Source organism: Manis javanica, chromosome 11 (genome assembly GCF_040802235.1).
Source record: "Manis javanica isolate MJ-LG chromosome 11, MJ_LKY, whole genome shotgun sequence".
Classification (NCBI taxonomy): Eukaryota; Metazoa; Chordata; class Mammalia; order Pholidota; family Manidae; genus Manis; species Manis javanica.
In genome coordinates, this window is record NC_133166.1 from 72,015,955 (window position 1) to 72,087,439 (window position 71,485).

General features: G+C 44.1%; 1 protein-coding gene across 4 annotated transcripts; it reads left to right on the top strand.

Annotated features, from left to right (window-relative positions):
- Nucleotides 1-3,174: 3,174 nt before the first annotated feature.
- On the top strand, nucleotides 3,175-33,424 carry LBR (lamin B receptor). 4 transcript variants are annotated; one of them, XM_073216659.1, is made up of 15 exons: nucleotides 3,175-3,303; nucleotides 5,167-5,283; nucleotides 7,518-7,696; nucleotides 9,197-9,400; nucleotides 11,757-11,840; nucleotides 12,088-12,280; nucleotides 13,062-13,258; nucleotides 21,112-21,166; nucleotides 24,511-24,702; nucleotides 25,325-25,428; nucleotides 26,033-26,158; nucleotides 28,991-29,159; nucleotides 30,492-30,572; nucleotides 30,672-30,794; nucleotides 31,463-33,424. In XM_073216659.1, exons 3-15 carry the CDS (start codon nucleotides 7,532-7,534, stop codon nucleotides 31,621-31,623), a joined length of 1,854 nt encoding a protein of 617 aa, XP_073072760.1. In that variant the 5' UTR covers nucleotides 3,175-3,303; nucleotides 5,167-5,283; nucleotides 7,518-7,531; the 3' UTR covers nucleotides 31,624-33,424. The 4 variants fall into 4 exon arrangements, with proteins under 4 accessions (XP_073072760.1, XP_073072763.1, XP_073072761.1 ...); XM_073216661.1 differs by having other exon boundaries at nucleotides 3,234-3,303; nucleotides 5,192-5,283; XM_073216662.1 differs by lacking the exon at nucleotides 26,033-26,158.
- The last annotated feature ends 38,061 nt before the right edge of the window (nucleotides 33,425-71,485 follow it).

The window sequence follows — 71,485 nt, forward strand, 5'->3', positions numbered from 1 at the left end:
TATGCTTCAGTCCACTAACTATTGTTTAGTTTCTCTGATGTCAAAATCAGTTACGTTAAAAGCCTTAAGTAGATAATTTATAGAGTAGAATGTTCACTAAACTGATTCTAGTAATTCACAATGTTTTAACTTCATTTTGTTATGATGAGACTATAAATTTGACCTTCAAAATGAGTTGTTTTAAAATGAATCTTCTTTTACTTCATAAGCGGTAGTGAGCCTGCAAACGTGTACCTGGAGAGAGACCCAGTGAAATCTTGGTTCTTAGTTCTGGGACAATGTATGAGAAAAGAATAATGTAGCGCTGCTTGGCTATTAGGATTAGTAATCTATCTTGGGTCCCCATAGAGCTGGTGTGGTGTTTTCATTTCTGTGTCATTTGCTGCAAAAATGAGGTAGCGCTAATATCTTACTGCAAATATTAAGGTAACTCAGAATTAGGGCTTTGCAAAAAATCACAAGTTTCTGACTTGGAAACGCAATGTGCATTTCTGTAGCTCAGATTTCCACCAGGGCAAATTCAATGACAATGACCACAACTGGGTGTCAGACCTTGTTCTCAGGAAAGGTTCTGTCGAACTCATTCATACTGGAATGCAGGATGTAAATGACTGAGGACGCTCAATGTAGTAGGTTGTTTTTTTTTTTGGATTGCAAAGTATTTAATAATTTTTTTTACAGCATGCATAATTTCAGACTGGTGGTTAATTAGGAATTACTTCAATACTTGCAAACCCATTTGCCTCAGGATTTAGTCATAATGCACGAATCTAAGTCAATAAAATTAAAGAACAGCAACAGCTCATCTAATCCTTTACATTCCTTCGTGATCAGCAAGATGCATAAAATAATGCCTTAAAGGGTTAAAATAGATCGATGTGTAAAACGTGAATTTCTTTCTAAAGCAACATTTCTAAGGATATATTTAAACCAAAGGTCCAACTTATAGAAGCAAAATTCTTAATTGAGGCTGCCTCTATTTTTAGCCATTTGCCACTAAGCTCCTTTAAAAATGTTATATTCCCCAACAAAGAGTGTTTTTTGCTTTTTCGTTTTTTTTACCACGTTTGGAGATGGTGGAATACTTGGAGATGTCACGTGTATACAGCTGGCATTTTGCCTAAGATCAACTTGTTTTAAGATAATCTTTTGTTACATTTTTATTTACTAGGGAGTACTTGTAGCATTCAAGATTAAGTCTGGGTTATTTGTTTGATCAATAACTGAGATGTATTTGAGAGCTGAAATTCTGGATAAATTTTCACCAGCATTATTTCTTTTAGCAAATTGAAAAATTGGGGCTTAATTCCAAATAATAAACACATTAGTAAATAGTAAGCCTCGTAAAAGAAAAACCATATTTTGTTCCTGTTCAAAAGACTAAAACCTTTGTTTGAAAGAATGGTAGCATGAACTTTCACTCAACTACTCCTCGTTTAATGTGGAAAAAGAGACAAAATATGCTGAGGGAATAGAACTGCATAGTTAAACGCGACAGTTCCGACATACGTGGAGACATCTCGGTTTTGACAATGACTTCTCCAAGCCACCCAGGCTTTAATGCCGTGTGGATCACTGACAACCCTCTTTGCACAGGTAACGGCTTGAATGATGTCATCTTTCAGCAAAGCGCTGCAGGGTATGTGACCGGCGTTAACTGATCTTGGGGTTTTGCCATCCTCACACCAGTAGCGGCTGTTGATCTGAAGTTGATCTGAAATACCCCGTTATCAGTGCTTTAGCTTGGACGATTGTAGTTTGTAGCCCGTGTGTGATAGTTACTTTCCCATTTGATCAAACATATCCCTAGATCTGCCCATTAATATTCTTAGCCTCTGCTGCAGCATCAGGAGTTTAATCATACTTCAAAATACCATGTTTTCTTTGTTTGCTGACTTAACCTTGTAGAATTCTCCTGAGAAAAGGAGACACAATTTTGTTCTAATCTGGTTGAAAAGCCACAGCTGCATCTTACTTTATGACAAATTGACTTTCATCACTTTGCATCTGGGCATCTACTTCTTAATGGTCATTTCGTCGGTCCGGGTGCTGGGAGGGGGCAGGGCGCGGACTCCTAGCTCTGACCCGGGTAGGAGACCCTACTCGGCGCCGACGGCCTCTGTGGCTGTGCCTACAAGGCCTCTCTCCGGCCCAAACCTTGGGAAAAGGTTGTTTTTTTTTTTAAGTAGAAACATGTATGTTTTGTATTTATAGCTGAGAAAACAAGGGCTCTTGTACCTGAAGCAGAGCTATAAATGAAAAAGCCTATTTATTATTATAATGTATAGTTCTTTTAAAATAGAAACTCAAATTTACCTAGTAAGGCTAACCTAGTACTCTGGTTAAGAAGTACTTTGATTAAAACCACACTGAACTTCAATGGATGGCTATACATTTTCGACCTCAAAGGAAGAAAACCAAATAACCGAAAATGATAATTTGATGTCAAAAAAGTCTCAGGATCCGTCACAGATTCGGAGTTAATGCTGTGATGATGCAGCATTTTGGAGGCCCATTAACGGCAGACGCGGGCAGGTGCGGCGATACCTCGGCGAGGGAAGCAGGGACCAGCTCTGCCCACGCTCGCAGCGCCTCCCTACCCGCGCCCCCTCCTAGCAGCGCCCCGGGCCCGCCACCCCTTTTCACGACCCGGACCGCGAGCTGCGGTAGCCTCGCCCCGCCCGCTCCACAGCCCAGGTCGGGGTCCGCGAGGACAGCCGTGGCCCAGACAAAAGGAGCGCAGAGGCTCCGGGAGGCCCGACGTGGGAAGGCCGCACCGTCTCCGTCAGCGGCGCCTCTATCCCAGCCGCGCGTTTCCAGCTACCGCCACGAAGACTTATTGTTTTCTTTGCACCTTTTTTACTATCTCTTAGGTTACGCCGCCTGACCGCCCAGACTTTGTGCAGTGGGTTGCGGGGATCCGCGGCGGGAAAGGCCGGCAGGAACGGGTGAGGACTGGGAAGCACCGGGGGGAGGGCGGGGCCACCAGCGCCTGGTGGCGGCGATAACAACAAACGAGCACAGCTGCGGGCACTGCAAGGTGCGGCCGCGGGGGCGGGCGGGAAGGAGCGGGGCAGGGCGGACACGCCACAGCGCACGACCAACCCATAGCGCCAGGGACGATTCAAAAGCTCGGAGGGCCAATGGGAGCGCTGAAAGTCTGTGGGGGGCGGGGCAGGGCGGGCCCGGGAGGCGCGCGCCCGGGCCGCGGGGTCGCTGGGCGCGAGGGCGCGCGGAACCGCCGCCGGATGCTGCTGGGAGACCATCCCGGAGCCGTTCGCGTTCCCAGCGCAGCCGGCGCAGGTGAGCTCCCGCCCCGCCCGCCCGCTCGCTCGCACTGCGCGGCCGGCTTCCGAGGGGCCGGGGTCCCTGGCAGTACCTCTGCCACCTCGTGCCGTGTCCCCCGGCTGTCGCAGCCAGGCTGCTGCGCATCGGGGCTGCGGCTGAGTCGCGGTGCCCTCCGCGCGTGCCTGCCGGGTGGAGTCCCGTGGGCGGGGATCTGCGGCCGGGACCTGCGGCTTGGGCCCGCCGCCGCTGACAGAGTTAGGACTGGTGCGCCGGCAGCCGAAGTGGGAGGCAGGCGGGAAGCCCGAGACGGCGCCGCGGTGGTGCCTGCGGTCCGGGCCGGCAGGATCGGCGGTCTCGGGCGTCCCAGCGGCTCAGGGGTCTCGGGGCCATTCCCCGCTGGCCGCCGGCGTTCCCGCGCTCTCGAAGCGGGTGGTGAGACCAGCGGGCGCGCTCCTGCGGAAGGCAAGTCCTGCTTTCTCACCTCACAGTGACACCTTCCAGCCGGATGAAGGGGCCCTGGGAGAGCCCTGGCTGCAGGCGCCCCCACGGCCGCTGCCCGACCCTGGGTGTCGCCCCCGCGGAGACCGCCTGTGCGGAGGTCCCCTTAGGCTGAGGCGGCCGCGCTCGGGCGTCTTAAAGGCGAGTAGGGGCAGAAGTGCGCGGCCCGGAGCCCCGCGTGCCGGCAAGACCGGGTCCGAGGCAGGCGGGTGGCCAGCGTGGAGGGCTTTCTGGAAGGCACCGGGGTAGGAGGGCTTGGTGTCCCCTTGAGGTACCCACCGGCCGCCCCGCTACTGCAACGGGAGCGCGGGGACCGCGGGCCGGGGTGCCCACTAGACCGGCTCACACTTCGTCGGAGCTTCCCTTTCTTCACGGAAACGTGAAGGGAAGGTGACCAGAGACCTCGGTCGCGCTGTGATCAGGGCGAAGCAGCTTTCAGCTGTGTTGATCAGTAGTAACGTAGAACGCTGGAGCTACCTTGAGAGGGTTCCAAGGCTCGTGGAAGCCGAAGGTGACAAGCCTGTGGCTTGATGGAGAAAAGCCGGAGGGGCCCCAGCTCTCCACTGCTTCTGGGGAATGAGGAATGTGTTCTGCAGAGAAATTTGTTCTTTACACACTTGGCTAAAACATCCCTTCTAAGGAAGGCCTGTCCATGTGTCTGCTGACCTCATAGGTTTGTGCATATGTGTGCGGCGTCGGCTCCAACCCTGGCTGGTGCACTCCTGCAGAAGGCGTGTTAGGATGTGACTGCAGAATGTGGTCAGGTGCCACAGTTGTGCGGTCATCTTGTGCAAAGTGAGGGTGCATAGGATGTTGATGGCTTCATGTTTTGGAGCATCTGTATATAAGACAGTGGCCCTCCAAGGAGTGTGCTGTTCATTTTTTTCCTTTTACAGCCTTCATGAAAAATACCTATCAAGTCACAGTTCTTAATTTTTTAAAATTAAGCTTAGAAACCTAACATATCCACCAGGTATTTTAATTTGTTTAACCCAAAATAGTTAATTGGTAACAAAAAGATGCCAGTAAATTTTCAAAAATGTACAGAATCTACTCAAGGCCTTTTAAAAACTTCAGATAGCTCCCAAGTCCTGAGGGAGTGTTCCAAAAGTTTATAAAGAATTGTTGAGACTTGAACAGCCTTTTCATGTGGGAAGATATAATTCCCTTCTTTCAGACCTGGTTGACCAGTATTGAAGAACTGGTATCGAAACAGGTTTGATTTTAGGGGGCCCAGGGAGAAGGAGGGGCACAAGAGAAGAGAGAAGAAGGGCACATTTCCTTCCTCTTTCTTAGTATTGGGAGGCTCAGAGCTAAATGTTGAAATAGATAAAGCTTGCTGCTGCCACCTTCCTTCTCTGGTCCCCTCCATGTCCCTAGGTGTTCACTGCCCCTGCTTTCCAAGCCCCTCAGGTGACCTCTCAGCCAGGTGTGACTTCATCCCCAGAGCTTCTGGACTCCTCTTCCCCCTACTCCCCCCTCCCGAGATGCTATCAGGTAGGTGATGGGAAGAAAGCTGTCTCTACCCTAATGTGTGAGTGGATGGACATCCTTTAATCGCTAGATAAGTAGCTGTGTTTTCTTTCATCTGCCAACCTAACTACTATCTTTCTACACCAGCGAAGTTTGTTAACTTTTTTTCAGGAGATTAACAGTGAAGAAGCATGGTGCTTATGAGATTTTTTCAGGAGGGATGGGGTAAATCTAACTTTCTCCTTTCTGAACTCCATAGAATCTTCCAAAGTATTTAAACGTTATTATTGGTGTATAATCAGCTCCTGATAGGAGCCAGGTGAGGAATATATATTTGTAGGTCCATATAATATATCAGGAATTGCTTAGTTGGTAAGATGAAGATGATGTAGGGAGAATTTTTCTGTCATACTGTCTGCTTCTTAGACTAGACCTAGTTAGCCAGCTAGTCTTGGAGAAGGTCAGAAGCTCTGGTTTTGTTGTGTGGAAATGTGAATCTGCTGGGCAGGGGAGGGGGAAGCATTGCTGTTTTAAGAGCTGGGAGCGCCCAGCATTCAGTTGATGTTTGGAGAAGGGTGGCCCCATGTGATTTGCAATCCCTACAGCTTGCTTGTGGCTTCTTAGGAGTGTTGTTTATACAGGTCTTTCTGGGCCACATTTTGGTTCAGTGGAAAAGAATGTTATAACTGGGGGCTGACTTCTGATTTAGGCTTGAGAGAGATGAGGTAGGGTGAAGGCCAGGTACGTGCTCGCCCAGGTATGTCTTTGGCAGAGCTCTTGGTGTGCAATTGGGACTTTGGCTCTAAGACTGGAAAGCTTTATGAAAGAACCCCAAATCAGCTATTCTCTATAAATTTGGAATTGCTTTTCTCCCCTTTGTTGGGTTATTACACATGTAATTGTAATGTTAATTACACATCTTTCATTTTCCCAGTCTGTTTCATAGTTTGTTTTAATAAAGTTTATTTTAAATATTTAAAAAATATTTGTAAAAAATTAAACACATTTTTAAAGCCTTTGTAAGATCATATCCATGTGTAAATAAAAAAATGCATCCTTTGAGAGACTGTGCCTTGCTGACCAGCAAGAAATATGGTTGCTGTAGGTGGGTGGCTCTTTACACAGTTTTCTTTATTATTGTGTTTTTCCTCCTTCAACAATAGTGTTTTACAGCAATAATAGTATAACCCCTTTCCAGTTTCTGGACCTGATTTCAGTGCCTGCGTGGGGTGGGGTGGGGTGGGGTGGGGTGGTGGTTGGGGTCTTCTCACACATACCACTGCAACTCTCAAACACCAGCAGGGTGTCTGAGAACTCAGTGTTGACACTATCTGCCTGGGGGCAGCACCAGATTCTCCAGGTTAAGGGCTCTGTCTCTTTCAAGCCTACAAGCAGTTACCTGTGCCTCTGAACTACCGGCTACAGACTGGAGGTTCCCACAACCTCCCTGTTAGGTTGGATTGCTGGAGCAGCTCACGGTTCAGGAAGAGACTTAAATTTACCAGTTTAATAAAGAATACAAGTTAACAGCCAAATAAAGAGATATAGAGGGCAAGATCCCAAATAAAGGAGCTTCTATCCTCATGGGGCTTGGGGCCAGTCTCGGTGGCAAAGGGACACATTCTGGCATGTAAAAGCTCTCCCAACAGAAGCAGTATCCCACCGAGGGATGCTCTTCTCACAGGGTTTTGTGAGGGCTTCATTGCATAGTCATGATTGACTGAATCATTGGCCACTGGCTGATTCAACTTCTATCCCCTGCCCTTGGGTGGGGGCCAAAGTCTCATTAACATGACAAGACACCCATTCCACCTTTAAGGCTCTGCAGTGTTTTCGGAAGTGTGGATGAAGACCACGTATACCTGGGAAATAAGAATGACCAAATATGTATTTCTTATTACTCATTATACGGCAGCTGTCATAATCAGTGTCAAATTGTATGGCAGTGGCTCAGTCATCACATATGAAGTGATTTCGGATGAGAAATGATATAGCAGAAGGAACAACCTCTGTATTGTCCTGCCATTTCGTGCAATCCATTTTTATGCCCATGGACAAAACAGTTAACATCTTTAAGCTTTAGTTTCTCATCTTTTTTAAAATAAAGGGTTGGCACCCTCTCCCCTGGAGGTCTTTCTATCCCTAAAATACTGACCAGTTAATTTTGGATAGGAGTATTTTATTGTTTGATCTGTGAGAAAGGACAAATTTAAATACACATACATTGACTTCATTTTTTTTTCTTTGAAACGATTCAGACTAATTTTCAAAAATGCCAAGTAGGAAATTTGCTGATGGTGAAGTGGTAAGGGGTCGATGGCCTGGGAGCTCACTTTATTATGAAGTGGAAATTCTGAGCCATGACAGTGGCTCCCAGCTTTACACCGTAAGATACAAAGATGGAACCGAACTTGAACTGAAAGAGAATGATGTCAAGGTAAGCTCTCTTTCAGTTTACCAGTCTGTACAGTAGCGGGAAGTAACCATACATGTGGGTTTTAAGTGAAGAGTAGCCAGTTCGAGCTGTGTGGCACAGGGTCAGGCCTCTGCTTTGGGTCAGCACTGTTTTGGCTCCAGGAGTCTGAATGAGGCCCAGCACCCTGGTCCCGAGAGCTGAGTCTACTGAGGAAGACAGATACTCACATGGGGCATCTGCCCCGCTTCCATATCGGGTGGGGGAGCCCAGTGAGCTCTGCGAAGGGCTGGTCTTCAGGGAAGCTTTCAGAGGTGGTGACACCTGAGCTGAGTGCTGAGCCTGGACAGGAAGAACTCAGGTGACAGGAAGAACTCTGCAGAGGGCAGCCTGCCAAAGCCAGCCAAATGCTGGGTAGGGTGTGGTGGGCGAGGGCCAAGGGAGAGCTAAAAAAGCTGAACTGGATGGGTTTGGGCTTCCTGACACCAAGGATTTCAACAGAATGACAGTAATTAGATTTGAGTCTGGCCCAGGGCTCCTCAGCCTATCTGGTCAGGGCCTTTGGCTTTAAAATATCTGAGCCATGGTATATAGGTACATATGCAAAATATCTTAAAAATGAATTACTAGACAAAAAAAAGACAAGATTCAACAGACATAAAATTACTTTGTCAAAATGCTATAAAAATTTCTCCACCCTGTTCTCAGTTTCATCCCTTGTCGCACACCATAACAGCTCTTGAGCCATAGCCTGTGGACCAGTTTGGGTGCTCTGTAACAGAGTTGTTGACTAGACGGACAGATAGTATTTTAGGCTTTATAGGCAGTTTCTGCACTGGGAGAGTAGCTCTAGGCTATCTGGTAGGGAATGAACAAGGCTGTTCCAGTAAAACTTTATTTATGGGTACTGAAATCTGAATTTCAGATAATTGTCACCTGTCACAAAGTTTAATTCATCTTTTTCATTTTGTTTGTAGTTATTTAAAAGAAATTAAGCCATTCTTAGCTCCCAGCCAGGTGGGAGGTATTTGGCCTGGAGGCATTTTGCCTATAGCTGGTCAAAAAATGCCAGGAGGAGTGGTTTAGAGAGGTGGCTGGCAGGGTAAGACTGCCAAGTCTTCCCACTTATTTGCATGATGTGCCTGTGTGTTGTTCAGAGTGACACTGTGGGACTCATTTTCTTGCCATTGTGTGCTGATTTCTTCTGTCCCATCCTCAGTTTTACTCAATGGTAACTCTTAATGTACGCGTGATTGGAAAAAGTACAGCTAATTGGTTTGGACACATTGTTTCATGGTAATACCTTCAAGGAAGGATTAGGAGTGGAAAGGCTGCATTTGCCGGTGAGGGATCAGCCATCATTGCAGCATCCGTCCTAGGCCTCCTCTGAGCCATTTTCGGATCCACTAATTGCCAGGAGGCTTCAGAGTCCATGGGGAGTTGCTGCCTCTACTGGCAGGGGTCTGCCTGCATCATTAGGACTTGTGGTAAAGCTCTCCTGCCTTCTCCCCCTCCCCTCTCTAGCCTTTAACTTCCTTTAGGCAAAGGAAAAGTGGCTCCCTGTCCAGTTCGTCCTCCAGACGCCGGGGGAGTAGGTCAAGGTCGCGCTCCAGGTCCCCTGGCCGGCAGCCTAAAAGTTCCCGCAGATCTGCCTCAGCTTCGCACCAAGCCGACATTAAGGAGGCCAGGAAGGACTTGTTGGAAGTTAAACTGACTCCACTGGTGTTGGTACGTGCACATGCCTTGGAGAGATCTTTATCCTTATACAGATCCAAATGTTTGGTCCAAAATGCAGTCTTCCCTTTATGTATATATTTACTGAAATTATTTTTAGTAAATAATACTAAAGTATCAGTGAAACATTAGATCTAAGGTGATCACTTTGAAAGATTACATAAAAAAGGGATGTTTGGAAGAGTAGAAAGCCTACTGCTTTTAAATACCAATGAAGAACAATGTTCTTAAGTTTCAAGAGTGTTGTTTAATATTGTGATTTAAAAAAGAGCAGTGTTTACAATTGAAATAAACACATTGTAGGTTGGACTAAAAATTTTTAGTCTTCATAGTGTACAAAAGTTCATGTATAAAATAATTACAAGACAGGCAAAAACACATTCTTGCTCTCAGCATCTTTATACTTGATCACTTACCCTATTCAAAGATGGTAGTTTTAATGGACTTACTTTCAAAGTCCAAGCTTGGAAATACCAGGATATGTGGAACCTATAGGACCTCGAATAATGAATATTTTATATAGTGGGCCACATAGAAATCATTTTAAGTACAAAGAATTGAATAAATTTCATCTCTTATTCTCTCCATTTAATATTACCTCTTTTCTGGATAAAATACACACAGATTTTTAATAACCTTAAAAATGGGATTATGTACATACTGTTGTAATCAGATTTTTAAATTTTTAAATATTGGGAAAAGTCTTTTCCATTGTATTTTTCTGTATCATTTTTGTTGTATGGTATTGTTTGGCTATAACAAAAGTTATAGAGATGTAATTGTTAAAATAAGCTCCTGTATAGATAGACATTTAGCTTTTTTCTTCCTAAAATATCACTACTATAAATAGATATTCTTATACAGCATTACAGATTTGAGGTTTTTAATATGTTTTGCCACATTTCTTCAAGGAGGTTTATACCAGTACTGATAGTGTATGAATGCCCATTTTCTCACTGAGTGTTCTATTCTGATATGATCATCACAGGTTTTCAACGCACCATTTTCTCATGCACTCTGATAATTACTAGTGAGTTTGAACATTCTGCCTGCCTGTTCGTGGCTCTGGTTCTCTGTGACTCAGGTTAAGGACCAGATGCTGCATGCTGCTTCTGGCACATTTTCATTTTTAGCATTTAATGACCATTTTGTTTTTTTGGTGTAACCTCTTTACAGTCTGGTGACCCAAGAGCCAGAGGCTGGCTTTGCTCCTCAACAGTATAGCCCTGGGCCCACTGTGCACCTTCCAGGAAACTGAGGGTGGTGTGTGCATGGGAAGAGCATACCCAGGCTGCACATGGCTTTGAACATCATGTTATTCTTGTCCTTGTTTATTCCTAATTGTGACCTTCTGCATTAATTGCTTTCCTGTGTAAATAGTCTGTTAATTTGCTGTTAGTTCCGTGCAGGGTCGGCTGACTAGCTGTGTTACAGGGTTAATTTGTGGCTACTGTAGATTGTCTATCAGACATCTGAAACCTGAGGGTGTAGTGTTTAGGTAGGCCCATTGCTTCTGAGCAGCTCATTGGCACTTTAGTCAGCCTAAGGTTTTGTGGGATGTAATTGTTGCTTTGATTTGAACTGGAGTTTGATACTAGGTCAGTGCTGTCCTGCATTATATTGTGAGTTGGCCTGCCAAAGAATAGCCTTGCATTTTAAATTTGCTTTCCTACTGTTGGCTTATTAGTGTTAATTTGTCAGTGACTTATAAGGGAGCAAAGTGATAGATTTCAGCCATGCATTGCCTAATGAATCCATTTACGCTGAAATATTTCCCCTGTCCAGTCTAATAAGAAATTCCCTCCTCTGTGTGAAGAGAATGAAACTGAGGTGAGGAAAGGGGCAGAAGGAGAGGAAACTTAAGGTTAAATAAAAACCAGGCAGCATGAAATTTAGAAAAGAGGCAATTTGTACATCACTAGCAATATTCCCTAGTAATAAGTACCCACTATTCACTATTTTCCCATTATTGGCTCTTTTGGGGTAGTAAATATCTTTTCCTTGTAGTGAACTAGTTGACCAATTTTTACTTCAGCTAATTCATAGCAAATATTTTTAGAATATTTGTCACTGAACAATGAAGTAGAAACATTCAGTTTTAATTATGTTTAAAGATGAAAGTTCTTATATAGAAATCTATACTGTAAAATCCAATCTTAAGATTGGGAAATTCTAGTCAATTTTATTCTTTTTCCTTTTTGACAAAGGTAGGCTGAAATTACTCAGAATTAAAGCTGTGAAAATCTTTGTTTTATAGCTTGATTTCACAATAGCAAATTTTTACCATCATGTTCTTTTTTAGTAAGGTAGGATTCTTGTGGCTAAATGCTTTTTATATTCTTCAATTTAGAAGCCATTTGGAAATAGCATCCACAGATACAATGGGGAGTCGGAGCACATAGAGAGGAATGACATACCTCACAAAAAAACACAGGTACAGAAGTCTTTATTTTCATCTCGGGTAATTTTTTTGTTAAAGTGGCTTTCTCTGGAGAATCACATTGAAAACCACAATCTTTCTTAGTATCTTTTTAAAAATTTTGTCCTTAAATTAAGACATAATTTAACATATTTATTTTTATTAGTATACAGCTATATTAATATGCTGAATTAGTTAATGTGGTTGCATTAGTGATCGTTTATTGATTACAGATATTTAATAATTTTTATTTTTTGATTAGGAAAAATTCCATGCATCACAAGAAAGTAGTTATATACCTACACAGTATAGCCTTCGTCCAAGAAGAGAAGAGATCAAATTAAAAGAAATAGATTCTAAGGAAGAAGAAATTGTTACAAAAGGACCTCCATCACGGAAGACCTTTGAAGTGACAGCCCCGAAGACAAAGGACTTAGAGTTTGGAGGGTTACCTGGTAGGCAGTGGAGCGGGGCTTAGGCATGAGGGCAGGGTGAGCAAGCTGTGGCTGGGATGAGGTGCAAAGCCTCTGAGGAATTCAACGTGAGGTGGGAGCAGCTCTGGGGACTGTCACGGTGTGGCTTTGGTGGACAGAGGAGCTGTCTATAGGAAGGATGGTGCAGGATTAGGGGGTGGAAATCTGCTGGTCATCAACCTGAGGTGCCAGGGATTGGCCTTGATGGTACCCGTGTGTGCAAAATGGGGTCGCGGATTCTGTCCTACCCACCAGATTATGCAGGTCAAAATCTGAAGCACGGCTCACATGCTTTGCAGTTTCTAAGTTAAGACTGTTGACTGGCTGGTGTGTTAAAGAAGGTGTCAGCATCACTAACAATCTACACATGTTGCATGAATACTGTGAGAAACTCAGGGATATGAAGTGTTTTGTAAGATTAGACTGGTAATTTTTAGATGTTCTTATCTTCAATTTGCTGGAATTTCAACATAGTTTCTCCCAAAGTGGCTGCTTTTGAAGTGTTCCAGAGCTTGGTTTCTTAGTGGAATTTAGCTGATCAGCATTGGGTGTCTGCTCCTTCACTACCTTAATACCCGTGGCTGCTTGTCCCATGGACGTGACAGCTGGAGATTAGGTGTTTGGGGTGGTGCATTAGAAATTAGTTTCAAATAGCTAGCCAGACTTAGGTTCTACCCTTAAAAAACTCAAAATGAATTTTGAAGGAAAGCTAAAGAAACTGGGCTGAAAAATGGAACCTTGAGTGTTCACTAATTGTTTTCAGGTGTGTTTCTCATCATGCTGGGCCTGCCCGCTGTCGTCTTCCTGTTGCTGTTGATGAGTAAACAGAGAGACCCCAGTCTTCTGAACTTTCCTCCTCCTTTGCCAGCATTGAGTGATTTATGGGAAGCCAGAGTGTTTGGGGCCTACCTCCTCTGGTTTTTCCTTCAGGTTCTGTTCTACCTACTGCCGGTTGGGAAGGTAAGTGTTGCTAGGCCGCAGGCCACAGTGAGACTTTACTCCCCTCTCTTCCACATTTACATAAAGAAATTTACAGTAGTTTTATGTTAAAAGTTGTCCTTGGTTGTAACTACCAAAACTTACTCACTTTGTTAAGCCATTCCTCTTGTATCCCATACCACTTGCTTATTAAATGGAACTTCAGAAATCAGATTGAAGTTTCTTTGTAACTTTACAAACCAAATAGAAAAGAATGAGCTATTTTGCAAAATGGCCTGGCTAATGGTAGACGTTGCAGAAAAAAAACATTCCCCCTCAGTCTATGTCAATTCAGATGCAAAATTTTAAACTATCAGTTGGTAAGCTGCTGAGCTCAGTGGTGTGGGCTATTGTATCTTTACCTTTTTTCTTAATATGGTATTTTCTCATTTTCATCTTTTTTTTTCTTTTTAATTCTTTTTATTTTATTTATTTATTTTATTTTGGTATCATTAATCTACAATTACATGAAGAACATTATGATTACTAGGCTCCCCCCTTCATCAAGTCCCCCCAACATACCCCTTCACAGTCACTGTCCGTCAGTGTAGTAAGATGCTGTAAAAACACTACTTGTCTTCTCTGTGTTGCACAGCCCTCCCCATGCCCCACCCGACACTATACATGCTAATCGTAATGCCCCCTTTCTTTTTCCCCGCCCTTGTCCCTCCCTTCCCATCCATTGTCCCCAGTCCCTTTTCCTTTGGTGACTATTAGTCCATTCTTGGGTTCTGTGATTCTACTGCTGTTTTGTTCCTTCAGTTTTCCTTTTTTCTTATACTCCACATATGAGTGAAATCATTTGGTACTTGTCTTTCTCCACCTGGCTTCTTTCACTGAGCATAAGACCCTCTAGCTCCATCCATGTTGTTGCAAATGGTAGGATCTGTTTTTTTCTTATGACTGAGTAATATTCCATTGTGTATATGTACCACATCTTCTTTATCCATTCATCTACTGATGGACACTTAGGTTACTTCCATTTCTTGGCTATTGTAAATAGTACTGCGATAAACATAGGGGTGCATCTGTCTTTTTCAAACTGGAGTGCTGCATTCTTAGGGTAAATTCCTAGAAGTGGAATTCCTGGGTCAAATGGTATTTCTATTTTGAGCTTTTTGAGGAACCTCCATACTGCTTTCCACAATGTTTGAACTAATTTACATTCCCACCAGCAGTGTAGGAGGGTTCCCCTTTCTCCACAACCTCGCCAGCATTTGTTATTGTTTGTCTTTTCGATGATGGTGATCCTTACTGGTGTGAGGTGATATCTCATTGTGGTTTTAATTTGCATTTCTCTGATGATTAGCGATGTGGAGCATCTTTTCGTGTGCCTGTTGGCCATCTGAATTTCTTCTTTGGAGAAGTGTCTGTTCAGCTCCTCATCCCATTTTTTAATTGACTTATTTGCTTTTTGTTTGTTGAGGTGGTGAGCTCTATATATATTTTGGATGTCAACCCTTTATCGGATCTGTCATTTATGAATATATTCTCCCATACTGTAGGATACCTTTTTGTTCTATTAATGGTGTCCTTTGCTGTACAGAAGCTTTTCAGCTTGATATAGTCCCACTTGTTCAGTTTTGCTTTTGTTTCCCTTGCCCGGGGAGATATGTTCATGAAGAAGTCACTCATGTTTATGTCCAAGAGATTTTTGCCTATGTTTTTTTCTAAGAGTTTTATGGTTTCATGACTTACATTCAGGTCTTTGATCCATTTCGAATTTACTTTTGTGTATGGGGTTAGACAGTGATCCAGTTTCATTCTCTTACATGTAGCTGTCCAGTTTTGCCAGCACCATCTGTTGAAGAGACTGTCATTTCCCCATTGTATGTCCATGGCTCCTTTATCCTATATTAATTGGCCATATATGTTTGGGTTAATGTTTGGAGTCTCTATTCTGTTCCACTGGTCTGTGGCTCTGTTCTTGTGCCAGTACCAAATTGTCTTGATTACTGTGCCTTTGTAGTAGATCTTGAAGTTGAGGAGTGAGATCCCCCCCCACTTTATTCTTCCTTTTCAGGATTGCTTTGGCTATTCGGGGTCTTTGGTGGTTCCATATGAATTTTTGAACTATTTGTTCCAGTTCATTGAAGAATGCTGTTGGTAATTTGATAGGGATTGCATCAAATCTGTATATTGCTTTGGGCAGGATGGCCATTTTGACGATATTAATTCTTTCTAGCCAGGAGCATTGGATGAGGTTCCATTTGTTAGTGTCCTCTTAAATTTCTCTTAAGAGTGTCTTGTAGTTTTCAGAATATAGGTGTTTCACTTTCTTGGTTAGGTTTATTCCTAGGTATTTTATTCTTTTGATGCTATTTTGAATGGAATTGTTTTCCTGATTTCTCTTTCTATTAGTTCATTGTTAGTGTATAGGAAAGCCACAGATTTCTGTGTGTTAATTCTGTATCCTGCAACTTTGCTGAATTCCAGTATTAGTTCTGGTAGTTTTGGAGTGGAGTCTTTAGGGTTTTTTATGTACAATATCATGTCATCTGCAAATAGTGACAGTTTGACTTCTTCTTTACCATTCTAAATTCCTTGTATTTCTTTGTTTTGTCTAATTGCCGTGACTAAGACCTCCAGTACTATGTTGAATAACAGTGGGGACAGTGGGCATCCCTGTCTTGTTCCCGATCTCAGAGGAAAAGCTTTCAGCCTCTCACTGTTCAGTATGATGTTAGCTGTGGGTTTATCATATATGGCCTTTATTATATTGAGGTACTTGTCCTCTATGCCAATTTTGTTGAGATTTTTTTATCATGAATGGATGTTGAATTTTGTCGAATGCTTCTTCAGCATCTATGGAGATGATCATGTGGTTTTTGTCCTTTTTGTTGATGTGGTGGATGATGTTGATGGATTTTTGGATGTTGTACCATCCTTGCATCCCTGGATGAATCCCACTTGGTCATGGTGTATGATCCTTTTGATGTATTTTTGAACTCGGTTTGCTAATATTTTGTTGAGTATTTTTGCATCTACGTTCATCAGGGATATTGGTCTGTAATTTTCTTTTTTGGTGGGGTCTTTGGCTGGTTTTGGTATTAGGGTGATGTTGGCTTCATAGAATGAGTTTGGGAGTATTCCCTCTTCTTCTATTTTTTGGAAAACTTTAAGGAGAATGGGTATTATGTCTTCTCTGTATGTCTGATAAAATTCTGAGGTAAAATCCATCTGGCCCGGGGGTTTTTTTCTTGGGTAGTATTTTGATTGCCACTTCAGTTTTGTTGCTGGTAATTGGTCTGTTTAGATTTTCTGTTTCTTTCTGGGTCAGTCTTGGAAGGTTGTATTTTTCTAGGAAGTTGTCCATTTCTTCTAGGTTTTCCAGCTTGTTAGCATATAAGTTTTCATAGTATTCTCTAATAATTCTTTGTATTTCTGTGGGGTCCGTTGTGATGTTTCCTTTCTTGTTTCTGATTCTGTTGATGTGTGTTGACTGTCTTTTTCTCTTAATAAGTCTGGCTAGAGGCTTATCTATTTTGTTTATTCTCTCAAAGAACCAGCTCTTGGTTTCATTGATTTTTTTCTATTGTTTTATTCTTCTCAATTTTATTTATTCTCTGATCTTTATTATGTCCCTCTGTCTGCTAACCTTAGGCCTCATTTGTTCTTCTTTTTCCAATTTCGCTATCTGTGACATTAGACTATTCATTTGGGATTGTTCTTCCTTCTTTAAATATGCCTGGATTGCTATATACTTTCTTCTTAAGACTGCTTTTGCGGCATCCCACAGAAGTTGGGGCTTTGTGTTGTTGTTGTCATTTGTTTCCATGTATTACTGGGTCTCCATTTTAATTTGGTCGTTGATCCATTGATTACTTAGGAGCATGTTGTTAAACCTCCATGTGTTTGTGAGCCTATTTGCTTTCTTTGTTCAATTTAGTTCTAGTTTTATACCTTTGTGGTCTGAAAAGTTGGTTGGTCGGATTTCAATGTTTGGGAATTTACTGAGGCTCTTTTTGTGGCCTAGTATGTGGTCTATTCTGGAGAATGTTCCATGTGTACTTGAGAAGAATGTGTATCCTGTTGCTTTTGGATTTAGAGTTCCTTAGATGTCTATTAGGTCCATCTGTTCTAGTGTGTTGTTCAGTGCCTCTGTGTCCTTCCTTATTTTCTGTCTGGTGGATCTGTCCTTTGTAGTGAGTGGTGTGTTAAAGTCTCCCATAATGAATGCATTCCATTCTATTTCCTCCTTTAATTCTGTTAGTATTTGTTTCACATATATTGGTGCTCCTGTATTGGGTGCATATATGTTTATAATGGTTATATCCTCTTGTTGGACTGAGCCCTTTATCATTATGTAATGTCCTTCTTTATCTCTTGTTACTTTCTTTGTTTTGAAGTCTATTTTGTCTGATACTAGTATTGCAACACCTGCTTTTTTCTCCCTGTTGTTTGCATGAAATATCTTTCTCCATCCCTTGACTTTTAATCTGTGCATGTCTTTGGGTTTGAGGTGAGTCTCTTGTAAGCAGCATATAGATGGGTCTTGCTTTTTTATCCATTCTATTACTCTGTGTCTTTTGATTGGTGCATTCAGTCCATTTACATTTAGGGTGATTATTGAAAGATATGTACTTATTGCCATTGCAGGCTTTAGATTCGTGGTTACCAAAGGTTCAAGATTAGCTTCTTTACTACCTTACTAACTTAACTCTCTTATTGAGCTATTATAAACACAGTCTGATGATTATTTCTCTCCCTTCTTATTCCTCCTCCTCCATTCTTCATATGTTGGGTGTTTTGTTCGTGCTGTTTTTAGGAGTGCTCCCATCTAGAGCAGTCCCTCTAAAATACCCTGTAGAGGTGGTTTGTGGCAGACAAATTCCCTCAACCTTTGCTCACCTGGGAATTGTTTAATCCATCCTTCATATTTAAATGATAATCGTGCTGGATAAAGTATCCTTGGTTCAAGGCCCTTCTGTTTCATTGCATTAAATATGTCATGCCATTCTCTTCTGGCCTGTAAGATTTCTGTTGAGAAGTCTGATGATAGTCTGATGGCTTTTCCTTTGTAGGCAACCTTTTTTCTCTCTGTGGCTGCCTTTAATATTCTGTCTTTGTCCTTGATCTTTGCCATTTTAATTATTATATGTCTTGGTGTTGTCCTCTTTGGGTCCTTCTGTTGGGATTTCTGTGTGCTTCCGTAGTCTGAGCAACTATTTCCTTCCCTAGTTTGGGGAAGATCTGAGCAGTTATTTCTTCAAAGATACTTTCTATGCCTTTTTCTCTCTGTTCTTCTTATGGTACCCCTGTAATGCAGATATTGTTCCTTTTGGATTGGTCACACAGTTCTCTTAATATTCTTTCATTCCTGGAGGTCCTTTTATCTCTCTCTGTGTCAGCTTCTATGCGTTCCTGTTCTCTGGTTTCTATTCCATCAGTGGCGTCTTGCATCTTATCCATTCTGCTTATAAATCCTTCCAGAGATTGTTTCACTTCTGTAATCTCCCTCCAGACGTCATCCCTTAGCTGTTGTATATTTCTCTTCAGCTCCATAAGCATGTGTATGATTTTTATTTTGAATTCTTTTTCATTAAGACTGGTTAGGTCTATCTCCTTCTCAGGTGTGTCAAATTTTTCTGCCTTTTCATGGCGATAGAGAGAGTTTGCGGAGCTGGCGAAAGTGATGGCTGGGAGAACATCCCTTTTTGTTGGTTTGTGGCCTTCCTCTCCTTGGAGAACAGCGACCTCTAGCAGTTTGTGCTGGGCAGCTGCGTGCAGGCAGGGCTTCTGATTCTTGCCTGGCCACTGTGAAATTTAGCTCCACGTTTGCTGTGGGCGTTGCCTGCCTTGTGCTGCTGCTCCCATATGGCGGATCCACGTCAGAGCCATGTCGGGGGGAAACGGCGGGAGGCTGTTTATCTCCGTGAGGGGCCTCCGAGCTGCCCTGCTGTCCAGGGTTTAGGGTGCCCAGAGTTCCCCGGGATTCTCAGCTGCTTGGCTAAGTGTCCCGGGACGCTTCCGTCCAGCTGTGGGGGCCCTGTCCCTTTAAGACTTTCAAAAAGCACTCGCTTTTCTTTGTCCCAGGGGCGCTGGCTGCAGGGACCTGCTCACAGGTCTTACTGTCCTGTTTCCCTAGTTTCCCGCACCCCACGCACGCACTGTATCTGCACTCTGGTGCGGATGACTAGAGCTGGCTATTTAGCAGTCCTGGTCTCCCTTCGCACCCCGCTCCGACTCCTCTCCTACTGCCGGGAGCTGGGGTGAGGGGCGCTTGGGTCCTTCGAGGCTGTGGCTTGTATCTTACCCCTTTCGTGAGGCGCTGGGTTCTCGCAGGTGTGGATGTAGTATGGCTGTTGTCCTGTGTCTTCTGGTCTCTCTTTTAGGAAGAGTTGTATTTGTTGTATTTTCAAAAATATATGTGGTTTTGGGAGGAGATTTCCGCTGCTCTACTTATGCCGCCATCTTGACTCCACCTCCCATTTTAATCTTTTTAAAAAATTTGTCGGGAACATTTTAGGTTCTTTTCAAACTCATACAATGTCTTTAAAATCTACCTCATGCTAAGCATAGTTTTTTCTCCTTTCAGTAGAATATTTACTTGGATATATTTAAAGGAACATGAGATCTGCTATGCAATGAATAATTCATTTAAAGATGTCATTCTTACGGCTTTGCAAGTTTACCAACTCTCTGTAAACCAAAGGATCAGTTTCACTCTGGGTGGACAATGCCAGTGGTAGGAGCCTTGAGCTGTAGACTTAAATACTTGGGGGCCTTACCATAGCGTTATTGGCTCTAGCAAGGGCTGATGTGATGTGGATCTTCAGGCATGTTTATGGAAGGCTCTTTGGTAAATATCACCAGCTGATTAGCTTAGGCAAGGCTAGTGCACATTGGATCATATTTATTAAGAAAAGCAGTTCTGATGGTTAAAAATTTTACTGCATGTATATTAACAGACAAACCCAGCACAGTGTTAGGTATCATTGCTAGGTAAGAATCATTAAAGAACATCTGAATGTAGCATTTGGGGCCTTGCTAACCCTAGCCCTGTGATCTCAAACAGGCATTATGTCTCTCCTGGCTCCCTTGCATAGCTAAGGAAAGGGGTTAGGTAATTTAGCCCAAGACAGATGATTCCATATTATTTTAGTTTAAGAAGAATCCCAACATTTCTGAGTATTTTGGGGAGTAAAACTTGGCTGCCTCTGGGCCAGGGGGCTTGTTATTTAATGCATCTTGGTCAGTGGGGGAATCTCGGGGTGGGGCTGTCCCTGGGTGATTGCAAATGAGGAGACAAGGTCCTGATCTATGAATTGCACATGGTCTCATATTGGAAATGAAAGAATCACATGAAATGATTGAGTGGTTGGGTGAGTGCCTGTGTGCTAAGAGCAGAGCAGATAAACATATGAGTACCTGTCATTGGTAGCACTTGGCACCTGGCAGGAGGATGTGGGTGAGCCAGGTGGAGGCTCTTGGACAGGACTTTATAAGCGTAAGGTGGTGGTATGGACTCTGCTTTGTGAGTTGTGGGATGTCACTGAGATTTTTGAGATGGAGCTTGACTAGGTATAGAGGTTTTTTAAGGGCAAGTAGCTTATGGTGGCACCGGGGATGGCTGAGGGAAGGTGGGACATGGTAGGTAGCCTCAACACATGGAGAAGTTATTGCTAGTTTGATATTTAAGGTAAATCCCTGGAGGTGCCCCATCAAAGGGCATGCCATTGAGCTTTCTGAAACAGGTCACTAAATCTCCCTACTAAAAGATGATCATCCTTCTTGGGTCTGTTGAAATTTAAGTGAAATTAGAAGACATATATGTGATGGTAAAGAGTTGTGCTTTAACAGTTTTTAAGTTAAAAACATTTTTTTCTTTTAAGGTTGTAGAAGGAACACCTCTTGCTGATGGAAGAAGACTCAAGTATAGATTAAATGGTGAGACTCAAATTGATGACTTAATGGCTCCAAATTTTTGAGTGTTGTACACTTTAAACTGTCAGAGCTTGACACACTGAGTAGTACATAGTAAGTCATGTCTTAGTAGGCTGAAGGACTCATAGATAAACTGCTCACACCTGCAGCCAACATTTTAGTTGGCCTGTAAAGTGACAGCCCCTTTCCTGTTACCCAATTTTGTTTCCTCAGTAGCCTTTATCACTAAGTGAGGCCACTTTGTCCGTGTTTTTGATCCCCCTGAGTTGTTACTAGGACCTGAGAAGTCCTGTGCTCCCGCCCTTGGGGGGCTGCCGGGCTGCTTCCTATGCTCCAGCACCAAACTCCAACCTCTCTTAGATGTGTCCTCAGTGCTTTTGCCAGAAAACAGTCTCCAAAACGTCTGATGGCAGCTTTTTCATCCCTGAGCTCAGAGAAACCCTTAGGCCCCTTTGTCCCCTTGCCCAATTTATTTCTATGACAGTTGTGCCTTCCTCACATCACAGTATTGTCTGCTCTTTGGAGTCTCCCCATAGAAGGTGGCTTCAGGGACTGGGACAAGGCTGTGGTACCTTGGGGACAGCCAGGTGCTGGCCCAAGGAGGCACTCATTAATAAGAGGAAGTCATGAGCAGATGCAGCCTCCTGACCTGGCCCTCCCATAGAGGAGTGGGTACTAAATAAGAGGACCAGGCCAGGGTTGCCAACCCAGATGTGGATAATTTCAGTTAACTTGCTTTTAAGAAATAGGCGTGTTATGTGTATGTGGTCATCCTTAAGTAATCTTCCATTTTAACCAGATTGAGTAAACTATTCTCCTTCGCTTGGGAATTACACTGTAAGTTTTGATTCTTGGCCTTTTTATCCCATCACCTCTTGCCTTTCCAGCTTTGCACACTTGAGTGACTTACCGAGCATCTGCTCTCTGGAATCTCTCTCCTGGACTCTTCGCAGGGAAGCCAGAGGTAGTTTAGATGCCTTCCACCTTTCGTGTGCAGTGGTGTAGGCCTGGAACCTGGCTCAGCACTTGACCGCTGCGACTGCACAGCACTTAGTTGCTGCTGTCAGAAGCCTTCTCTACTTTCACCATGTTCCTTGCTGCGGGCCCCGGTTTCAGGTCTCCAGCTCCCCCACCTGTCTGTGTCTCTGTCTTTCTCATGTGCCTTGCAGCTCCTGGGGCTGAGGGTATTTTTCCCTCTGGTCTGTTGCTACGCGTGTTTTGTGGGATTCTCTCCAGTGGTGATGCACCTGTGTTTGAAGTGGGCCTATTTTCTGTCCCTGCTGCCCTTTGGGCTGTGGCGCTGAGTCTGAGCCAGGACCTGGGCTTGCAGCTGCCAAGGTGGGCGGATGGTGGTTGGACTAGTGGCTTGATCCTACTTTTTAGAATTTCCTAATCTGGTTCCTCTGTTTCTAGTATGGTGAGATTCTACTATGATAAACTAAGGAGTTACTGAGAGTTTGAATGATGAAATCCACATAGAAATACAGAGCCAGAAACTGCTTCATCTTCCATTCTTTTTCTTTAATATTTGTAAATTTATGAGAGTTAAGTGAATGTTTTAAATTAAAGGAAAAGTTAAGTTACTCTTTGGAGTAAACCTGATATGTGGAAAATGTGGATTTAAATAATACATTAGAGATGATCATTTTACTTTACAAAAGCTTTGGTTTTAGAATTCTTATATATAACAGCTACCTCTTTTCTGTGTTTGACTATTTATCAAATACAGCTTGGCGACTCACTCAGAATACCACTCTTGTGGGCACTCAGCTCCTGAAATCAAAACTACTTACTTCTTTAGTCAAAGAAAAAGAGCCTGGTCGGTGCAGCAGGGCTAGCTCCAAGCAGAAGTCCTCCTGTGGGGCCTCCCAGGGTAGCTTTACATTTGGAACTGATATGTGCCCGTCTCCACCCACCCAGAGGACCTCAGTCCCCTGCTTGGTCTCGGGGGCATTCCTGTCTGGCCTCTTCTTGAACGGCAGGGTCTTGAGATCTGTATTATGGGTGGCAGAATGACTAGAATCTTTGGAAATGATTACCGATAAGTTATTTCTAGTAAAAATATTTGTAATTTCTTAACTAGTAAGATTACTGGAAAGACTTTAATTTTGGGCAGTATAGATGTTGGGATTGTAGAGTGTGTGGTTTTTGTTTTTGAAGATGAAAGGTCGTTCTCAGTTTTTCTTTTGCATGCACTGTAATGATGGTCTACTACCTGACTGGCCTGATTTAAATCATCTGGTTCTTTTTTTTTTTTGAGAGGGCATCTCATATTTATTGATCGAATGGTTGTTAACAACAATAAAATTCTGTATAGGGGATTCAATGCACAATCATTAATCAACCCCAAGCCTAATTCTCAACAGTCTCCAATCTTCTGAAGCATAATGAACAAGTTCTTACATGGTGAACAAGTTCTTACATAGTGAATAAGTTATTACATGGTGAACAGTGCAAGGGCAGTCATATCACAGAAACTTTCGGTTTTGATCATGCATCATGAACTAAAACAATCAAGTCAGATATGATTATTCGTTTGATTTTTATACTTGATTTATATGTGAATCCCATATTTCTCCTTTATTATTATTATTTTTTTAATAAAATGCTGAAGTGGTAGGTAGATGCAAGATAAAGGTAGAAAACATAATTTAGTGCTGTAAGAGGGCAAATTTAGATGATCAGGTCTGTTCCTATAGACGAAGTATTAATCCAAGCTAGACAAGGGCAACAAAACATCCACGGATGCAGAAGATTTCTCTCAAAATGGGGGGTGAGGTTCTAAGCCTCACCTCTGTTGATCCCCAGTTTCTCACCTGATGGCCCCCCTGCGACTGTGCCTGTCTTAGGTTGTTCCTCCCTTGAGGAATCTTACCCGTCTCTGGCTAATCAGTCATCTTCCGGGGCCATACAGGGAAATGTAAAGTTGGTAAGTAAGAGAGAAGCAATATTCTTTGAAAAGGTTAGCTTTTTACTTCTTTGCAGATTTATGCCCTGTGGCTTCTGTGCCCAGCATTTGTCTTGAGATATCTTTACCACTTGGAAGAATTATGATACTCAGTAATTTTTGATATGAGGCACGAATTCTACTAAAGGGTTGTAATTAGGAAGGAAGAAGAAAAGCTATAGAAGTAGCAGACGGAAGAAAACATGGGAAGATTATTTCTTTGACATATCTTCTTGTAGAGTAACATAAGCGTTTATGGGTTTTAACAAACTACTAATTAAATTGCGTACACACATTAACAGAATAGGAATACAGATACATAACAAAAGCAGACCTACAATTACCAGCCATATCCAGTGAAACCAAGAAGCTGACATGAATTTTTGCATTTGTTTTCAAGGGTTCTTTGCCTTTGTGCTGACGTCTGTCCTCGTGGGCACAGCTGTCTCCCAGGGCATGGAGCTTCACCGCGTGCATGGGCACCTCCTTCAGCTGGCGCTGTCTGCCACCTTGGTGGCTGCAGTCCTGAGTGTCTACCTGCACGTGCGGGCGCGGGGGGTACCCTGCGAGGCACTGGCTCTCGCCAGCTCCGGTGAGCAGGGTGGCCCTGCAGGCTTTCCCTAGTGCCAGTGAGAAGACATGCAGAGAGGCAAATAATGGGCTGAAGTTTAAAGGAAGGAAAGATATTTGATTTTCCCTCATCCATGCCTATTCATTTATTTTCCTTTTTAGTTACTTGATGGCATAAGACATTTTAGTAACTTATAAGTTATATTTGGGTGACACTAGTAGCATCACAATTTATGGCAAATACTAGTTTTTGTTCCAAATAGTAAACATCCTTAAAAAAATGAAACATAAACAACAAAGTAACAGAGATTATAAATCAAAGTAGCATATTATAAATCAGTTGATTCTGACTTAAAAGTTCTTAAACACTAAAAACGATTACTGCTTATTTTTTAAAATTGTCAGTCTACATTTAAGAAAACCTCCAGTTCCTTTACAGGCATCTGGCCCTGTGGGTCCCATGCCATGTAGCAGCAGGATGCTTCCGTGGGGCCGGGGTGTCTGGGCCCCCTCCCCTCGGACCCCCATGCCTCCCCTGGTGGGCTGCGTGCCAGGCTCCTGAGGCAGTTAAGACCCACTGGGAGTTCTGAGCCTCATAATGGGCTTGGTAGTGCTGTTTGCATAAGGACTTTTCTCTTCTCAAGGGAATGCCATCTATGATTTCTTCATTGGCCGTGAGCTCAATCCTCGCATCGGCACGTTTGATCTCAAATACTTCTGTGAATTGCGCCCGGGATTGATTGGATGGGTATGTTTGTTTTTTTCAGACTATAAGTTCAGTAGTGCAAAGTAGTCTTGCATGTAGGAAGAATTATAGATAATTTTAAAGTAAGCTGTGGGTGGTGTGTTTTTAGGAAAAATTATAGCTTCCCATAAATCTGTCTACTTAAAATATTTTCCTGTTGTAAATATAGTCCAGTGGGTTAAGATGCCCTGATACAGGTTATTAAACAGTATGAGAGTTTGTTTTATTTTGGTTATATCTATTTATATTTATGTAGGAAAATGATAGTGTAGGTGAATTAATCTGAGAAAATATTAATTTTCTCCCACTTAAAAAGCTCCTGTGTCTGCTCTAGTCTAGTGGCTTAGCCTCTCCTTGCTGCCTGTGACCTGAACACTTGAAGAGTACTGGCCAGTTATCTTGTAAGGGGGTCCTTTCATTTGGTTTTGTCCAGTGTGTTCTCAGGATTGGAGGGAGGAAAGCATCTTTGACAGTACTACCAAAACGACCCTGTCCTCCTCAGCCTGTGGCCTCTGTGCCCGGTGGTGACAGCGCCTTACCCTGCAGGCCCTTCTTGGTGAGGTGGTATCTGCAGGCCTCAGTGTCTTCTGTGCTCCCTTTGTTGCAGTTGGTCATTAACCTGGCGATGCTTCTGGCTGAGATGAAGCTCCATAGCCATGCTGCCCCGTCCTTAGCCATGATCTTGATTAACAGTTTCCAGCTCTTGTATGTGGTGGACGCTCTCTGGAATGAGGTAACTGTGAGCCAGAGCCTTGGAGGCAGATGGCTCAGAGCATGGGTGAGGGGCCTGCCCTCTTGGCTTCTCACCGAGTGAGGAGGAGGCAGCCACCTTCCCCTTGGGGGTCCTGTGGTGAGCTGCCCGGGAGCTCTGGCAGATGGTCAGTGTAGAGGAACTGGGTGATTGTCTGTGCACATTGGCTGCTCCTCTAGGTGCTAAATATTTAGGATCTGGGATCTTGGCTTTGTGAGTGATCTGTATAAATGAAATTTAATTTCTTAATTGTTATGTCACATGACAGTGGATGGAGACAGATTATCATTGAATTAGAATAGTGCTTGGATTGTCAAGAGGCAGCTAATTCTTAAGTAACGATGTTTTATTGTTGGTGTTTTAAAATACAAATGGTAGCTCTAATTAGATGGGTATAAAATCAGAACATGATACACTGAGGAAACCTGTTTAAATAAGCTGAGTTCCTAGTGTGACTTTCATTGTGTGTTGTAAGTCATCAGTTTTCTGCTATTGGAAGACTTGGTAAGTGTTTTGCTACTCTTCCCTGTCTCGATGAACATATTCCTCTTAAAAATAACTTATTCCACAGACTGATTTTACAGTGTTTTATCATATTTACTCTTAGCTTTGTGATTATCTCTTCCAAGTTCCAAGTTTTTCACTTTCAAAACCAAAATTGGCAGCCCTGCATTATAATGTTCCAATATAAGTTTTCATTGCATTCTGTTGACATTTTCAGAGAAAAGTCCCTCTTCTTTGAATGAGGCATACTTTAAGAACTGATTATTTGGTCATTGATACTTTGCCCCCCAACCCGGCACTGGGGTTGGTCTCTAATTCTGGCCTCATGGGATGTAGGGGGCGCTCTGTCAGAATGACTTCTTAGTTCAGCAACCTTCCTTACCTTTGGGAGCATTAGCACCTTTTCAGGAAAACAAGCCTCAATTACAAGTAGTTGGATTACAGATTCTTGTAAGGCTCCTGCCAGTTAACCAGAGACCTGGGCTCTGAACTCTGAAGGCTGCGGAGATAGAGTTGCATAGCGTCTGCTGTTGGCATCCTCAGAAAACTCCAGGCCAGCTCCTGGTGTTGTGCAGGGTGGGCCTTTCTGCCCACATGGGAATGGTTCCTGGGAAGCAGGTAGATTCAGCTCACAAACCAGGAGATACTGTTCTTACCATCTGTTTTTCTTTAAACTTCTTTTCTGATAGTTCTTCTTATGTTAGTAACTCTCCCTTCTAGCTTTCTGTCATTTAATGGTAGACACTTTTTAAATGGCTTAGAAATTAATACTTTCTAGAGATTTAGCCAAATGTTGACTTCTTTTAATGAACAGAAAATGCTTGTATCTTAAGGCAAAGCTTGAGAGCAGTTTTTCTCACAGCCCCAGGTTGCAGAGGGCTGGAGTCGGGAGGTCAGCAGTGTGCCAGCCTGATCATAGGATGCTTCTTGAGAAGGGGACTTGATTTTATGATTTTCTGACATGCTGCTGGGAAACTTGTTGATGCTTAATAATTTTCTTCGTGGGTTGATAGAAATTCTCTATTTTCGAAAATACCAACTTCAGAAACTGAGAATAGTGATTTAAGTGGAAGTGACCCTTGTTCTGAGCCTCTGCTGGGCTGGACTGCGAATGCCCCATGGCCCCTGGCCCTGACTGGGTGGGGCTGGGGCCCTGCCCCTCCTGGCCGCAGTTGTCCATACCTGTCCCCTCACTGTGCACCGAAGCTCCTGTGCCACTGCATCAGCTTTTCTCTCCCAGCTTTAGTCTGTCTTGGCCCAAGAGCCCAGACTGCTGGTCTTCAGTGCCTCTGTGTGTAAGTCTTGGCCTCCTTGACTACAGCCCCCTACAAACTCAGAGTTTGTGACATCCATTTTTCTGTTTATCATTTTCTTTCTTTCTGGGAAGAAGAGTCCTTTGGCTGTGTCCTCTTTCTTTAACCTAGACCACTGGCTCTTCAGCAGGGCTTATACGTGCTAATTGCTCTGCCTTATTGGTTCCATGAGGTCAGAGGCCGCCACGCCTTCAGAGTTTTGACCTTGGTGGTGTCTCCACATTCCATGGTCTGGCCTGTAGGTGTCTAGGCCCAGAGATGGGCTGGCTCCTAGTTGCTCAGGCTAACCAGGCCACAAGAGGGCATTCACATTTGTTGACTTACTGTGAGAAGAGAAGTGGGCTGTTTGTTCACCTGGTTGCTGGGTAGTTTATTCTCTTGGGTGGAGAATCTACGTGAAAAGCCAGATTATGATCAGACATGAGGTGGTGCTCATGGCATTGAAGCCAAGGCAGTCGACAGCCCTCCCAGTCCTTCAGCTAATGCTGTGTGCGCTTACAGCAGGCCAGCCGCCTGCTGTGCCCAAGGGGGTGGGCGGGCCCCACAGCCTGATCTTAGCACCTAGGGCAGTGGGGAGAGCCGCAGGCAGTCCCAGTACAAAGGGCACGTTCACCCTCACGCAGAGGCAGATGGTAGCTTCTGAGAAGCAGCTTGTCTGATGAAGAGTCAAGGAAGGCAGCTCAGAGGAGGCCAAAGCCGTGTGGGACAAGGCTGTTCCAGGTGGAGGGACCAGCCCTGCAGAGCTGCGGAGGCATAGGGGCTGTTCCTGACATCTCTTATTTCAGGATCGACAGGGACAGCATAGTGACACGAGATGAATCCAGCACAATACCTTAGTGGGATACACAGGCCAAGGAAACCAGATTTCCCCTTCCCTCATTTACAAATATTTCGGTTGGTGTACCCTCACATAGCCTGTAAACTGGTACCTCACTTGAATGCTTCACACAAAATTTTCTCCTCCAGACGTTTCTTTACCTGTCTTCCTTCTGTGCAGGAAGCATTGTTGACAACTATGGACATCATCCACGATGGGTTCGGGTTCATGCTGGCTTTTGGAGACTTAGTGTGGGTTCCGTTTATCTACAGCTTCCAGGCCGTTTACTTAGTCAGTCATCCAAACGAAGTGTCTTGGCCAGTTGCCTGTCTGATTATCGCTCTGAAACGTGAGTCCTGATGTCAGTGTGTGTGTGTTAAGGGTGTGTTCCAAGTTTGGTGTGCTCTGTGCTTGTATGTTCATAACATGCCCTTTTCAGTGGCCATGACCAGCTGAAGTTGAAGCAGTTTGTGATGGATGAGGCATGAAAAGATTCTTGCATCCTGCATAGGGAACAGCTGCCTCAGTTTGGGATGTTTAGGAGTTCTCTAAACAGGTGGTTTTAAACAAACCCATTTTGTTTTTAAATTTAGTACGTTTAGTAAGTCAGTCTAAGTTTTTGTTTTAGTCAATGATTCCTGTGCTCAGATGAGTGTCTGCTCTCCTGGGCGACTCCTTGCCAGGTGAGAAGGTCGACCTTGGAGATGTAGCCTTCCACCGGAGGCATCCTGTGCATGGCCCTGGAGGGGTTCAGGGATGCGGGGTGGCCATGAAGTGGAGAGCTGCTCTCTGGGGAGCATTCCTGTGATCTGGGTAGGTAGATTTTGGGGGTAGAACACGCTGGGGAGGTTGGCAGGCAGGCGGAGGGAGCACCTCCTCGGGGGATTGGCCGGAAGCCCAGGCGGGTCTGGTGGAGCTGAGGCCCATCATGGGCACATGGGTAGTGCAGGTGGCCCATCTTGCATTACCCGGTTCCTCAGACGCCGGCCCTGGGAGGGAAGGTCGAGAGGCCTAGCAGCTGGCACTACTGCGTGGGTAGTGTCCAGGGTAGGAGGAGGAATTCTGGCCGTCTCTGCTTTGGTTGTCTTTACCAGCTGTGCTTGTATTCAAGATGGTCCATGTAGCTTTTATGGTAAAGCTAAAGGTGGGGGATAGAGGCACTTCTTATGCTGTAATGAGGGCTGACAAAGTAATAGCTGATAGGCAGTGATGGGTCAGTACCTGTGGGTTTTGATATTTTGAAATGTACACTAAGCCCTCAGCCTGTAGGCTTGCAGTGGACTTGGCGCCTGTGTCCCTGCATGGTGTGCGGCTGCTGTTTCTGAGATAGTCAGTGGAGTGTTCGTGTCATGGCTAGTAAGTCCCGTGATGAACATATTAGCTGCTCTGGATTCTTGATTATACTGAACTCGAGTATTGGTTGTTGTAGTGTGAGCTGTATTTGATTTTATTCATAGACGTGACTACATTTGTTAGTTCTGCCTTTAGGGTCTTCCCCAGGGGATGCGGAAAGCCCAGTGGTAAGGGGTTTCAGAGTGGTTATCTTGTTTGACATTCTGAGATCAAGAGGTTTTGAATTGTTCTTAAGACATCAAGCTGTTCCCTACCTTGGAGATTTCCTGAGCACAGAAATAATCTTTAAGTGAAATTATAGGTGCATAATACATTTTTTAAATTACAGTTTGTGGATATATAATCTTCCGATGTGCAAATTCTCAGAAAAATGCATTCCGGAAAAATCCCACTGATCCAAAGCTTGCACGTAAGTGTTTGCTTGTATCCATGTTAATTATATTACAGAGGGATTTTATGTCCATGTTTGCCTAGAGATCATTAAAAACGTGTTTTTATTTTTATATAGATTTAAAAACCATTCGTACATCAACTGGAAAAAATCTTCTAGTTTCTGGATGGTGGGGCTTCGTTCGCCATCCCAATTACTTGGGTGACCTCATCATGGCCCTGGCGTGGTCTCTCCCTTGTGGTAAGCATTTAAGAAGATTTGCTAATTTGACTCTTTCTTCAGATACCTGCCCTGGCAGGGCAGTGAGTGACCTGGGGTGACCCTGTGGAGGCAGAAACTGCCTCTTGTTGCATCTATCCAGCTTCTGAGGGGATGGGATTCACAGCCTGATGCTAACTCCCAGCTTCTTCAAACATAATGTTAAGTTTCAAGATGTGCCTGCTAGCTTCTTCTCTAAGCAGAGTGTATGGAAATTAATTTACCATTTCATTCATGGCTCAGCACACATAGATTTGAAAACTGTGGTTCTTAAGAAGAAGAGACAGGATCTGTTGGGTGTGTGTTTCACACCACCTTGAAGGTGCTCCCTTCCTGGCCTGCCTGTCCCGTCGTGGGCACGGTTCCTCACTGAGGCTGGAGGTGGGATGTGGGGAGATTGGCTTTAAATATGAGGACATTGTGATGGAGTCTTAGAATGGGTTAATCACTCTTTGAATTGTTCTTAGTCCATACACCACCTCCTGCCACACAGCAGTGGGATTTTATGCACCAGTTTAGTTGTTTTCCCATTTTTGGAAAAAAATGAAGTAATTTACATTAATTTTTGGAGGATTTGGGGAAAAGCAAGAAAAAGATACTATGTAGTGATAATAAAAGTGCTTAATACTATTTTCTATTGCTATCCACAGGTTTTAATCATATTCTGCCTTATTTCTATGTGATTTATTTCACCATGCTACTTGTCCACCGAGAAGCTCGTGATGAACGCCGCTGTGAGAAGAAATACGGCTTGGCTTGGGAACAGTATTGCCAGCGTGTGCCATACCGTATATTTCCATACATTTACTAACTGTGGTTCTAGCGTATTTTTTAAATGCTCCTGCAGTTCTGGCTTCCATTTTCAAAACAAGAAAAAAAATCCAAAACAAATCTCCTTTCGGTGCACTGATAGGCTAAGTTTTTTATTTCTTTTTGAGTCAGGACTATAGAGCCTAGTAGTAAATATTTTAACATAGCTGTGTTTATTTTTGTGAAATCACAACAATTAACATAAGGAAAAATATAAATAAATTTGCATTCTAATAGGAAAATTTCAGTTCCAATCTTAAAACAGCAGATGGCCTTATAAATGTACTGAAAAGAGTGCTATTGATGTTTATTCTGATAACTTTTCAGATTTTGATATTTTTGTTTTGTCCATTGTTTTTTGTTAAATGAAGATACATATAAAGTACATTTATATATTACCGTATAGAATTTTCATTCGTTTCCCTTTCAGTTAAACCATTTATTAGTTCTGTGATTTGAAAGTAAAAACCAGTTGTGTATTAAATGCCACATGTGAAGAGGGATGACAGATTAGCAGACACTGTTTAAGGGGCACAGTATAGCAGTTTGATTAACTTCAACTTCTAAAACTACATTTGAAAATGTAAATACATAACTTTTATGTAATGTATAGTGACTTCATATTTTTCTGTACAGTATTTTGAATGTGAAATAATTGTCAGGACTAAGTATCTTTTAAACAGAAACATTTACAGTATTTTAAATTAAGTTTTGTAAAGTAATACATGTGAGTTAAAAATTTTGAAACAATTAGAATTCATTTAGTATTGTATAAAAGATACTATCAAAACATAGGAAGGGTATTTTTCTCAATCCAAAGTTTGTGAATTTAGCTTCGCTACCTCAACAAGTGTTTGTTTGCCTTTATGAACTATTGCAAATGAAAATATATATATATATTTTGAGTAACAAAATATATATATTTTGAGTAACATCACTATTTAAACATTTTTATACATATTGGTATTTGGAAATTTGCCATTTCAGGTTAATATTTTTTGTATGTTTTGACTTTTAAAAGTTAAACTGTTTTTGCTACTGTTCAGCTCATGTAGTTTATACTGTATTTTATACATTGTTTATATTTAACAAAGCTCTGTTCCCTTCATCTTTAGACATCTGTTCATCTAAAAACAATTTAAGGGAATAGTTTAAAATCATTTTTGTCTTTTGGTTTAATAGATGTGCATAAGGTAGTTTTAGCTGTTAGATTCTAGGTAAGTTGAATAGTCCCATTATTAATTGTCCTATAATGGAACAGTAGCAAATTCACTAAACTTTTGTATTCAAAGTTAATGTTCTCAGTATCTTAAACATAGGGGAATCTAATAAATATAGTGTGTATGCTTGGGTTTTTAGTGACACATTTTATATAAGAGACATTTAGATATGCAATGTTCATTTTCCACTGTGATTTGGAGTGTATGGAACTTAGCTTATGTTAATGTAATCATGAAGTAGATTTGCTCTAACATTCTGTATCCTGTAGTCTTTAAACAGGTGTTTTGGTGAAATTGCCAGGGTTTATTAGTACCAGTGTACACAGGCAGTTTTTTTATTATGCTTGCCTCCTAGCATTGGGAATGGTGCCCCAGCATATTCTGCCAACTGTACTCACCGAGGAGGCTTTGGAGGGGAGGAAGGACATTTCTCTCTTTCTCTGGTTATGAGGAAAGAGCCTGTTGCCAACAGAGTGCTGCAAATTCTAGATAATAGCTGCAATTTGTTTTTGTTTTTGACATGTTTATTTGACCAGTTTTATTATGAAGTTTTAAGTTGGAAATAAAAAGACATTACTTTGATCACTTGAGAGCCTTTCTTTTTTTTCACCTGTAATTTGGATCATTTGGGATCAAAACAGGAGCCCTTAGTTGACCACCTCCCATCCAACCCAATTTTTTTCTAGGATCATTTGTCTGGGACCCTCAAGGACCACAGGGAATCCAGAAGGCAAATGCATCTCCGGCCACTTGCTCTTTATGTTGAGGATTCAGAAAGCTGGTGCTTGGGGCCGTGGGGTTAGTTGAGGGCCCCAACCCCCAGATAATGGGTGTGTGCTTAGTATTTGCTATTTGAGGACACAGATGAATGATCAGAACCACAGTGGAGTTTGTCATACTCAAATGAATCTGTGTTCGTCTCCAAAGCCTCTGTGCCCTGGGGAAGACAGTGTGTGTCAGGCACTTCTGTGTCATGCGGTGAGCTCAGGAAAGTCAGCTTGCTGTGGCCCAGGACACACAGTCCCTGAGTGAGAGCCCCCGCGGACGCCCAGCAGGCTTCCTGTGCCAATAATGCAAGCTGGGAGACTGCACTGCTGGAGTTTGCACTTTCGGAGGGAAGCAAGAGGCTGCACCTGCTGGGTCTGGCTGGACATCCAAGTGTTTTTAGGAAGGGTGTTCATGACATGTGGCTGTCTTGAGAGACAAATCTGCTTAGTCAAAAAATTAAAGGTTGGTATGGAGTTTATTTTTCATTCCTCCCACACAGCAAAGTCCACCTGCATTGTGATCCAGTGACTAAGAGGTTTCTCTGTGGTAAGCGCACTGATGTTAACCTTGAGGGTAAGTCAGGAGTTGTCAAGATCCATGACTTGTCTGGCGTCTAATAAACTGGGCATTCAAAAGTACAGAGCTGCGAATCTGCCTGCTGAGCATCATTTGGGTTTTCAGTAGAAATCTTAAAAAAAAACCTAGTTGTCAAGTTGTACAGTTTAAACACACCAATAGCTCACATTTTCTAGATGCTACATTTGGAGGATTTGCTACAAATGAAATACATGGTTAGGCACATGGAAATTCTGCCTGGAGAACTTAATTTTTAAAAGTAATGGCTTTATATCGCATATTCTTGAGAAATAACACTGGATGTTAGTAAAGCATCTGTTTTGGATTATAGCAGTATTTTGGGCTATTTTAAATGTTTGCTAAGTGAAGTACATCAAGTTTCCCTACTGAAATCTTGGGACTGGGGCCAGGAAGGAATGGTTTCTATCTGAGGGAAAGAAAGCCTGGGGGATTAAGATTTGGTGGTTACTTTTGTTGGCAAGAAGTGTATTTCAGGAAAATTACAACACAGCTCACCAGGCAGCAAGTCCTCCAGTATTTTTTGCTCATGGTTCCACCTTGTTCCCTTGATGAACAAACCAAAAAAGTGAATTCCCACGTGTGCACGGTCTGTGCCCTGTGGTCAAAGACATGATTGTCAGGGGGCCCTAGGCAGGACACTTCCTTTAATAGCTCATTCCCAGGACGCTAATCCCTTCCATCCCTCTGGGACCATCCCTGCCCAAGGCTGCTTCCCCACATTCTAAGGTGAGAACAGCAGCCCTGTTACCTGCAGGGATGTGATCCAAGACCGTCAGTGGATGCCTGAAACTGTGGATATACTTAGCCCTACGGATCCTACATTTTTTCCTATTCATACTGACTATGATAAAGTTCAATTTATAAACTAGGTATAGGAAGAAATTAACAGTAATTCATAATAAAATAGGACAATTACAACCTTATAATGTAAAAGGTGAATGGGTCTCTGCCTCTCAGAATATCTTAACTGTGCTGCACTCACCCTTGTGTTGATGTGAGAAGATAAAATGCCTGTTGATGAGATGGAGCAAGGGGACTGCCTTGGCTTTGTGACCTAGTGTCAGGCCACCCCTGACCTTGGGATGACATGTCAGGAGGAGATCTGCTCCGGCCTGCCATGACCGCGGGTAATGGACACCTTGGGGAATGAAACCATAGAGCGGGGGACTGCTGTGTACACTCAGTGGAATATTATTCAGTCTTAGAAATGAAGGGAAATCTGGCACCTGCTATCACATGGGTGAGCCCTGAGGACATCGTGCTCTGTGAGAGAAGCCAGTCACAGAAAGATACTGTATTGTGCCACTTATATGAGGTACTAAGTTGTCAGATTTATAGGCAAAAGGCAGAAGGGTGGCTGGGGCCATTGGAATGGGGCATCAGGGATGGAGTCCCAATTTGGGGAGATAAGAAAGTTCTGGAGATGATGGTGGAGAGGGGTACATGACACAAATGTGCTTAATGTCACTGAACTGTATACTTAAAAATAGTTTAAATGGCAAATTTTGTTATGCATATTTTATCACAATAAAAATGGGAAAAAAGTAATACAATAAAAATTCAATTAAAAAAAGACATCTGAGGACTGACTCTGCCAGTTGTCCACATGTTTGATGAAAATCTGGGCGCCGGTGTGGCTGGGGGCTGAGTAGGACAGTGGGACCCAGGACACCCTGGAATCGAGCAGGCAACGGGCCCTCCGAACCCAAGGAGGGGACATGCTGGGAGGGCCCTGGCAGCCCCAACAGCGCCCGCCCAAGGCCCTGGGCCCAGCAACTTGCAGCCGCTCAGCTGCACAGCCCTGTGGGGAGGTTCACCCCAGGCTCTGAAACACCGCCTGCTGTCAGTCTTCCTTTCCACCAGACGGTAGTTACAGGGTCCCTCTGCTGTATTCATGTCAATCTTTTACTCAATTATTTCTATTTCAATTATTTCGATTTCTCTCTATTCCCCCAGACTAGGGGCGAGAAAGGCGAAGCCTGAGGGCACCTGCCCCCGAGGCCTGGCTCTCCCTACCCTGAAGGCTCTACTGGCCTTGCCTAGTTTCTTCTCCATGAAGACAGGCACTTCCTCATCCTGGGTGGCCGCGGTGTCGGGGATCACGTGGAGGATAAACGAGAGGGCGTCCAAGGAGATTCCTCGCGCCCGTCCGTAGTCTCGAAGCACAGCAGTAAGAAAGGCTTGGGAGAAACACCCACCGGTTCCTCGTGAGTCTCGGGGACTTGGCCGTGGTTCCCTAAGGCTCCCGGGGTCAGCAGCACTGATGCCACACGGTGGGCAGAGCGGAGAAGGAGTCTGGAGAGGCCGGGGCAAGAGCCCAGCTGGGTGGAGGGGCAGCTTGGTCTGGCGGCTGCAGGGCCTTCTGGGCAGGGGGGGTGGCTTTTCAGGCCCGGTGCCCCCCATATTTGTGTGGGTCTAGAGGGGCTATTAAATCCTGACCCAGTCTGGGCTGATCATAGCACCTCATCCTCCTGGCAACAAGACGGGTCCCAGGGACAAGGACAGGACCCACTGTGTCTGGGTCTTCTTGGGAGTGGTGCTGGGAAAGGAAGTGCTTTGCCTCTGGAGTCACCAGCCTGCTCATGGCCATTCTCCCTGTGGTTGCATGAAGGGCTATGTGCAGCTGACTAAGGATGAGACCCAGCTGTGGAGGCAGAGCTCAGCTGTGAGGAAGCAGGCTGAGAGTGATGCAGAGAATAGTGACCCTGTGGCCCCTGCAAAGTCAGTCCCTCTGCCCTCGGGGGTCAGTCTGCCCTTGGAAGGCAGTGGCCTGGGACAGGGCCGGTGTCGGCCTTTGGTATCCCAGATCAACGGCCTAGAGATGAGAAGGCATGACACCTGAGCAGGGGCCGGTGAGACCCAAGGAGGGCCGTCTCTTCTGATGTGAGGAGAGTGGTGCGGGGCTAGGGAAGGAGAGATGGCCCTGGTATCTGCAAGGCCTCTTGTCCTAGAGGGAGAGGAAAGGGCACGAGGTGGAGGAGCAGGAACCGTGAGCCTGAGGCAGGTGTGGGGCTGGCCTCCTGCTCACCTTGCGGGAAGAAGAAAGCCCGGAGTAGGTACCTTGCTGGAAACCCTTCCAAGAAGCCACTCTTTTGATCGGCAGGTTGTCTGGGTTTTTGGCTAGATGGTGGGTGGCACAGGTTGCTTCCCAACCATGACAAATTTCATAGACCTGTTGGAAGGCAGACCACAGGTTGGGGAAATTAAGGGTGTGATGATTGCACTCTCAGGTGATCTGAACAAGTTCCTCCAGGCCCTCCCAGGTCCTGCCTCTCCTTTTCATCTCTAGCTCTCCCCCACCAGGAAGGCTTGTCCTGCGTGTTCATGGAAACCAGATCGTGGGACCACAAGGTGCTGGCAGCATGGGCAGGTAGCGTGCAAGGGAGGCCTGGCTGGGCCTTGTGGGCCCTCATGGACTGCTGTTGAGTGACTGGCTTCTCTAAGAGGATCTGTAACACCACTCACTTGCAGCTGAATGGTTCAAGATGGAGTTTGGCACAAAATTTGGAACCAGATTTTCTAGGTTCAAATCCCACCACTCCCCTTCCTAGTTGCAAAAACTTGGGCAAGTTACTCCTTTTCTTTGTGCCTCAGTTTCCTCCTAACAATGATGATAAATGGTACCCACGTCACGTCACTGGGCTGCTGTAGAAGTCAGTGAGTCTGTGTGAGTGGAGTCGCATAGGCACACAGTCATGCCTTCCCCACCACCCTGATGGGTGTATTACACCCACTTAAAAACTACATGCAGCTGGTCCTTATTTCTCCCGTGGTTTCGTGGGACAAAGGGCAGAATAGCAGACTGACATCTGCCCTGGGCTGGGGTCCATGTCTGTCTCCCTGGGTCAATGACCATACACGAGGCTTTAACTTCTCCTGTCTCTGTTTCCTTCTAAACTGCAGATAAGAATCCCTCTCTTGCTTAATTCACACGTTGCTGTGAGAACCCAAAGAGGCCAAGCATGTGAAATTACATTGTAAACTAAGAAGCTCTAATAAAAATAAGGAAGAAACCCAAAGGCTTTCCCCTGCACTACTGATGGATCACTGTGTGCGCCCTTTTGGCCCAGGTGTTGAAGAAATTCAGTCACTGGATGAGATCATCAACCCAGGAACTCAGGGGTTTACATGAGTTGTAGGCATATTTCTGTTGGGATTTAGAGAGAGGCACATCATTTTTTTTTTTTTAGATTTGTCTTTGGGGTGGTTAGAAAAATATCTGCAAACTTTGGTAACAGATTCAATTGCCAGGCAGAATTAACTTGGCAGGAGGATTTTCCAGCTGAGTACCTAATGAGGAATTGGAAGACAATTACTAAGGGGAGACAAGCATCATTTTAATAGTGATTTGCACAAAACATTTAGGATTACATCCTGGCTGATGACTCACCACTTTTCTCAAGTCCTTTAATCCAATCTATGCTTCCACCCTCCCCAGCTCACTTCCCACCCCCTTTTGGGCAGAGTGCCTTCACATGCCATCAGGTGTGAGCAATTTCAGCCTCCTGGCCTTCTCCCTTATGCAATTCTATAACCCCACCCACTGTCTACCTTTTCATCCCCCTTCCTTCAAGTTCAGTCGAGCTAGTCAATCTGTCTGCTGTGCTGGGCACTTCCGAGGTTTCTTCTTCTGCGACTTCTACTTTCTGTCCTCCACCCCTTTGTTAACATGCTCTTCTATCATGAATGCACAAACCACCCCACACTCTAGTCCACTTGTTTGATCCTCAACAAAATGCTAGCAAACTGAACTGAATTCAAGGGGATCACATTAAAAAGATCATAAACCATGTCAAGTGGGATTTTTCCAGGGATGAAGGATGGTTCAACATGTGCAATTAATAAGAGTGATACACCACATAAACAGAATGAAGTATTGGTGTGAGATCAAAATAAAATTCTGCATGGGACTCATCGAATTTCTCACAACTATCACTTCTGGAAAATTCACAGCTTATCCCTTTAATTATTGCATCTGCTCTATCCTCTCCCTTCTCTCCCTCTAAAGGTCAATTAAACTTCTGTTGGATCTTCTCACTTTGCCTCTTGAGGATCTTAATAGCTTCCTTGTATTTTCCATTCTTTAGTCTCTTTGGGCTTACTCTGGACACCTTCTGATCTAGTCTCTGGCTTACTAATTCTTTTTACAGCTGTGTCCAATCACTTGTCAATCCTGTCCATTGAGTTTTAAATTTTATTTAATGTATTTTCATTTCTAGATTCTTATACAAATCTGCTTGTCATTTTTAATAGTTTCTCATTCCCTGGAAATATGTAGCTTGTTTAAATCTCTATTCCTTCAAATATAGTATTTTGTTGTAATCTGTCTGATAATTCAAGTCTGGGTATTTGTATCAGTTTTCATCATCTATTTGCGATTTCTCCCTCATGGTGTCTTGTTTTCCTGTGTGCTTGCCTGTTTCTGATTATTGCTCATCTATAAAATACGTGAGGCATGCCCTGAGGCTTAGAGTGTGGTCTCTTCTCCCTGGAGGCTTGCTCCCTGTGAAAGTCACACTAATCTGGGCTTGGAGTCCTTTAAGGAGGAGTTGTGGTTCCCTGTGGCCCTGGCTCAGGCCATCTCTTCTGCCCACTTCTCCCTGCCTTGTGTTCTTTTTTGTGCAAAGCAACTCTCTCCCTGGGTGGGATGGTAGGGAGGGAGAGGACAGGGCCTGCTCTGGCTCCCCCTTAATGTGAGTGTCATCTTTTGGAGTATGTGTGTTATTTATCAGACACCCTGTCTTGTGAGGGCCTTGGAATTAGCTTTTGCTCCCCACCCCACAAAAACCCTCCAAACAGATGACTGTTTTGTTAGGGTTACCAAATGCCCTCAGGGCTGAATCACCAGTATACTCTTGACAGCTTTGTATTTTCTTGCGTAAGTTTTGGCCTGTTAATTGTTCACTATCTTTTCAGCTCTTTGATATATTTGGTAATATTAAAAATTTTTAATCAAGCCTTTTTAGTTGTTTTCATCGAGAATTTGGTCCACATAACCTAGCTTGCCATTACAGGAAAAAGAAGCTATACTTTCTTTGGAAACATTTGAAATTTTATATTAATTAAAAGACATGAATATGATAAAAAATCAAAATAGTACAAGATACAATGAAATATAAAATGTAAATTAAAGCCTCTTTCCCTACATTCTAGACCCTCAAGTCTTTGGGGTCTTGAATTTAGGCATATATATGTTTTTTATAAGCATATATATATACACATATAATCATATATGATTCATATACATATATATGTTTTTATTATCTTTAAAAATGATATATTTTTCTGAAGGTTTAAAATATTTTAACAATACATCTTAGAGATCTTTCCAATCTGTACATACCTCATTATTTGGATATTTAATAGCTTATCTAACTTGATTCCTATTCATAGATATTCAACTTGTTTTCAGCTTTATGCTATTATGCACAATCCTGTGATAAACATCTCTTAGATAAATTCGTTCAAGTGTATTTGCCAACTTGCTCTCTAAGGGGTTTTCTTAATATGTATCACACCAAAAAATAGGTGAGCATCTTTTAATGGTTATACCATATCTCATCACGTGCATGCACTGAACTTACCCTTTCCCTGGAACTGGAATGTTTACTTCATTCAAGCAAGTGTAAAGGAAATAATTGCTCACCTGCTACAGTGCAGGCACTCTCATGTTAAGAAAAGAGTCATATATTTCCTCCAGTTCTTGGGTGAGGTTGATCTCTCCTTTTATAGCAAGTTGAAGATCTTTCAAAGATTTATGTATAACAAATAATAACTTATCAAATCATTCAATTTCTTAGCTCAAAAAGGTTAGCAAGACACAGTGGATTAGGGGATCATAGCCTGGTTTAAAAAAAGAGATAACGTTTTTATATTTTTCAGACAAATTGAGACTTACGTGGAGAAATACAGGCTTTGGAAGTTAAAGGGACTTCATCTGTGTAGACCAGGGATTGAAACACGTTTTCTGCAAAAGGCCAGCTAGTAAATATTTTGGGCTGTGGGTCATAATGCTTCTGCCACAGCTGCTCAGCCCTCACCGAGTGGTGGATGTAAGCATGGACAACTTGGAAAAGGGTAAGCAGGCTTCTCCAATCAAGCTTCATGTGGGCACTTGGTTTGAAAGTCAGGTAATGTGTGTCATAAAATATTATTCTTCTTTTGGTTTTTTTCCAACCATTAAAATATGTGAAAACCATTTTAGTTTTCAGGCTGTGCAACAACAAAGGATGGGCTGCATTAGGCCCACAAGCCCCACTTTGCCAAGCACTGACGGAGACTCAGCAAGAGTACTTACTATTTTAATAGACTATTGCTCAACATTTGATTCCAAAATGAATCTTTTTACAGGGCTAACGTATGGATGTGGAAAATCTAACCAGGCACATGACCGCAGGCCAGCACCTGGCCCCTTCGGGCGACCCAGAGCCAGGCGCCCAGGGAGCCTCTACCCCGCGCCGCCCCCGACGGCAGAGCTGGGGACTCAGGGCCCCACCGTGGCCGCCTCGGCCGCCCTGCCCGGTTGGCCGTCTTTCTGGATTCTTACTTGGAGTCTCTGCTGCAGCGCCGTTTTCCTCTCTGCGATCACCTTCCCCAGCGGAGGATAGGCGGCGGTGCTGAGCTGGTCCCTTTCCCCCGGTGGTGCTCTGCCCCCTCCCCACGTTCCCGGGACGCGCGGCCCCAGGGGAGGGGACACGAGCTCCTGCCCCACCTTTGAAGCATTTATAAAGGGACTCCCAGAGGGGGCTGGATAGGATGCACTTCAGCGTGCTGGGGGTTCCCGCGCACTCCACAGACAGAGGCAGCCGCTTTGTCACGGTCGAGAGGATTTCCGTCGCCGGGTCATCAGCGCTGGGCTCCTGGCTGCAGGAGAAATCGGAAAGGCGGTCAGATCTGGCCAGTCCAGGGGCCGCCTCACGTCCGCCCGCCGACGGGGAGCGTGGCTTCGCGGCACCACAACGGAGCCCGCGGGGTTCGCGCGCTTTACAGTGCACCTTAGACACCTGTGGGGAAATGCGTGTTTTTAAGGTGTGCTTAACATTTATCTGCAAAATATTCACCATCAGAATGCATGTGCATGAAGGAAAAACCAAGACTGAAATAAAAAGAGACCGCAGCCAGGCGAGCACGATGTGGCAGCTTTGCCGTTCGTCCAAGGCATGTTCCCACGCGGGCTCCAGACAGGCGGGCGGCGGGTGGTTGCGGTGCGTGCGGGCGTGGGCCAGTCTGCCATGCTAAGCAAAGCCAGAGGGTGGATGCTGGTGGAGCTCCGTGGAATCATTTTAAATACAGTTGTGAGTAAAACTGTAGTATTTCCAGAATATTTCACCTGGCTTTAGTACATCTGCGTATCAACAGGCACTCAAGGGTGGAGAGAAGTATGGTTTTAGGGCATTTGGGTAATTCCTCAGGGGTGGAGAGAAGTTTATCTCCATATCAATGGGTAATTACCTGGGCAAGGAGGGTGTGTTTGAACCTGACAGGTTAAGGGGAGGAGGCTGGTTTGCTTGCTGGCTTGCTTCTTCAGGAGGAGAGAAGAGAGATGGTTCTGGACTGCACTTTGTAAGCAATAAACGGGTTTTAAACCTTGTTTCTCCCTTTGACCGATTTCGGTTTTTAGAGGTATTTTGCCCCGGGATTTCCTCTCCCCAGACTTACAACAGTAAACCAAGCTCAGGGGGCGACAGGGCCCGCCAGCAAGTGGGGGGTGAGTGGGGAATGGCAATGCCTCTGGAGTCCCTCTCTGTCACTCTATGTATCAGTGGGCACTGGTTTTTCAGCAAACATTCCAGGTTTCACCAACCAGATGGATGTTGTCCTTCAACGGTGGTAACAGTCTTAAACTACAGCTGTGCATTTGTTCACCAGTGCTGTTCTGAGACAGTTTACAACTCATGCTAAGTGTTGTATCCTTAGTTTGTTGATACATTTGTTTTTTACTTTAAAGTAGGGTTGCTCAGTGGAACTCACCCACAGTGGCTTCAAATAATTTAAAAGATCAAAAGATTTCAAAAAGCAAACTTATCTTCAAGGGCAAGGTTTGCTATACTGACGACATCACATTGTCACATGAATGCCTCAGAGCTCTCAAGTCAGGCCCCAGGACAAGTTTCTGATATGTTTTGAGCAAAGGCAGCCCAACTTCCTCCCAAAATAATCCCAGGTTTTTAGTAAGCACGTTTGGTATGCTTATTAAGACCATTACCTTATAATCATCTCATCCCTCACTAGTGTGTTTGTTGTATGGTTAAAGCACAGAATTAATCTTCAATGGTGCAGGGCCTGGGGGAAGTTCAGCTTGGCCATGCGGGGCCATCTGGGGGTTTCCACCTAGGTGTCCTTCTTTCTTTGGGTGTACAGCTCCTCTTCTGTGTCACAGAGTATGAATATGCTGCATATTCTGTTAGGGAAGTGAGAGTTCAATGATCTTGATTTTGTAAGATAAATTCTAGCCGGAATAAGCAGGCAAAGAGAGGCAACAAAGGGCCGGGTAATTTATTTAAATACTCCCCGGTGAGGTTCTGTGGCCTTCTTGTCACAGGCCAGAGAAGTCACACCCGGTTGGGGAGGTAGGGGGCTTATAAGGGATTAGGAGGGGGAGGAGTGGGCAAGCTATCCTAGGTGGTGTGGAGAGGTATGATTGGCTAAAGGTGACATAATAGACAACTAGAAACTTTTTTCCTTCCAAGAGGGAGAAGGCTGACATCCGGGTCTTAGTTGGCACATCAGGATGGAATTCAGGGAGAGCTGTCCCCTTTCCATATATGGCATGGACTTTGGGGGCTGGTCTGTTCTCCCCCTATGGCATCTCTCTGTTCTGTTTGCATGTCCTTGTCTTTCCTTTCTCCAGCCTAACAGATTTTGTTCAGTGGAATGACCTTGGAAGATAGTCAGCAAAAGCCACAGTGAGATTGCCTCACACCCCATTTTTAATGAGTTGTGTGGGCCAAAGAGACAGGAAGACAGTACAGGATTCCCTTGGGTTCAGAGGTTCTACAGGTAGATGGAAACGATATGCATGTTGTCAAGAGCCAAAGAAATGTAAAATCCAGTATGTGAGGACATAGAACTATTAGGTGATAAACAATGGGAATCCAGGTGTACAGGCAATGTGACCCTCACCTCACAGGGGCTGGAGTTATTATCTTAATGACACCAGTAAGTGGTTCAAGGCTCCTTGTGAGTGTTCTGGTTAAGATCTCTGTTTTGTCTAGTTTGCTTGTTTTTTTAACCTTAAGCAAACTGAGAAGGCAAACTAAAAAATCTTGCAAAAAAAAAAACCGGTCCCTGGTAAAGCATCTTTCAACCCTGGGAAAATTTAGAAATCTGAGTAGCTAGGAATGACCAAATTAAGATCATAGTAAAAATACATCGTGTGAGGAGTCCATGTTGGTAGTGCTTAAGGGAATGTGGGCTCTGAAACCATAAGGTCAGCCTGGGGCCTCCAATTTAAAGCAGGTAATTGAGAAGTCAGTTTAGATTTATGATTTTAAGTTGAAATCCAGTTAAACTGATATATTTGAAAGCATAAAAGAAATTAAGATTCATTGCATTTTAATTATTAGATTTTTAAAAATTATTGAAAGACTTTGAAGGCCTGGCAATCAGATTGTTGAAGTATATTAGCTTTATGATGAATATTAATATATTTGAAAGTGTTTTATTAAGTTTGTAGATGGAACCAAAGACTATTCAAAGAACTTTTTAAGATGATTGTTAACATTTTTTCAATTTACAGTTTGAAAGATTAGATTTCTAAGATGAACTTAAACGTGCAAGAAACTTAGAACAGCTTTGTTAGGTAGGTGCTGGTATCAGTCTCTGACTTAAAGATGATGAACCTGAGATTTGATGAGCTCCCAAGACCCCAAAGCCATTAGCTGGAGCTGGGATCTGAACCAGGCTTAGTGAGGCAGTCAAGGCAGGTGATTCCTGGGCAGGTAAGAAGAGCACCCCAGGAGGTGCCTGGAGGCAGCAGGCACACACTTTACCGGGGAGGGAAGTGTGGGATGGCCCCTTGGGCCGCCAAGGCTGGGAGGGCTTGGCCACAGGGTGGGAGCATTAACTGTTGAGATCTTGTTTTCTAGTCACTGCCTGAGGGGGCCTGAGGACTTGGTGACATTTGTGCACCACTTAAACCTCATGACAGCCCTGATAGAAGACAGGCACTCTCTCCATTTACATTCTCCTTATTGGAGGGTAAGGGCATGGGGCAGCGTCACCTTGGGTGCAGAACTAATGAGAGGCTTGATCAATATAGGCTCCAGAATGCGGGCTAGCTCCTCTTACTTTTTAGGATGGTCATCTTGTCCTGTCCTGTGGAAGTAAGTATGACATTTCATATTTAAACTAATCCAGTTTAAAACAGCCATGTGCCTGGTACAGCTCACCCTCACTCAGAGAAGATTCAGTGAGTACCTACCACAGGGTTGGTAATTATAGATATGCATACGCACATGGGTGTGTTTGTTGTACACTTGCTTCTGTGTCATTTGGAGAATTTAGTTTCCAAATATAGAATTTTAGACTATATATTTAGATTGTATCTTATACTGGATTTTAAGACTGTATTTTTTTATGAGTTCTATACTGTATCTCTTCAAATTATTAAATATTTAATAATTTCCAACCAATAATTTTTCCTCCTGAGTTCTTACCTGATCATGAGGTTGGCAGAGGTGGCTCTTGGCTGCATGGCAATGAGACTGTCAGTGAACTTCTGGCCCTGGATCTCCCTGTAGCTCCTTGTGGCCTCAGGGTACACTCCTAAGGGCTCAGCAGGGTCATCATCAGGCAAGGACTGGACAATATGTATGTAATCTTCTAGGCTTGCAGATTTTGGCACTGGCTGACATATCTGTAAATTGAACCACCTTGTTAGTTTTTGTTTAATGAGGTACCTACTTTCAGTAAATGTGTGAAGACAATATTTCCCCATGAAACTTTATATAGAAGCCTCTTCTTTTTAGGAGGTATATCTAGACACTTCTGTCGAAAGCTGCATTGGGGCCACTGTATTTGTAAAGTGCAGCTGCATGATATACACATAGAACTTTCTCTGGGGAAAAGACAGAAAGTAAGAAAGAAAACACTAAAGACTCAAGAAATTCTGACTACATGTTGCCTTAGTGAACTTTACCCAGTGGGTAAAGGGATGCCATCAGCTTTCACAAATAATTTACTTTGGTGAAACCTATGGAGAGAATGTGAGAATGATCTTTAAAATCATTCTGACCACTGGTGGAGGTGGGGGTATAGGAGAAATGGGTGAAGATGGTCAAAAGGTACAAACCTCCACTAATAAAATAATTAAATTAAAAAAAATAAAAATGCTCTTTAATGGGGGAAACAAAGAGCTCTTTCATCCTGTTTACCAGCTGTATCTTCCCATCAGTGAGCTGTGACTGAGTGCTGATTGGATGAAAGCTCTGTAACGAGAGACACTGCACCTTTGTGTGGTTCACAGAGTCACATCTAAATGGGAGAAAACATGCCAACAGAAACCTATTAAATGATAATGATGAAGGTGGCCATGTTATGCTGATTAAAAATACATCCACGAGTTCTTTGATATGATCCCTTGAGAAGATGGAGCCTCATTCTCTCCTTGACTAGAGGTGGGACTGAGTGACTTGCTTCTATGAAGCAGAAATACAGTGGAGAGGATGGTGTGAAATGTAGGAGACTAGGTCATAAAGGCACTGTGGATGCCTCTCCCTCTTCGGTTTACTCACTCTGGGGGCGCCAGGTGCCATGTGTTGAGGACACCCAGCAGCACTGTGGTCCCCAATGCCAAGGTGCTGCGGCTTCCTGCCAACAGTTGTGTAAGTGGGGTCAAAGGGCATCCTCCCACCCTGGGGAGCCTTCCTGACTCAGTCTCTACTGGTATCTGGGCTCTAACCTTAGGAGAAAGCTGGAGCCTGACCAATACAGCTACGCTGTCTGCAGGGTGTGTGGTGCACTCTTTGTTTATTGAAGTAGGTTATAAATTGATCCATAAGAAACCCATTGTTAGGGTCTAGGACTCCGGTGTTTCCCAGAGAACAAGACACACGGACACAGAGATGAAAATCTAAGCAAAGTCTTTATTCAACCAGCAAGCTGGGGTCGACAGCACCTCCCCTGACACGCAGGCCGAGTCCGAGCTGCCGACCCCGAAGCAACTTTAGGAACTGATTATATAGGATCTTCACAGCTGTTACACTAAAGCCCGCGCAGTTCTACAACCAATAGGTTTAAAACACACTCTATATTATAACCAGTGGGAAACATTGTAACCTTTTTAGGGAACGCGCCAGTTGCCTGCCCGCTTCAATTGTTATCTCTTGCTTACCCAAGCATGTCTACGTGACTTATCACGGGTTACATCCCCAGGCGTTCCCAGGCTGTTGCCCACTTCTAGTTATCTAACTTAGGGTAGGCGGATTTCTCAGAAGCCTCGGGTAATTTACACAAGAAAAAAACTGGGTGGCTCTCGCTCTAGGCAGTCCGGTTAAGTGTCTTTAGTTCTTTTTCTTGACTCTTGATGCTCTCTGCACTCTGTTACATTTCCCCCCTTTTCTTGATCAGACTAAGGAATCTTCCACAGCGGTGTCTAGGGCCTGATATTTTTGGCGAAGGACCAGGAGTTGGACGGTGTCAAACCTCTCCTGCACAAACTTAAGCAGCCTGTTTAGTATACACGGGCCGATGGTAAGCAAAAACAGCAGGATGACCAGTGGCTCTGCAACGGCCGAGAGGAGGGTAGCAAACCATGGCTTGTGCTTGAACCAAGACTCAAACCAGCCTTCGCTGCTGCTGCTTTCATATTCTTTACGCTGCCTGTCAAGATCTTTTTTTAGTTTGGCTAAGGAATCTCTGACTGCACCTGTCTTATCTACATAGAAACAGCATTCATCTTTTAGGGCTGCGCATAGCCCACCTTCTTTTAAGAACAAGAGGTCCAGGCCTCTTCGGTTCTGTAGGACCACCTCTGACGAGGAGGTGAGGGATTGCTCCAGGTCTGATATTGACTGTCGGAGTTGTTCTAGGTCCCTGTCGACTGCCAGCCTCAGGGCTGTGAGCCCTTTTTCCCACATCACAAGGGTTGCGACCCCAGTGCCTGCCCCTGCTATCCCTAGGGAGAAGAGGGTCCCAATGGTCAGGGCGGTAACAACCTCTCTCTTGCTCCGGTGGGGGCTCGGCCTTTCTTCCCAATAAGAAAGGAGAGATTCATGAGAATGATACATTAGGCGAGGTAGAATGGCCACCAGCACACAAAACCCACTGTTAGCATTGAACACAGAGGTGGATAGGGCCGGAGTGAGGCCTGTCTTTGAGCAGAGCCACCAGCCCGAGGAGGGTATAATCTACTTTCCCTGCTCCCACATAGTGTTATTATAGGAGGAGCATAACTGGCTCTGGGTCGTCGGGACTGTGCCTACACACGTACCAACGACTGAGACTTGAGCGATCATAAGTCCCCACGGTCTCCCGTCCCAGTAAGTGGGATGGGAGTTGTTGATAGTGTAGGAGCCATTTATCCCGATTGCCTCATAGAAGGGGGGTGAACCTGGGTAACCAACAGGGATCGGTGAGGGAGGAAGTGGTGTGGTTAAGAGTCTCTACTACTGCCTGCACTATTTCCCACATGGGATTATCTAACCTGGAGGGAGTGTGCTGGGCCCATAACCCAGAGGTTGATGGACCTGGTCCTCTCGTGGGCTCTGGAGCAGGCGTTCTGGTTGGCATTTTCTCATCTTTTTTGCTCAGGCCCTTGTCCTGGATTGAAGGTTTCTGGGGATTTATAACTGGGTTGGGACCTATGGCGGTGGTGGGAGTTGACATGGTTAATTTAATGATGAGGGTCGAGCCGGCATGCCCCCCATATTTATAATACACCATTCCCCATGTTAGTCCGTTTATCCAGTGCGATACCTCAGTATTTTTGCCTGTCTTGGTGAATTGAACTCTTACCCAATCCTGGTCCGTTTTGTCACAAACCTTGGTTTTGTAGAGGGTCATAGGCTGGTGACAAGGGATGCCCTTGTTGACATAAGTAAATTTGACAGAATCGATTTTTGTAACTGTCCATCTCCAATCCCCATCGTTTGAGGTTACACAGTCCCAGCTGGCACAAAAGAAGTCATGCCCCCCCACCCACAGTGCCTTCCTTTACCTGTTCCTGGGCAAGCATAAAACCCATGGGAGCGAGCCAAATTTGGAGGGATGGATCGGTAAATGGGGTTGATCTGCCGAAAGCAGAAATACAGGTCAGGCCACCAGGTTCCGATTGGTGCACTGTGTTGTGTGGAGTTGATGACTTCCCCATTGTCGCTATCAATCAGCATCCAGGTCAGGTTCCTTGGGTGATGGGGGTTGGTGCCTCTGATCCCCTCTGATGTGGCTCCTATGAAGATCCATACTAAGGAGCTTATTAGCAGGATCTCTTTCATCTTCGGCTTAAGTGTAGTTTTAGGGGATTGGCAGGATGCTGCTGTACCTTCCACTCTTCTTTTCAGTTCTTGGATCATTACGAGGTAGGATCTGAACATGGGTGTGGTGCGCCCATGGAGCGATACCATCAACCTTGAGAGCAGTGGGGGTGGTAAACAATACAACATAAGGTCCTTTCCACCTGTGCTCGAGAGTCCTCACTTGGTGTCTTTTGACCCATACCATATCCCCTGGGACTATGCCATGTTCTGGGCTCGGAATTTTCCCACCCTAGTAATATGCTCTGATCAGGGGCCAGATTTCCTGCTGCACTTTAGCAAGAGCTTGCAACACATTCAGATAGTCAGGGGATGGGTCCTCTGCACCGGGAAGCTGCACTCGCCGGGTTATGGGTGGAGGGGCCCCATACATTATCTCAAATGGAGTTAAACTATGTACATAGGGGGAGTTCCGAGCGCGGAAGATGGCTAAGGGAAGGAGGGTCACCCAGTCCCCGCCAGTCTCCAATACCAATTTAGAAAGGGTCTCCTTCAGGGTCCGATTCATTCTTTCTACCTGCCCAGAGCTTTGTGGGTTATAAGCACAATGTAACTTCCAATCTACTCCCAAAGCTAGGGCTAGTCCTTGCAGGATTTTGCTAATGAAAGCCAGGCCATTATTGGAACCTATTGCTTCAGGGACCCCATATCTGGGGATGATTTCTTCAATTAATTTTTTTGCTACTACCTGGCTAGTCTCATGCTTGGTTGGAAAGGCCTCCACCCACCCAGAGAAAGTATCTACCATAACCAGCAAATACTTGTATCCATACTTCCCTGGTTTTATTTCTGTGAAGTCTATTTCCCAATTCCTCCCTGGAGCCCTCCCCCTTTCCCGGGTACCTGCTGGGTGCAGCCCTCTTGGGGCTGGTCTTAGCATTGCACAGCTACTGCATTCTTTTGTGATCTGAGGAGCTGCCTCATTCTGGTGGGGAAACACCAACTGCACGGACTGGAAAAGGCTGAGCAGCTTTTTCCAGCCTAGATGGGTGGACTTATGCAGATTAGCAAGCATGTACTGCCCCAATGCTTCAGGCAGGATCAACCTACCTTCTTGGTCCCTACTCCAATTTCCCTCCCCAAACACTTTCCCCGAGATTTGTTTCTTAATCCACTCAAGATCCTGGGGGGAATACTCAGGTTTAGGTGGCGAGGCGGGCAGTTCAGGTATGGGTATTTCAAGGGCTGCAAGTACAAGGGGGTCCGAGAGGGCTGCCCTCTTAGCTTCTGCATCAGCATGGCTGTTGCCGATGGCCTCAGGTGTCTTCCTTGATTGGTGGCCCGGTACATGTATAACTGCTACCGCTTTGGGTTTTTTGACAGCAGCTAGTAGTCTTTGGACTTCTTGCAGATTCCTCAGTCCCTTCCCTTCCGCGGAACGGAATCCTCTTTCTCGGTAGATGGCACCATGGACATGGACAGTGCCAAAGGCATATCTGCTATCTGTGTAAATGTTGGCCCGCTTGCTTTCTGCTCTCTCCAGGGCCTCAGCGAGAGCAATAAGTTCTGCCTTCTGTGCTGAGGTGCCAGGGGGCAGAGCTGCGCTCCAGACAACTTCCCCTTTGTGGGTTACTACTGCTGCCCCTGCTCTCTTGATCCCCTCTTGCACAAAGCTGCTCCCATCCGTATACCAATTTAGTTCACAGTTTGGTAACGGTGTGTCTTTCAGGTCTGCTCACACTTGGATAATTTCGGAAAGGATGTCTCTACAGTCATGGATGGGGGTCGTCAGATCTGGGTCCAGCAGAAGGGTGGCAGGATTTAGGGTTACCGGGTCAGAGAAGGCGATTCGTGAAGAATCTAGTAGGAGCCCTTGGTAGTGGGTGAGTCTTGCATTCGTCATCCATTTTCCTGGAGGATGTTTGAGGATCCCCTCTACGGTATGTGGGGCTGTTACTCTCAGGTTCTGGCCAAAAGTCAGCTTGTCTGCCTCCTTTACCAGTAGAGTGATAGCTGCTAGGATATGCAGACAAGGTGGCCACCTGGAGGCCACTGGGTCTAGCCGCTTGGACAAATAGGCCACAGGTTTTTTCCATGGGCCCAGCTGTTGAGCCAGGACTCCTTTGGCCACTCCCTTCTTTTCATCTATAAACAGGATAAAGGGTTTTTCTGGGTTTGGCAGAGATAGGGCGGGTGCCCGGAAGAGAGCTTCTTTTAGTCTGTCAAAAGCCTCTTGTTGTTCCTGAGTCCATTGCCAGCCTGGCCCTTCTTTGGTCGCTTCATATAGCGGTCGGGCTATTTCTGCGTACCCTGGAATCCATAGCCTGCAAAACCTGGCTGAGCCAAGAAATTCTCTCACTCCCCAGGGTGAGGAAGGGACGGGGATAGTCAGGACAGTTTGTTTCATGGCCTGCGTTAGCCACCTGGCCCCATTAGATATTTTGTACCCCAAGTAGACTACTGACTTCTGACAGATGTGGGCTTTCTTGGCGCTGGCTCGATATCTCAGTTGGCCCAGTTCAGCCAGCAAGTTCCCCGGGGCTTCTTCGCACTCTTCACGGGTTTCCATGGCCAGCAACAGGTCATTCACATACTGCAGCAGTGTCACACGGGGGTGGCTCCTGCGAAAGGGCTCCAGGTCCTGGCTTAGGGCTTCATTGAATAAGGTGGGAGAGTTCTTGAAGCCCTGTGGTAGTCTAGTCCAGGTAAGCTGCCCTTTTCTTCCCCCCCAAAGGCTAACTAACTTCAGAGAGTGGCATACTAAAGAAGGCATCTTTCAGGTCTAGAGTAGTATACCACACATGCGTGGGTGGCAGGTGGCTGAGTAGGGTCTAAGGGTTGGGCACTGTAGGATGGATGTCTTCTACCCTCTCATTGACTTTTCGCAAGTCCTGCACTGGTCTGTAATCTCTACTGCCAGGCTTCCTCACTGGAAGCAGGGGCGTATTCCATGCAGATTGGCAGGTTTTAAGGATTCCTGTCTCCAACAGTCTATGGATATGGGGTGCTATCCCTTTCCTAGCCTCTTCCGGCATTGGATATTGCCGGACCCGGATGGGTAGAGCCACGGCTTTGAGTTGAACAACGACCGGGGATAGGTGTTTAGCAAGACCAATTCCTCCGGTCTTGGCCCATGTGGAAGGGAACCTCTGCAACTAAGAGTCCATTTCTCCCCGGCCCCCCTTTTCTTGATCTGCCTGAAACAGACGATGTTCGTTGGCCAGGGACAGAGTTAACACATGCGCTGGTTGTAGGGGCTGCCCTTCTTTGTCCATGATTTTTATCCCTTCGGGTTCAAAATGAATGCGTGCCCCAACCTTGGTTAGTAAGTCTCTACCTAACAACGGTGTGGGGCTCTCAGGTACGACCAGAAATGAGTGAGAGACCTGATGCCTTCCTAGGTCCACTTTTTTGCTAGTGGTCCAGGCACATTTCTTGGACCCTGTCACTCCCTGGACTATACTTGTGCGTCCTGGGTTCAGGGGACCGTGGGCCTGGTTGAGAACTGAATATTGTGCCCTAGTATCTACCATGAACCTAATGGGAGTCCCCTCCACGCACAGGGTTACCCAGGACTTGGGGAGGGGTGCCGAGCCCCATCCCCATCAATCCTCCTCTCCTAGGTGCAGGGTCTTAACAGGGTTCCCTCCTCCTTGTTCCCTCCTTTGGGGGCACTCCCTCTTCTAATGTCCATATCTCTTGCACAGGGCGCATTGATCTCGTCCTAGTCAGGATTGGCGGGGTCCTGTTCCTCGAGGTGGCCTAGGGCCCTCCTTCACCCCGGCCAGGAATATCCTGGCCATCTCCTCCCTCTGCTTCTTGTTCTCCCTCTTCTGAAATTCTCTGTCTTCCTTCCTATTTTTCTCGTGCATTACCCATTTCTCTTTCCTCAGCCTTTCCTCTCTATCCTCCGGAGTTTCCCTAGCATTGAAGACCTTCTCTGCCTGCTGCAGCAGTTCCCTAATAGAGATCTCCTCCAGGTCCTCCCGCTTGTGGAGTTTTCTCTGGATATCGGGGGCTGCCTGGTTGATGAATGAGAGGACTACAGCTGATCTATGTTCCTCTGCTTCCGGGTTTATGGGGGTATACTGCCTGTAAGCATCAAAACAGCCTTTCCAGATACGCGGCTGGGCTTTCCATTTCCCCCTGAGCAATAGTTTTTACCTTAGCCAGGTTAGTGGGCCGTCTGGCGGCTGCCCGGAGACTGGTCATCAGAGTCTGGTGGTAGACCCGGAGATGCTCCCTACCTTTTGCTTCCCTACCGGAAGTCCCAATCCGGGCACGTGAGTGGGAACGCCTTGTCAATGATGGGCTGGAGGGTAGTGGGTCTTCCATTCTCTCCGAGGACATTTTTCCTGGCCTCATTGAGGATACGCTCTTGCTCTTCCGTCGTGAAGAGAGTGTGGAGCAATTGCTGGCAGTCGTCCCATGTGGGACAATGGGTAAACATAATGGACTCCACTAGACCTATAAGACACTTGGGGTCCTCTGAGAAGGGAGGGTTCTGAGTCCTCCAATTATAGAGGTCACTAGATGAAAAGGGCCAGTACTGATATTGTTGAGCGATGCCTGTACCGATGGCACGCACAGGCAGAACCGGCACAGCTCCTTCTGAGGTGGAGGAGGGAGCCTCCCCTTCTTGTTCCCTAGCCCCCCGAGGCCTTAACTGCATTCCTCCTGTTCTACCTGGCACCCAGTGTGGGGCCAGGGCGGGGGAGTGTGGGGAGGCTCTTTCCGGCCTCCTGCCTCCCTCTGCTGAAGAGTCTGGGGAAGCTGTGGCCGCCTGGTTCCCGCTGGGTTCCCCAGCCTCGTTTTCTATCCTCCTGGCAGCTTCACCCATCTCCTTTGCATATGGGGGTGGCTGCTCAATCGGCAGAAGGGGGTAGAGAGGAGAACTGTGAGGGAGGACAGGCAGTGCACTTGGGCGCACAGGATTTCTGGCCCTGCAATCAGAGGGCTTTAATTCTTCCTGAGCAACTAGGACGGAGGTCTTTAGTGGGTCAGTATGAGGTTTCCCCACCAAAAAGGGCCTCAGCCAGGACGGAGGATTCTTGGCTAGATTTTCCCAGACCAAGATATAGGGGAGTTGGTCAGGGTGGCCCTCAGTGTCTGGTCGGGAGATAATGGTTTTGACTTTGCCGATAAGGTCCAGGGGAAGAGACCCCTGGGTCGGCCAACCTACTCCAAAGGAAGGCCACTTGACCGAGCAAAAGGTGTCGAGCTTACCCTTCTTGATGCCAAGGCTCATATTTAAGGCCTGTTCCTTGACCTTTGGGAAATGGGAAAGGATCAGACTCTTAGGAGTACCCTGAGTCTGACCCATAGTGAGAAAGAAGAAGAGAAAGAATATGAGGGAGACAAAGGTGAAGGATGAAGATGCCACTTCAAACAAGATGACTGTTGTATGTGCTTGTGAATGGGTGCCTGTCGTTGCACAGTTTTTCTTCTGTGGGGGACGTGAATTTATCTGGGATTTGCGGCTGTGACCCCCTTATCCTGTCACGGGAGTCTTCTAGCAGTGGGCGCCCTAATGGCTCTTAATTGCCCGACCCGTGCCCGCGGGGAATGATGTAGTGGCAGAAAGGAAGAACGGAGAGAGTGGGAGAACCTTAGAACAAGGAAACTTAAAATGAGAAGCGCAAAAAAAAATATAAACTAAAACCAAAACACAATAAAACAATCAATGATAACACCAAGCACACACACCACATCTGATCGCACTTGTTCGGACCGGTCCTTCTTTCACTCTGGTGTGCACCACCCTCACCACTTTCAGGATCCTCAAAAACTCTCATGATTCTCCCAAAAGGCGTCCACTTGGACTGCCGCAGGGTGACGAGCTCGATCCTTTCCTCCTCGGGCGCCAGGTTCCTGCCGATGGGACTTGCTTTCCTAAGGCTGAGTCACTCAGACCCTAGGGCCAGGATTAGTCACCTGGACTTCACCCAGGGTCACTAACCCGGGGGCTGGGACTACCAACCTGGACTCTCTCACTCAGGGTCACTCACCCAAGACCATACACGGGATGGCGACTCCCACTTTATAATGGATTTATGCAGACACGAGGGGGCGACCCTCGAATTACACTGCCCCGTCCGGACAATTAGACCTTGCCTCCAGCCGTCCTTTGTTCTCAGGGAAGCCGCACAGATCCTGGACAAGCCCCCAAATGTTAGAGTCTAGGACTCCGGTGTTTCCCAGAGAACAAGACACACGGACACGGAGATGAAAATCTAAGCAAAGTCTTTATTCAGCCAGCAAGCTGGGGTCGACAGCACCTCCCCTGACACGCAGGCCGAGTCCGAGCTGCCGACCCCGAAGCAACTTTAGGTACTGATTATATAGGTTCTTCACAGCCGTTACACTAAAGCCCGCGCAGTTCTACAACCAATAGGTTTAAAACACACTCTATATTGTAACCAGTGGGAAACATTGTAACCTTTTTAGGGAACGCGCCAGTTGCCTGCCCGCTTCAATTGTTATCTCTTGCTTACCCAAGCATGTCTACGTGACTTATCACGGGTTACATCCCCAGGCGTTCCCAGGCTGTTGCCCACTTCTAGTTATCTAACTTAGGGTAGGTGCATTTCTCAGAAGCCTCGGGTAATTTACACAAGAAAAAAACTGGGTGGCTCTCGCTCTAGGCAGTCCGGTTAAGAGTCATTAGTTCTTTTTCTTGACTCTTGATGCTCTCTGCACTCCGTTACACCATAACGTTTAAAAATGAATTGTATTAGCTTGGACTGGAAGGCACAGAGACAGTAAAACATGAAAAGAGGACTTCAGACCCTGTACAACTACAGACGGGAAGCAGCTGAGAAACTGTTTAGCTGTAAATGTGGGCTATTTTTATGGAACTGGAAGGAAAACTCAGAGGGAGGAACCAAAAGCCCAGTGGATGAAGACAAGAGTCCCAATCAGGGACCTGGCAGCGTCCACCTGAGGGGAGTCAGAAGTGCTGTGGCCTGGTGCCTGCTCTGTGCCTTCCATTTCTCCCTCTTTGAAGGGAAGTGTCTGCAGAGGCCTGGGCCTCCTGTCCTGGTCTGCGATGAGTATGGTGGTGCTGGGCAGACCGCTCGTCTTTTGGATTCACACATCTTCACGTGGAGTTACACCCAAGGAGCTGCACCTCACAGGGTCCTGGCCCTGATGCTGTCACGGAATGAGAACTTGTACAAGGGCCTCGGGTTGGGGTGCAGGTAGTTTGCATGTGGAAACAGTGTAAAACATTTGTGGCCAGAGGGTGGATTTTGGAAGTTTGAAAACATCACCCCCAAATTATTCAACTCTCCTCCCATCAATCAGATTCGTGGCTGTGTGGCTAATAGAATAGAGGACAGTTTCTGGTCTAGGCCTTATGTGTTAAAGAAAGAAAAAGAGTAACCAGTCATTGGCAAGGAACAGAAATGTGTTGTTCATCTGGCCAGGGAAGTGGTAGAGGGGATTCTTGCTATCTTCAAGGAAAACACCGAGTAATGAAACATCAAATAACAGAGTAACTGATAAAGAAAATTATCTGCAGAAGAAGCAAAGATTGTAACAAGGAGCAGGAAAACCTGGCAAGCTGGAACTGTCATACAAATGTCATAAGTTGTCATACAATTGCCAGGGTTTAAAGCAACAAAATAGAGAAGAGAGATGCTATCTGATCCTATTGCGGGAACCACTTCCTGACATATGTCTGTCAAACCATCAAGCTGGATGCCTTATGCAGAAGCATATGTCAATTATTTCTCAATAAAACTGGGAAAAAAAGCAATTAAATAATTGAAACATAGAATATGTGGGGTATATTCTGAGGTCTGACAGAATTCTGCCAGTGGAGTCTTATGCTGTGTATGCTGATACCATATTCCCTCATGTATACATAAGTTAGAGTGCATAAAATCCATGCACACTGTACTTTCTGGCAATTTAAAAGATTTTCAAGGATAATTTTATCTTAAGGGCTGATTTTAGACTCTAAACTTAACTAAAACGTTATTTCAAACAGTTTTTTAAAAATGGAAATCTTAAAAAAAAGAATTCATAGCTTTTCCTGCCTTAGCAAATAGTGTATAAAGGATATAATTTATTTAATGTCTTCCTATTGCCTCCGGCACATCAGCATAGACCATTACTATCTATTCTCTAGGTGCCTTTCAAATGAATCTCTCTGAAATGCCACCTTTACCATTTCCTCTACCTATCCACATGTACTCTCAAAATCCTCCACGGACAGCCTGGTTATGACCTCTTTCCTGCATCATCCCAGGCTTACACCCCATCTGCAGCACCCATGGGGATGACACCTCTGCCCTCTCACCTTCCATCCCCCTCTCCCGTACCAGTCCCCACCCACCCAAACTGATGCCAAGTCCTGCCTTGACCCTCCAAGGCCCAAGAGCTGCACAGTTTCCCCCCTGTTAGCAGCCATCTGCCAGGCCCAGCTCCTGGGGGCTACCCTGGACTGTTTTGCTCCACAAAGGGGAGGCCTGGCTGTGGGCTAGACATAGCGGAGAGCAGGCAGGAGATGCAGAGTTACGTCTTCTTCATGAACCTCTTGAATCTGGCTCTGCTTATTAGCTGTACATGCTCCCACCCTGAGGAGCTCAGATTCCTCATCTGTAGACTGGGAACGATACCTGTCAAAGAGAGTCTGAGGTTTAAATGAGATGCATCTGTAAACTGACTGGCATGGGACTGCTGATGATAAATGTATTTGCTTCTGCTGCCTTGAGCTTTGCTCCTTAGAGTCCAGGCTGCCAGAAGGCATGAATTGTTTCTTCGCTGTTTTTATTCACTGTATTTACCAGAGTAGCCTCCACACTGCCCCCAGCAGATGGCTACTAGCAAAGGGAAAACCATGCAGACCTTGGGCCTTGGTGGGTGGAGGCAGGACTCGGCATCAGTTTGGGTGGGTGAGGACTGGTATGGGAGAGGGGGATGGAAGGTGAGAGGGCAGAGGTGCCATCCCCATGGGTGCTGCAGATAGGGTGTGAGCCTGGGATGATGTGGGAAAGAGGACATAACCAGGCTGTCTGTGGAGGCTCTTGAGACTATGTGTGGATGGGTAGAGGACATGGTATTAATACAGTAACAGTAAATTATTTTTGTAATACTGGAAGTTAATAAAAGCCATTAAAAGTGAACACTAAATTTATTCAAATACAAATTTAAAATGATGCAATATTTTATTAAAAATAATCAAAGAACATGAGAAAATAAATTCCTTTCTAACCTCATCACTAAAGAAACTGAAGTCATCTTTCAGCACTTCAGGATTACAAAATTTGTACAGAAGGGTGTTGTTCAAACATCGCCTGTCCCAGCTCTCTGTCACCCAGCCACTGTAAACCATCTCCCCTATCAGGTAGCACAGGGTGGGCCACGGGGGGCTAGGCTGCCTGCTCAGGGTGTCTTCCAGCACATTTATGGCAACCTTCAGAAAATCCACTAGTTTTTATTAGTCCAGCATGTGTTTTCAGCTTATTTTGATGTTTTAACATAAAATTCACAACTCTCAAATCCCTACATATGTTTTCTCTAAAAAATATGGAATAGCAAGAGGAGTTAAAAACATTAGGCTTCCATTTTTATCTATTAATTCCTTTTTTGTTTTTGTTGGACAAACATTGAACTACTTAATTATTGTTATTTTTTGAATAGACATAACAAGCATGTGGTACTGAATTCAGAAGGTACAAAAGCATAAGGGAGCCTGAGTTTCCTCCTGCCTGCCCTCCTGCCCTCAGTCCGTCCTGAGGCCACTGCCTCTGGCCGGCTCTCACGCTTATGCAGATGTTTTCTGCGTCTGCCACACACCTGTGGACTGTGCTGCGCACACCTGTGGACCAGGTTCTCCCCTGTCCTCTCCACTCTCCTTCTGTACCTTGACCATCTCTCAACTCTTTCCCAGCTTCTGCATCTTTTCTTCAGCTTTCCTATCTTCCTTTCTGCCCCAAATGCTGGCTGAGAGCACACATGCTTGCAACTGGACAGATACCTTGGCTGTCATCATTGTGGCTCTAATGTACTCTTCCACCTGCAGTGTGTGGGAGGGCTCTGTCACCATTTTTCCATCCCTGCCACTAATAGGAGGTGTTGGCTGGTTTAATCTTTCCAGCCTGATGGGTGGTACTTTGGTGTGAGTTTATTTATACTTCACCTGGTACTTGCTCTTTTGAGTATCTTTTCTTATGTCTGCTGGTCAAGATTTGGTCTTTTGAACAGTACCTGTTTTTCCATTGGGTTCTGTTTTTCTTGTTAATTGGTAAGAGCACTTTTTATATTCTAAATATTGACTTAGTCATTTGCATTTCAAATGTTATCTTAAATCTGTGATTTGCCTATTGACATTATTTTGTCACCATTTGCCATAAATCAAATATGCCTATCTTTTCTTTTATTGTTTTGGGTTTCCAGTTTTGGTTAAGTAGTCCCCAACTGCATGATTGTACATGCAACCTAAATTTATTTTGAAGGATTTGTCTTGTTTTATAATATGTTTAAATGTTATTAATTTTACTCCATTCTGGAATTTTTTTTTATATGGTACGAGATAAAGGGCTAAAGTAATTTTCTCCCAGCTGGATGGTCAGTTGTGCCAGTTTATCACTTATTTAAAAAAAAATCCCTCTTTACTGAGTTAAAATACTTTCTGTGTCAAATACTGAAATTTCACATAATCTCAGATCTATTTCTGCATTCTCCATTATGACCCACTCCGTTGTCTATTTCTGCCCAGCAATACTGATTTTAGTACAGTGATGGTCAGTGTGTTGTGATGTCTGATGAAGGAAGGCTCCTGTAGTACTTTTATTTTTTGAACATATCTGGCTTATTCTTCAGTATCTCTTTATGTCAACTTTTTATTATTTATTAGAATATGATCAGAGAATGTAGCTCATAAAAATCGTTAAAGATTTTTCTTTGTTGCCATGTTCATGATTGAGATTTCTAACACTTCCTTAGACATGTGAAAAAACATGTACCATCTACTGGAGGATTTTTAGGTTCTACATACATTTGTTACTCACATGTGTTGATTATATTATTCTATTCTCTTTTGTTTGCACTTCAGAGCTATCTAGGTCTCAGAGATTTTTAAAAATTTCCCACATTAATTCCATATGAACATACATCTATATGTCTACTCACACTCACATACGTATGCTCTTATGGCTGCTCCAGTCCGCTATCGTCTTGACAAATAGAGACCATGTCGTGTAATGTCTGATGGCACCAACTGAAGCTGGACCACGTGTTTCAATCATGTCTGCTCCACTTGCTAATTAGGCAAATTACTTAACTTCTCTGTACTTCAATGGTACCTTCTTTAGGGGGTTGCTTTGAGGCTTAATTAATCCATAAAACACTTAAAACCATACCTGAGAGGAAGCTCTGTATAAAGTTGTCTGGCTGTTGTATCTTCAAAGATTATTTCCCTTTCTGTTATTTGGTGCTTTTCCAGATTAAATGTGATCTTCTCTGATATTTATATTGCCATTCCTGCTGTTCCTGCTGTATTTTCTTGGTAGTTTCAAGCTTTGTTTATTAATTTAAGTGTTTTTCTTGTACGTTGCTCATGTCTCAGTGAGAGAAATGCAGTCCATCTACACTGCATATCAGGCCTGAAAATGTTCCTGATAATGTTTGATGCTGTTCTGCGTTTTATCTGTTGTGTTCTCCTTCACTCTTACTTTTGATAGTTCAATCACATTGTTATTTATTTTCCTTTTTCTTCTTTGCTGATTTAGACATTATAGGGTTTCCATTAAGGGTTAAGTTTCCTTTCCTTGAATTCATATTAAAATAACATTTCTTTTTTCAAATGAGAAGAAGATACCAGTTATTTCTCCACCAAAGTGCTCCATTTCCCCATTTCTTCCTCTGCTCTCTAACCTGGTGGCCTGTGATAAGACGAAACATTTGGGAAGCTCATTCCCCCCTCCTCATGTGCAGGCTCCATCCCTTACATGCTGCTCCACTCCACCTCCGAGGTTTGTTGAGATAGTCCAGTGCTGTCCGCTTAAGACAAGTGTGGGGATTTTTCCGATGGTACAGCTACTCTTTTGACTTGCTCTCTTTTTAGTCCTCAGTGCTCACCTTGCAGGCTGGTGCTCCTGCTGACCTCACTGTGCCCTGCAGGGCCAGCCTGCATCCTGCCTGCCAGTTTCCTCTCTTTCCCATTTCTCTTTATTTTGGGTCTCTGTTGACATTCTATACATAGTTACAGATCTTATGCAAGCGTTTTCCACGGCTAGAGAACCTGAATCCTATGTTGCTAAACCCTTGCCCATGTGCAGATAGGGTGAATGATGTCTTGGCTGGGAACACGGTTCTCAGCTGCAGTCTTCTCCCATACTCTCCAGATGCCCCGTTGTCTTCTAGCCAGTGGTGGAAGGCAAGTCTAGGTCATCATTGTTCTGTGCCTTGTCCCAGAAGCTTGGAGCTCATGAATTTTCCAGCCCAGGCCCAGATCCTGTCTTTACAACTCAGCCACTTGTCGCAAAGTTTAAATTTGTGAGGATTTTCTATCTGCAAACTCAAGCCTGTCATCAGTTCTGGGAAGATAAAACAGCCTTTTTTTTGCTTCCCACAACCAATCCATTTTCTCAGGAATTTTTGTCATTTGAATGTTAGGTTACCCTTCAAAGGCTTCTTAATCTTTGCCTCCGGACATCCATTCCTCCTGCAACTTTCTTCCTATGCTTGGGTTACTCCTTCTATTTGATTTTCCTAGCTATTAACTTGAATTTCAACCATGACCATTCTTTTCTTCAATTCATCTAATCAGTTTTTTTTTTAAGTTCAAAATTCATGGTGTGCATACACAGCTCCAATCTGCTGATACAGTGTATGGACCTTATGCACTAATTAACATGTCTTGGCATATATGTGTAGCTGAGCCGCACCAGAACATAATGATGCCTGCCTTTTTTATTTTGTGGTTATGAATAATCTTTGAAGATTATTTATAATCACAAATGAGGCTAGGCTGTTAAGGCAAAATAAAAGCTCTAAAATTTGTGTAATAAGGAAAAGGATGACCACATCCCTTTTTAAAAATTCATTTTAGTATCATTAATCTACAATTACATGAAGAACATTATGTTTACAAGACCCCCCCTTCACCAAATCCCCCCCACAAACCCCATTACAGTCACTGTCCTTCAGCGTAGTAAGATGTTGTAGAATCACTACTTGTCTTCTCTGTGTTGCACATTCCTCCCTATGCTCCCCCTGCCACATTATACATGCTAATCATAAGGCCCCCTTTCTTTTTTCCTGCCCTTATACCTCCCTTCCCACCCATCCTCCCCAGTCCCTTTCCCTTTGATAACTGTTAGTCCATTCTTGGGTTCTGTGATTCTGCTGCTGTTTTGTTCCTTCAGTTTTTCCTTTGTTCTTATACTCCACATATGAGTGAAATCATTTGGTATTTGTCTTTCTCCACCTGGCTTATTTCACTGAGCATAATACCCTCTAGCTCCATCCATGTTGTTGCAAATGGTAGGATCTGTTTTCTTCTTATGGCTGAATAATATTCCACTGTGTATATGTACCACATCTTCTTTATCCATTCATCTACTGATGGACACTTAGGTTGCTTCCATTTCTTGGCTATTGTAAATAGTGCTGCAATAAACATAGGGGTGCATCTGTCTTTTTCAAACTGGGCCCCTGCATTCTTAGGGTAAATTCCTAGAAGTGGCATTCCTGGGTCAAATGGTATTTCTATTTTGAGCTTTTTGAGGAACCTCCATACTGCTTTCCACAATGGTTGAACTAATTTACATTCCAACCAACAGTGTAGGAGGGTTCCCCTTTCTCCACAACCTCGCCAACATTTGTTGTTTGTCTTTTGGATGGTAGTGATCCTTACTGGTGTGAGGTGATATCTCATTGTAGTTTTAATTTGCATTTCTCTGATGACTAGCGATGTGGAGCATCTTTTCATGTGTCTGTTGGCCATCTGAATTTCTTCTTTGGAGAACTGTCTGTTCAGCTCCTCATCCCATATTTTAATTGGATTATTTGCTTTTTGATTGTTGAGGTGCGTGGGCTCTTTATATATTTTGGATGTCAACCCTTTATTTGATCTGTCATTTATGAATATATTCTCCCATACTGTAGGGTACCTTTTTGTTCAATTGATGGTGTCCTTTGCTGTACAGAAGCATTTCAGCTTCACATAGTCCCACTTGTTCATGTTTGCTTTTGTTTCCCTTGCCCGGGGAGATATGTCCATGAAGAAGTCGTACATGTTTATGTCCAAGAGATTTTTGCCTATGTTTTTTTCTAAGAGTTTTATGGTTTCATGACTTACATTCAGGTCTTTGATCCATTTCAAATTTACTTTGGTGTATGGGGTTAGACAGTGATTCAGTTTCATTCTCTTACATGTAGCTGTCCAGTTTTGCCAGCACCATCTGTTGTAGAGACTGTCATTTCCCCATTGTATGTCCATGGCTCCTTTATCATATATTAATTGACCATATATGTCCGGGTTAATGTCTGGAGTCTCTATTCTGTTCCACTGGTCCGTGGGTCTGTTTCTTGTGCCAATACCTAACTGTCTTGATTACTGTGACTTTGTAGTAGAGCCTGAAGTTGGGGAGTAAGATCCCCCCCACCTTATTCTTCCTTCTCAGAATTGCCTTGGCTATTTGGGTTCTTTGGTGTTTCCATATAAATTTTTGAACTATTAGTTGCAGTTCATTGAAGAATGTTGTTGGTGATTTGATAGGGATTGCATCAAATCTGTATATTGCTTTGGACAGGATGGCCATTTTGATGATATTAATTCTTCTTAGCCAAGAGCATGGGATGAGTTTCTATTTGGTAGTGTCCTCTTTAATTTCTCTTAAGAGTGTCTTATAGTCTTCAGGGTATAGGTCTTTCACTTCCTTGGTTAGGTTTATTCCTAAGTATTTTATTCTTTTTGATGCAATTGTGAATGGAATTGTTTTCCTAATTTCTCTTTCTATTAGTTCATTGTTAGTGTATAGGAAAGCCACAGATTTCTGTGTGTTAATTTTGTATCCTGAAACTTTGCTGTATTCCAATATCAGCTCTAGTAGTTTTGGAGTGGAGTCTTTAGGGTTTTTTATGTACAATATCATGTCATCTGCAAATAGTGACAGTTTGACTTCTTCTTTACCATTCTGAATTCCTTGTATTTCTTTGTTTTGTCTAATTGCCGTGACTAGGACCTCCAGTACTATGTTGAATAACAGTGGGGTGAGTGGGCATCCCTGTCTTGTTCCCGATCTCAGAGGAAAAGCTTTCAGCTTCTCACTGTTCAGTATGATGTTGGCTGTGGGTTTATCATATTTGGCCTTTATTATGTTGAGGTACTTGCCCTCTATACTCATGTTATTGAGAGTTTTTATCATGAATGGATGTTGAATTTTGTAAAATGCTTTTGTAGCATCTATGGAGATGATCATGTGGTTTTTGTCCTTCTTTTTGTTTATGTGGTGGATGATGATGATGGATTTTCGAATGTTGTACCATCCTTGCATCCGTGAGATGAATCCCACTTGGTCATGGTGTATGTTCCTCTTGATGTATTTTTGAATTCGGTTTGATAATACTTTGTTGAGTATTTTTGCATCTATGTTCATCAGGGATATTGGTCTGTAATTTTCTTTTTTTGTGGGGTCTTTGCATGGTTTTGGTATTAGGGTGGTGTTGGCTTCATAGAATGAGTTTGGGAGTATTCCCTCCTCTTCTATTTTTTGGAAAACTTTAAGGAGAATGGATATTATGTCTTCTCTGTGTGTCTGATAAAATTCCATGGTAAATCCATCTGGCCTGGGGGTTTTGTTCTTGGGTAGTTTTTTGATTACCACTTCAATTTCTTTGCTGGTAATTGGTTTGTTTAGATTTTGTGTTTCTTCCTTGGTCAGCCTTGGAGGGTTGTATTTTTCTAGGAAGTTGTCCATTTCTTCTAGGTTTTCCAGCTTGTTAGCGTATAGGTTTTCATAGTATTCTCTAATAATTCTATGTATTTCTGTGGGGTCTGTCATGATGTTTCCTTTCTCATTTCTGATTCTGTTGATGTGTGTTGATTCTCTTTTTCTCTTAATAAGTCTGGCTAGAGGCTTATCTATTTTGTTTATTTTCTCAAAGAACCAACTCTTGATTTCATTGATTTTTTTCTATTGTTTTAGTCTTCTCAATTTTATTTATTTCTTCTCTGATGTTTATTATGTCCCACTTCTGCTGAGTTTAGGCCTCATTTGTTCTTCTTTTTCCAATTTCAATAATTATGACATTAGACTATTCATTTGGGTTTGTTCTTCCTTCTTTAAATATGTCTGGATTGCTATATACTTTCCTCTTAAGACTGCTTTCACTGTATAACACAGAAGTTGGGGCTTTGGGTTGTTGTTGTCATTGGTTTCCATATATTGCTGGATCTCCATTTTAATTTGGTCATTGATCCATTGATTATTTAGGAGCATGGTGTTAAGCCTCCATGTGTTTGTGGGACTTTTTGCTTTCTTTGTACAATTTAGTTCTAGTTTTATACCTTTGTGGTCTGAAAAGCTGGCTGGTAATATTTCAATCTTTTTGAATTTACTGAGGCTCTTTTTGTGGCCTAGAATGTGGTCTATTCTAGAGAATGTTCCCTGTGTGCTTGAGAAGAATGTGTATCGTGTTACTTTTGGATGTAGAATTCTATAGATGTCTATTAGGTCCATCTGTTCTAGTGTGTTGTTAAGTGCCTCTGTGTCCTTACTTATTTTCTGTCTGGTGGATCTTTCCTTTGGAGTGAATGGTGTGTTGAAGTCTCCTAAAATGAATGCATTGCATTCTATTTCCTGCTTTAGTTCTGTTAGTATTTGTTTCACATATGCTGGTGCTCCTGTGTTGGATACATATATATTTATAACGGTTATATCCTCTTCTTGGACTGAGCCCTTTATCATTATGCAATGTCCTTTATCTCTTGTTACTTTCTTTGTTTTGAAGTCTATTTTGTCTGATACTAGTACTGCAACACCTGCTTTTTTCTCCCTGTTGTTTGCATGAAATATCTTTTTGCATCCCTTGACTTTTAGTCTGTGCATGTCTTTGGGTTTGAGGTGAGTCTCTTGTAAACAGCATATAGATGGGTCTTGTTTTTTTATCCATTCATTGACTCTATGTCTTTTGATTGGTGCATTCAGTCCATTTACATTTAGGGTGATTATTGATAGGTATGTACTTATTGTCATTGCAGGTTTTAGATTTGTGGTTACCAAAGGTTCAATGTTAATTTCCTTACTATCTAAGAGTCTAACTTAACTCACTTAGAATGCTGTTACAAACACAATCTAAATGTTCTTTTCTGTTTCTCCGTTCAATTCCTTGTCCATTCTTTATATATTAGGTATCATATTCTGTACTTTTTGTCTATCCCTTGATTGACTTTGGGGATAGTTAATTTAATTTTGCATTTGCTTAGTAATTAGCTGTTCTACTGTCTTTGCTGTGGTTTTATTACCTCTGGTGACAGCTGTTCAACCTTAGGAACACTTCCCTCTATAGCAGTCCCTCCAAAATATACTGTATAGATGGTTTGTGGGAGGCAAATTCTCTGTTTTTGCTTATCTGGAAATTGTTTAATCTCCCCTTCAAATTTAAATGATAATCTGGGTGGATAAAGTAATCTTGGTTCCAGGCCCTTCTGCTTCATTACATTGAACACATCATGCCACTCCCTTCTGGCCTGTAAGGTTTCTGCTGAGAAGTCTGATGTTAGCCTGATTGGCTTTCCTTTGTATGTGATCTGATTTCTGTCTCTGGCTGCTTTTTACAGTCTGTCCTTATCCTTGATCTTTTCCATTTTAATTACTATGTGTTTTGGTGTTGTCTTCCTTGAGTCCCTTGTGTTGGGAGATCTGTGGATCTCCATGGTCTGAGAGACTATCTCCTTCCCCAGGTTGGGGAAGTTTTCAGCAACTACCTCCTCAAAGACACTTTCTATCCCTTTCTCTCTCTTTTCTTTTTCTGGTATCCCTATAATGCGAATATTGTTCCATTTGGATTGGTCACACAGTTCTCTCAATATTCTTTCATTCTTAGAGATCCTTTTTTTCCCTCTGTGCCTCAGCTTCTTTGTATTCCTCTTCTCTAGTTTCTAGTTCATTTATCATCTCCTCCACTATATCCAACCTGCTTTTAATACTCTCCTTCGTGCTGTTCAACAATTGGATCTCTGACCTGAATTCATTCCTGAGTTCTTCGATGTCTTTCCGTACCTCCATTAGCATGTTGATGATTTTTATTTTGAACTCCCTTTCAGGAAGAGTCACGAGGTCCATATCATTTAAATCTTTCTTGGGGGTTGTATTAATAATTTTACTCTGGACCAGGTTTCTTTTGTGTTTCAATTTGTTTTTGGTGCCCTCTAGTGTCCAGAAGCTCTATTCTGGAGCTGCTTAGCCCCTGAAGCAATGTTGGGAGTTGCAGGGGAGCGGTATTGGTGCCTGAGGGGAGGAAAGAGCTGTTCCCCTCTTCACGGCTGTTGTGCCTATCTTCACTGCCTGAACCAGTGGGCCAAGCACACAGGTATAAGCTTTTTTCTCAGAGCAGCTGGATATGGATCCTCCTTTCCACAAGCGGCCAGAATCCCAGTCTCCCCTGGACCTCCACCTGTCCCAGCTTTCCAACCCCATAATAAGAAGAGTATGATGAAAGCACCATGAAATGTAGGTTTGTGCTCCCAGAACAGATCTCCGGAGCTAGGTGTTCAGTAGTCCCAGGCTTCCACCCACTCCCTGCTCCATTTCTCTTTCTCCTGCTGGTGAGCTGGGGTGGGGGAACGGCTTGGGTCCCGCCGAGCCACAGCTTTGGCACATTACTGCATTCAGTGAGGTCTGCTCTTTTCTCCAGGTGTATGCAGTCTGGCGCTGTCCTCTTTCCTGTTGCTCTCTCAGGATTCATTGCACCAACTATATTTTCTAATTGTATCTAGTTTTAGGAGGAAGACTCTATCTCTCCTCTCACGTGGCCATCTTTAATCCTCTCTCCCACATCCCTTTTTAATATCATATTAAATCAGTGTTTAGCATGCTCACCAAGGATTATCAAATACTCCTAGAGTATCCACTTTAGTTTTGACTTATTATCTACTATTGATAAGAGCACTTAAAACTCAGTCAGAGTAGATGCTAACTTATAGGAAACCGAGAGTCCTATATATGATTCTTTCTGATAACGATTCAAATGAATTTTGCCTATAGAAATACAAATAAAGAAAATTAGAACCAAGAGGCTACAGTTTTATTGCCTGTAGGGCATTTACCAGTTTTGTATGTAATTTAACAATCATATTTTATTACTGTTTCCTTCAGTAACTGTAATACTGCTCTCCTATACTTTTTAAAAGCAGCTTAACTATCCTGCTGGTTCTTTCATCCATGAATTAAAATATAGTTTTTTAACTTAAAAAATACCATGTGCATGAACTTTTATAGCTTTAGGGCTCTTCTAATTTTCTATTCTATTTCTTGTGTTCTTTTTCTGTTTGTCTTCTGGATCTCATTAGCTAAGTTGTTTTACTTGGTCTTGTTGCTGGGGCTCAGGTCCAGGTTTGAGGGCACATTCAGGGGCAGAATTCCTGCGTCTGGTGAGGATACATTGACGTCAGGCCCCATGGGCTTGTAGATGGCACTGGTCCCACGGCCAGTGCCCTGAGGAGCTCTCCACATAGCCTGACACGGAGCTCACTGGGCTGGCACCCCCACATGGGGGAAGGTGCATCCAAACCCACTTCCCATGTAATGGGACATCCCCACTTCCTTAGTGAGGGGCTGTGCATACACCCAACTTCCCCAAAGTTCCCAGGTGCTACCTAGACAGCTCCCTGCACTCCAGGCACCCAAACTCAGACAGCCTGGCATGTAGGTGGTCTGTTTCTCTCCCATCGACAAGCCTGGAGACATTTGCACAGAGAATTGTAGAACTGAGGGGAAAGAGTAGCTCTTCTGGAGAACGGTGCCGTGATGTGACCAGCTGCTTCTGGTTGAGAGAGCTTGCTCATGCCCCACAAAATGCCAGGAGAGCAGCACCCACCATGAGCATTCTGGCCTGCATCACCTGAAACTGCTATTCACCCAAGCTCTTTGCATGACAAGGAATCTTGCTAACAACTGGCCACCCATAATCCTGCCATTCATTTCTTTTGCAGGTGGTTTAGTATCTATTAAAATGAGTATAAATAAATATATATGTGCTATATATATACTATACATGTTCTGTTACAATCCCATTTTATTCATCAACCCTATAAATGTCACTATCTCTTCCTATGTCAATAATAACAGGAATTCTTTAAAGGCTTTTCAGATGTATTACCAAGTTTCCTTTCAGAAAGTTAGGGACAATTTAATTCCCAACAGCTGTGGAGGGTGGTGCCTGTTTCTCTGCAGTTTTGTTTGCTTGTTTTAACCACTGTGGTACTGAAAGGTGGTATCTCACTGTGGTTTTGATGAGCACTTCCTTGATTACTGTATTAGTCAGGGTTATCCAGAGTAACAGAACAGATATGATGTATACACACAAAGAAAGAGGTTTATAATAAGAACATTGGCTCACATAGTTATGGACATTGGCAAATCTCAAGATCTGCTGTTGACAGTGGGAGACGCAGGAGAGCCAACGGCATAGTTTCTTTCTGAAGCTTGGAGGCTCAGGACCCAGGAAGAGCCTGTTTCAAGTCCAAAGGCAGGAAAATACCAATGTCCCAGCTTGAAGGCAGTTGGGAAGGAGGTTTCCCCCTTTTGTTCTATTCAGGCCTTCAACTGATTAGATGAGGCTCACCCACATTAAGGAAAGCAATCTGCTTAACTCTGTCTACTGATTTAAATATGAATCTCATCCAGAAACACTCTTGTAGACATACTCAGAATAATGTTTGACCAAATATCTGGGGGTCTTGTGGCCCAGTCAATTCAACACATAAGATTAACATCACAACTATTCATGAAATTGAACACATTTTCATAATCTTATTGCCTGTTTGTATTCATATTGTGAATTGCCTATCCATGTCCTTTGTCTATTGGGATATTTTACTTTCTCTTATTAATTTACAAGAAGTCTTCATATAAAAGGCATACTAATTATGAATCTAGTACAGGGTACAAGCATCACCCCCAATACAGTGCTTGCCTTTTGCCTGAGCTTTGCACAGGCTTTGGCTGGAACCATGCTCTGCTCATACTCCTCGACAAGTTCCCAGCATGCAGCTGTTCAGCATTTTGCTCTGGCTGCTGGCAGAAGCATGCCCTCTACAGGCAGTGAGCTCCCAGCAAGCTCAGCCTCCTGGAAAACTGCAAAGTTAATGTGGACATAGAAGGGACAGAGGGGCTAGTCGGTGGGTCTAGTGGTAGGTTCCAGAGGCAGAACCAACTCTCTTCAGAAAGTGTCTCTGGCCTCTGTCCTCACACATCTGAGAACAGGTAATCGAGGCAACGTCCTGCACTGAGAGCACGACACAAGAAAACTGACCTGGGAGAGACTTAAGTAGCTGCCACCATGCGTTCACTTTGGCGACAAAGAAAGGACTGCAATATTAGCTCAAATAGAAGGTTGTTTGTAGAGAAGAGTAAAAGACTATCAAGCCAAGCATCCTCCCCCTGCATAATCTTTCTTGCTTTACGTGAACATGTATAAACAGCAAACACATTCACAGTGATGTATGTGTGAAGGCACTATTCTAAGTGCACTAACCAGTGTGCCTTGTACTATGGCTCTTGGACTTGGTTCTGACATTAACCCTCCCCTCCCACACCCTGCTTTGTTTGGTCAAGGAAATGGAGACTAGAGAGGTTAATTAGCTTGTCCAATAGATTAAATACTTGTTCAGATCTAAGTGGCAGAACTG

Bases quoted from the DNA above. Each gene is read 5' to 3' on its own strand.
- LBR (XM_073216659.1), top strand. From the start codon at position 7,532: ATGCCAAGTAGGAAATTTGCTGATGGTGAAGTGGTAAGGGGTCGATGG. The intron at 25,429-26,032 runs GTATGTTTGTTT...CCTTTGTTGCAG, and splicing joins GCCCGGGATTGATTGGATGG to TTGGTCATTAACCTGGCGAT. The intron at 29,160-30,491 runs GTGAGTCCTGAT...TTTAAATTACAG, and splicing joins TCTGATTATCGCTCTGAAAC to TTTGTGGATATATAATCTTC.